Below are 69,747 nucleotides of genomic sequence, written 5' to 3'. Positions count from 1 at the left end.
TTTTCTAAAATTTGTTTTTGAGATTTTTTTGCCTATTTAGTTCTCTCACAAGTCTTGATGTTTTCTCCAAGTCTTTATGTACATCTCGGTCATTTTAATGGTTACAATTAATTGTCAACTTGAATAATCTGAGTGAAGAGTCTCTAGGAAACTGCCTTAACATTGTTAACTGATACAGAAAGACACATCCACTCTAGGCAACACCATTTCAGGCCCCTGCTCCTGAACTATATTTGTGGTCAAAGTGGGCTGAGGAACAGCACACACGCATTAGTCTCTAGTCCTGTGGATGTTTTCAGCTACTTCAAGCTCCTGTCATCTTGGCTTCCACCACCATAATAGACCATAATCTTGAACTTTATGCCCCCATAAGCCTCTTCTTTCTTAAGTTATGTCTGTCCTATGCCTATCAGGAAAAGAAAGCAACAAAGCAAGAAACTAATACACATGCAATTTTATTAAGGTTAAAAGGTAGACATATTTGAAGTATAATTGTCTTTTTAATGTTACTAATTCATTAGTCTCTTTAGTGTCCCATAGGTACATTATAGTACCAGTTTTCTCTTCAAGTCAATGTAAAATTGGGCCTTTTTCCATTCCTGTTAAGATATAGTTATTTTCAGAGAGGGACCATGTCATATTCAAATGATTTGTGTGTCAGTCTCTGCCTAGTTCACTGTCTCGCAAATGTAGCCTTTTAAAAATTGGTTCCTTATTAACTAAGGAGGTGAAAGATAGCTGTTCAGCACTTTATTTCACTTAAATTTTTAGGGGTTAGAAACAAGGTAAGATGAGGCTAATGTCCCAATAAGTATTATTTTAAAGACATTTCTATTTTTTACATATGTGTGTATGTCTATGTGTACATGACACCTGGGTGTGAGTGCCAACAGAGGTCAGAAGATGGCATCGGATCCCCTCGAGCTGGAGTTACAGGTGGTTGTAAGACACCTAATGCGGGTGTTGGAAACCAAACGTGGATCCTACGGAAAAGCATCAAATCCTCCTAACCATTGAACTACCTCTCCAGAAACCCTTGGTTGCACTCACTGCTGTTAACTTCACATAGCCTAGAATTTATTTAAAAGCATCTTGGAGTAATTGTCTATCAGGTTGCTCCATGGACATATCTGTGATGCATTGTTTTGATTGGCTTAATTGGTGCAGAAGGGCCTAGCCAACTATGGGAAATAGAATCCCCAGGCAGGTGGTCCTGGATTGTATAAGAAAGCTAACTGAACCTGAGTCTGAAAGCAAGCCAGAGAGTGAGCCAGCAAACGGCATTCCTCCCTATGCTTTAAATTCTAGCTTTGAGTTAACCCTGATTCCCTCTCCACAGTGAATTATAACCTGGAAATGTGAGCCAAATATTCCCTTTTCTCTCCAAATTGCTTTGGCTAGAGGGTTTTATCAGTACATCAAACTAAAATTAGAATAGTTAGTACGAAAACACTTTACAGTGTTTCCTATTTAGCTAGACATTATTTGAAAATGCTTATGATCAAGAGGATTCAATTTTTTATCCATATCTACCCAATGCAAAGACTATTTTAAGCTTAAAAATTGAGTTAAGAAATAAACAAATGTCTTGCTATGGATAGACACACTTCTTTGAGTTTACAAGCAGATGGAAGGAAGGTTGGTCTGGGCTGAAGTACCACATTCACACTGAGAAGAAGAGGGTATCCTCTTGCCAGGAGTTGCACATCGTTTAAAGAGAAAATAGGCTCTCATAGGAAATGGCATTGGACATGTGAAAACTGATGGACAGCAAAAGGAAATTCGAAACTCATGCTATGAAATAAATGGCAAACAGCCAAAGGACTAGCAAGGAAGATTCGCATACTAGAGCAAGCATTAGTATCCCTGTCACCTGTGAATTTGAGATCTAAACATTTTAGTTTAGATAGACATCAGATACTACAAAAAGTGTGTGTGTGTGTGCGCGTGTGTGTGTGTGTGTGTGTGTGTGTTTTCCCTAAATGTATGTCTGCATCACTTAGGAGGTCAGTAGAGGGCATCAGACCCCCTGAAACTATAGGAACTGATAATTGTAAGTGTCCTACAGTGCTGGGAATAAAATCCTCTCCCTCCATGAGAGCAGCAGGTGCTCTTAACCATTGAGTCATTTCTGCAGTCTGCTTAACAAGTATAATCTGCATCTAAAAGAAAATGGTGGAAACGAGGCTGGAAAAATACATCATAAATTTAATATAGGTGGAATTTGGAGACTAAGAGAAATCACACTGTGATAAAAATACATTTATCTTGGCCATGATTCAGTTTAACAGACATGCCTCTCTACAAGAGCTGAGAGTGCTAAGAACTTCAAATGCACATAGACATTTGTCACCCTTGTTTACAGTCATTCTTGGGGCCTATGTGGACAGTGAAGCTAAGTTATGAGCACATGTAGTCTACTCCATTGAAATGCCTCTGTCCTCTTTTCACCCAACTGATAATGCAACCTAACCTTCTTCTAGCATGTGCTGGCACAAGCAGCAGAAGCTAGCCAGTTTGCAGGTCTTTTAACCAAGCATGTGTTAGCGTCTGACTCACAGCTGCCTGCTCTGCTTGTTGCTCTCAGTAATAGTGGTGTTTCTCTAGCAGTGTATTGAGTGCTACACTTCCCCCCCCCCCACCGCCTGCCTATCTCTGTGTCTCTATGCCTCTCTCTTCTTCTGTGTCTCTATTTCTCTTTCTCTCCTCCCCTCTCCTTTTCTTCTCCCTCTCTTTTCCCCTTCTTCCGCACTCTCTTCAGAGTGTATAGGTCTGCTACTATCAATTACAGGAAATCAGACACATTTCTTCCTTTCATGAATTCGTACCCAAGACATCTTACATCAAAAACCTGTCCCTGTCCCTGGGTCTAGTCTCTGAAGCTCTTTAGCAGGGCATCATGTTCCTCAGTTGCTATCTCTCAATAAGCCACACCTGTCTGCTGATGTGTTACAACACACTATATAGCCTATCCTACAATCCTTAAATCCTTCTTAGATTTTGTGTCTGAGTGAGAAAAAAAACCATGAGTTTGTGGTCTCTGAATCATAATATATCAAAGGTTGTCAATTTGAGACAGTCACTCTAAAAGAAAACATTCGGGAAGATATTTCAAAAATACTACTAAATACTGCAAAAGCAAGATCTAAAGCCAATAGAAATCAAAGATGATAAATAAATTGAGTGCCAAATCTTCATATCCACATTCACATTTCAAACTGAAATTCAGTATTTATTGGGTAGGATTCACTTTAAATGCAGAACACAAAGTTGAGTGGATGGCTTACAGAAGCTGAAGTTTGTGCATCTTTCTCCTTTTTGCAGTACGGAGGGTCCAGAGAAGAGGCTACGCTTTCATATCCTGCAGGGTGGGACTGAAGATTTCACCTCTTAGATGGAAAAGGCATCACTGTGCAGCCTGCAGAGGATATAGGCCTAGGATTCCAATTACAACCTGAACGCTCCCAGGCAGGAGACTATCCCAGTACCATTGAAATTACATCTGTTATTCACAAATTACAGTAAAAAAGAACAAAAAAAAGGAGAAGGAGGAGAAGGAAGAAGAGACTAGATGAACCAGGATATCTGTGTTTGTATTTCTCAGGGCCTTTGGGGAAGAGTGGCTGCCAGCTTTAACTCTCAAGAATGCCATAGTACAAAGTGTCTAACTGGTACTTCAAGTGAGATTTGAGGAGAAAAACTACATAGGTAAATTCTGGGAAACCAACCCTTCTACAGTAACACACTTCAACAAATGTTTAAAATATGTGTTGATCCTTGACAGGAAGGAGTGATAGTTCAAAAGAGTTGTCAGACAGTTGGATAATTAGAGCCACAGAATTCACGGAGATGGAGATATGGTGCAGCTGTTAAGAGCTCATTGAGAGCACCCAAATTCAGTTCCCAGAATCCACAAGTCAACTCATTATGGCTGCAATTACAGATCTAGGCGATTTGATGGTACTGATCTTCCCTAAGTCATGTGTTCTCATGCACACAGCTACGCAAAGACATGTAATGAAACAAATAAAAATAAATATTAAAAAATAATTTGAAGAAAACCAACAAAAGTAAGAAAATGTCGACAAAAGCATAAAACAAATGTATGTTATTATAATAAAATAAAATAAAATACTAAAATTTGAGATACCAGTCATTTATAACAAATGTATTGAAATTAATAAGAAAATTTTTAAGCTAAAATTATGAGCAAAGATACTCTGTGTATGGCATGTACAAGCAAAAATACAGTTAGTGTTAACTAGGCAAAGTAAACATTAAGGTAAAAATATAATAAAAGAGGAATTGTGCCAGGATTAGATGTACAACCCAAAGTCATAAACTACTATAAATTTGAGAATATACTATCAAAACATAAACACTACAAATATAAAAGAACTGGATAAAATTCAAATGTTAAATATGAACCTAAAATAATTGTCTCTATAAATCTATTGAAATGTATATATAATACATTTGTATAGAGCACAGTTTGTTCTTAAAATGTTGAAATATCTTTTTGACTATCAAAAATATTAGTAAAATACATTTTTTGTGTGCTTGAGTGTGTGTGCATGTGTGTGTATGCAGTGTATGTACACATATGTATGTGGATATACATGACATGTTTGAGTGTGTGTGTGTGTATGTGTGTGTGTGTGTGTGTGTAGGAGGTCAAAGATCCACCTCAAGGCTCTTCTTTGGATGGTGTTTTGTTTTGTTTTAAAAAAAAAAACTATTATTTACCTTGCTATTCGTCAAATTGGCCAAATTGTGTGGCCTATTAACTTCAGGTATCTACTGTTTCCAAAACTCATTGCCCCTCAAGTCCTAGGGTTATGGGTGGATTCCACTATTCCCACCATTTCTTGGATGTTGGGACCCAAACTCAGATCGCCAAGCTTGCACAGTAGGCATATTATTAACTCAGCCTTCTCTCCAGTCATAAAATACTATTTCTACATCATAAGCAATCTGGAAAAGTAAATGATGAAACATAAACCAAATGTTTAGGACAAATTATAGTTTATAGTATACACAAATAATATAAATATAAATATAAATATTAGTTCAAACATTAAAATGCATTTTGTTCATTTGTTTATTTTAGAGTTGTTTTTATCATTTGATCCTTTGAAACCAAAGGCCACTTGACAAGTTCCGTTCGAATACACCCATCCTGTGTGCAGTTTTCTTGTCAGGTAGCATAAAGAGATATGCTCACCTAAATTCTATTATAGTATATCAAGATTAGTATTTTGCAGAATTATCTGAGAATATGTTTTTCCCTTTCAATTAAAATAGATTTTCTCAATAAAGATATTCTGATTACAATTTTCTCTCCCTCTACTCCTCCTAGTTCTTCCCTACTGCTATGTTTTATAACACAGTATAATGCAGAGGGGAGAATACCTTGGTGAGCCCATGCTGAGTTGTCCCCCTAATGAATCATGCTATGCAATAGGCCCACTATAAAGATTTATTACGGGGGGAAAGGAGGAAAGCATGCATATGGAAAGGGGTAGAAATAGAGAAAAGGGAAGGCAGAGAAGGACAGAGAGAGGGAAAAGAAAGAGGAAGAGAGGAAGAGACTGGGAACATGTGGGGAGAAATAAAGAGAGAATGAAGTTGGGAGACAGAGTGGGATAGGCAGAGCAGTCTTCTTCTAAGCTGCCATGCCTGGCTAGCTGGTACCTCGTAGCTATTGCTAGGTCTCTGTTGCTAGGTTCCAGGGAAGAGCCAGGTAGAATTTACTGTAAGCCAATATTTACCTCTCCCATCTGGATATACTCCATTTCTGTCTCTCATTAGAAAAGAACAGGCTTCTAAAAGATAAAAATAAAATACAACAAAATAAAATATAGTAAGGTCAAACTAAAGCCTTCACACTGAAGTTGGACAAGACAAACCAACAGATAGAAAAGAGCCCAAGAGAAGGCACAAGAATCGGAGACCCACCCATTCATACATTCAAGAATTATATGAAAGCAATAAACTAAAAGTCTCAATCTATATGCAGAGGACCTGGTGCAGACCCATGCAGACCCTGTTCATGCTTCTTTAGTCTCTGTGAGTTCATGCAAGCTTTGGTCATGTTCATTTAGGGGCTTTGTTTTCTTGGTGTTCTCTATTCTCTCTAGCTTTTACACTGGTCTTCCTCCTCTTCCTCAGGTTTTCACCTGAGCGCTGAGGGAAAGGAAAAAGTGTATACTTTTTAATGCTACTTGATTATAAACAAACAAAATGTGAAGAAGTGACATAAATTCAAAATAACTTCTTGCATTTACTTGTTTTGTGTGAACTCATGTGTGTGGAAAAGAGTTTAGAATTTCTTGGACTCAGTTTTCTTATTCTACCACATGGATCCCTAGGATTGAACTCAGATCATCAAGATTGGCAACAAATGCCTGAAAGCTCTGAATAAGATTATGTATATGAAGTGGGAAGGAAGAAGGAGAGATAATGAAAATAGAGTAGTGTAGAGAGGCAGACGGAAGATGACAGATAGAGAGAGAGATGGTGAGGGTGGAAGAGAGTGAAAGATACATGGCGAGTCACTGAGAGGAATAGGGTACTTTAAAATCAATAGATGAAAAGCAGCTATGCATACAAACAAGAAAAAATGAAGAATTGGGTTCTTATTTCCATGAAAATACAACTGAACATTCATTTTAGAAATTAAAGACTGGAGACACTGTCAAAAATTGAAAGATTTCTGTAACAAGGAGCTAGATGTTTGCCAAGTGGGGAGAGTTGCACTGAGGCAGATTTTAATTGCATGTGGATGTTTGTAGGAGTCATCTCAGAGAGTACAGTTGAGAAAGTGCTACTGGTATCAAAAGTCCTGGTCGAGGCAAAAATTAAAGCAATGGGATTACAAAAATCACCAATGTGATGGTTATTCTTTCTTGTCAACTTGACTACATCTGGAATTAACTTAAATACAAAGCAGAAGGGGCATACCTGTGAAGGATTTTTGCTTAATTTGAAGTGGGGAATGTCCAGTTCTAATACTCATCTTTGATGTGGGAAGACATCTTTAATTCAGATCTTTTGAGGTAGGAAGGGTCTCCTCCAATCTGACCCATAGCTTCTGCTGTAAGTTTATATAAGGACATAGAAGAAGGAAGCAATTGCTCTTTGCCTGCTTCCTCTTGCTCTCACTGGCAAATCCATCTTCTTCACTGGCATTGAAGCCTGCTTCTTTAGGATTCTAGTGTATACTGAAGATCAGATGATATATCCAGCCTTCTGGACTAAACAACTACTGGGTTCTTGAACCTTCTATGTAAGCCATTGTTGGATTAGCTGGACCATAGCCTGTAAATTACACACACGCACACACAAACAAACACACACACAGAGCAAGGGGGGAAAGGGAGGGGGAGTAGACAGAGAGGGGGGAGACAGAGAGGGGGGAGACAGAGAGGGAGAGACAGAGACAGAGAGACAGAAGCAGAGACACAGAGAGACACAGAGAGAGAGAGACAGACAGAAAGAAACACACACACAGAGAGATTCTGTAATTCTTAATACTCTAGAAAACCCTGACTAATTCAGCCAGTAAACTAAGAAATACTATTTCTCAATTACTGAGTGTGATTACTTACATGAGAAGGAAATTAACCTTAGAGGTTGATATATTTACTGTATTTGGGGATCACAATGGGTACCAGAAGGGAAAATGTGAACAATTGTGTAACACAGGGTCAAACTGGGAGGGAAAGTAATGAAACCAGCAGGAGCATGATGGAAATTATGGTAGGTATTATATTGAAGTATAATCACATAACCATGAGCCAGCATGAGTCAATGAGGAAATCTGTTGGTGCTTAAAAGGTATGTCAGGTTTTATCTTCTAATTATTAACTCACCAAGATATATCTCTTTTCATACACTGTGTTTGCAATGTTGTGCTGGTACTTCTCTATCAGGAGGTGGAATCTAGGCCTTGGAACTCAGCAAAATTTAGCAATTGCCTCTCACAAAATGTTGCAGTGAATTACATATCCTGATTCTGGAGGCTACTCACAAAAGTCACTGCTATACTTTGTGTATCATTGGGTTTTGTCCACTCTGATTTATTTCTTGCCTTCAGAAATACAGGAGATTAATTTTTATGGTTTTATATTTCTCCTATTAAGTAGAACTGTGGGTATAATGTTGCCATAGCAGACTTCTATTATAAAAACTATACATTCAAGCATAATGTGATTTACAACCATGATATAATCAATCCATTTTCAGAGAAGTAATGTCTGATATTAACTCATTTACTAAACCTACAGAGATAATTTATGTTATAGTTTCAGTTCGCTGGGTTTTAGGAAACCATGCATTCTGAAAACAGAATCTAATTTCTCTTTTTCTGTAAAATGAACATTAACCACATAATCAAAGCAATAAGTTATGTGACTGTGGGAACAGATACTTCTCTTTCATTTACCCATTTTTATCTTATGTCCTTGCCAAACATAATACTTTCTATTTACTAGACACAGAGTTACAAAGGAATCAGAGTAACGGTCTCATCAGACTTCAAGGAAGTTCTAGACTTAAGTGAGGAACTACAGCATCCAAGACAGTTCAAGGAAGAGATGGTGGAGAGTTAACTTCCTGTGAAGAAGTTATACATCCCTGACAGGAGTAATTTTTTTAACCCCAAGTTTTAAAGAACTAAAGACATGTCACATGTCACTTTTAGTCATCTTGGAGTCTGACGAATTTGTAAACATGAGACATAATCAGTTTCTCATTTGAATGTAACTTGGATTTGAAATAATTATTCTTGGTTGCCTTTGCTTCTTTTCTGTATCCTTAAATTGCTTACATTATATGCAGTTGACTTAATAAGAACTATTCATGAATAGGGGACTTCATGGTCAAATTTCTTGGAAGACTGTTACATTCAGGAGGCAAAGCTTAGTGTTCTAGTTGAACGCCAAGGATGTATTACTTCCCATGTTATTTGGTTTGCAAGCTCTCATGGAAGCATAATATCCTGGGTTCACACACTGAGAACAATTGAATTTGAATATAATTAGGAAAGTTCACAGCTCAAAACAAATTGGTAAGGAAATGGTGTGACATCAGAAGCTGACTCTAATTGGCTGTGCTCTTAGGAAGCAAAAGCAGAAACTGAAAGCTATTCAGAAATTTCAGCTGGGATGTTGGTTGGTGTCAGTTCATCTGCCTTTCCCCCAGGTGACCAGCTCAAGTTGTCCAACATGCTAGTGTTTGTTTTCCTGGGTAAGTGAACTGTGCTGCTAGTTCTGAATGTGTTGCAAGATTAACTTTTTATAAACTGAATGCTGTAACATCTAGCCTAAGCTTATCGGGGTATGTAATAAGAAATGTCAATTATGTTACTAACTTGTACTTCGATATTATTTAGTGCTTTTGAGAAGTTTACATTTACCTGCAGTCACTTTTTTCATACTAGATAGAATAACAGAATGTGACTATTTCATGTCACTCCTGAATAACTTTGAGCTATTTATTAAGATCTATGCAGTTCCTAGATGTGCAGGAATATCTTGAAAATAGAACGGTCCTGTATAGACTTACAAGTTAAAGGATGGCAAAGTTTTAACTATCTGTTTAGCCTCAAAAGCAAATTATAAAAACTAGAGTCTTTATACACAGACTGACCCATCTAATTTTCAACCTTAATATTCAGGATCAGCTGAGTAGACCAAAGATGCTGAGCTCAAATTCTCTGCCTCTTGAGTAACATTCATGGCCCACAGGTAAAATGTGAGCTTAGCTCTCTTGTGTTGGGTTGTTATAAGAGATTGGTCCAAGTAATTTTCACTTAACAGGGAATCCACAAAAATCCACTTGGTAGATGTGTGACTGATGAAAGTTAATATTTTCTTCATGATATTTTAGAGTCTCTGTCTCAATTTCAGGATGAGGGATAATTGTGATCATATTGCATATTAATAAACAAAACCAGAATATTTTCTTTACTATTGGCTACAGTGGTTGATGAATGGGGCTGAATAAGAGGCAGGAAATAATGTAGGTTATTCCAAATTACATTTTTTAAAAAAAAAAGGAAAAACAAAATAAATCAAATCCAAGAAAATTAGCCAGGAAGTAAAAGATCTTTTGCACATTTTCAGTGTCTCTATGAAAATTCTTGTGTTGAGAGGTTTTGCTTCTTCTCATTCCTGTAATGTTTCCTTATTTTTTTTATTAGTTTCTAGTATTTATAGCTTCGTGATAAAGGTAAATCTAGTTTTCAATTTTTGCAGCAATATATCAGATTACACAAACGATATCACTTCCTCTTCAAGGTGTTCAGTGAAAAGGCTGTGGCCATTTGCTTTCATCTTTTCTAAACCAGGTTGCATGGAAAAAAAGGAAATTATTCCTAACATTATTAGGACTGAAAATCTCTGCATACTGCAAAGCTCTTGTTCAGCATTAAATAATTACACGTTATGACAAAGCCAATTCCTGTTGCCCAAAACCATAGGGAAAACGGTAACTTTACTAATGAGCTTTTACATCCTTAAGAGGATGACATAGTTTACAACATTCTTTATCTTCCTACTTTTAACATAAAGTTTATTTTTCACTTAACAACAGTAGAATTTTTGACAAATCTCACTTCAAATATTGAGCCATAAATTGTAGCCAGGAACAAGCAAGGCATAGTAAGGAAAGAGAAAGCTGTGTTTTGGATTCTTGTGGGTCCAATCGTTAAGATAGCTTCTTCAGTACATCAAGTACTTCAGTAAGTGTAGAGAATGGTATGACATTCAAATGGAATTTTTAACAAGAAGTAGAGAAGGAGAAAGGAAGTAAGGCACATGTAGGGAGAGATCACACGGGTCACCACTCTGTAGAGCTAGGGAGGGTGATGTGAGATTTCTAAGTGTTCACAGGATAACATGTGACTGCAATAATATCTCTGGAAAATCCGAGACAGGGATCATGAGTTTAAAACCAGTCTAAGGTAAATAATGAGCTTATTACTAGGTTATGCTATATATGGAAACATTGTGTTCAAAACAAATAAATCACCAAAAGATAAAGTAAAAATAGTCAATAAATGTCATTTCCTTATAAATCAAGCATGAACCAAGAATTCCTAATTTAGTCTTTGGAGCTCTGAATTAGTACAAGCCACCTTGTACTTTCATTGAAAAAAAAAATAACTGTCTTGAAATGTGCTTGCCAACTTGGAGTTCAGGAGATCCAAAATCTATTCTCAGCACCAACATGGTAGCTTACAATCACCTGTAATTCCAGTTCCAGTAGATGAAATTCCTCCTTCTGCCCTCTACAGGTACCAGGCTTGTACATGGGTACACATACATTCATGTAGGCAAAAGACTAACAAAGATAAAAATAAAATAAATTTAAAAAAAGAATTTTGAAAGAGAAAACTACCAATGAGCTAAACACATGGGCCTAGCTTCCCACTGTAGAAACTCAAGAAGTAGTACATATGGCCCAGTCAATTTTCTTGGATTCTTCTCAGAAAATGGGGTTTGGAAAGAGATAACACAATGATTAACTTAATGCCTTCCTGCTCTACATTGTCCCTGGTGATTCACAATTAACACCCTCTTTGGAAATAATAAAATGACATTGCTCAAACAAAGCTTGTAGTTCATATTCCTGACTAAATTGTGATTCTTAGACTTTTCTATTAATTGAATAAGCAAGTGTCTGTTTTGCATGTTTGAGAAGAGAAAATGACTAGATTGTAAAATAGACTCAATTTGGATTGCTTTTTTTTCTTGATTGTTTTCAGAAAACTCTGAAGATAACTTGTAAATATCTGTGTGGAGTATTAGTTATTTATGTAGATCTTATCTATTAAGAGCTATGTCTGATGTAAGTCAACATGTATTAGTTGTCTGCCCGTAGCATGCATTTATATGTTGAGAGTACAACCCTGAACGACCCCTGTAAACCTGGTCGGTAAACCTAGAGAACATAGTGTAGCAGGCAAGCCTATTGCACACACAGCACGGTGAGCAATTCTACACCCTAGGGATTTCTAAGCTCCTACGGAGACAAAAGAGGGATGTTTGCCCATTTTGGTTGTAGAGAAAACAAAGTGTGAAGTTAAGAGTTCCTTGAACCATTGATAATGATCATAGTCATTTAAATCCTAGAGGACAAGAAGTAGAGTGTTTACTGTAGACTAGAGAGTGGTCCACAAAGGGGCATAGAACTGTAAGACTTCTGGGTTGTATGTGATAAGGAGTATGAAAGCCATTTTCTATTGAGTCACAAAAGAGACAAAGCAAAGAAATGGCAGTGCTGAAAGTGCATTACGTAGATAGGGTGTAGTAAGGAACCACTCAGTCAAACAAACCAGAGGGCAAGCAACTGGATCGAAAAGGACATTCAATGACTCAAAGTGCAAAAGCACAAACTTCACAAGAATAGATACGGGAGAGTGAAGTTGAGGATGCATTAAAAAGTCCTTCATGAATTGTTTGGATACCTATATTAATGCTGTTGCTGCTGATAAGGTATGGTGGTTCAGTGTAGAGTAGAGGCACAGAGGTTCGCCTTAGAGTCGAGACGACTGGAACAAGGTTAAGTACATCTGCATCTGGAGTCTTATCTAGGGCATGCAGGAAGAGGAAATAGCTTTTTATCAGGCTTGGTGTTGAAACTATATTAAATTATATATTAGAGGATCCTTAGTCTAGATATTTTACATCAAGCCATGAGAGAAAGGGGATTCTCCATGAAGAGTGGAAAGAAAAAGATTGAGGAAGGTCGGAAGACAGAATTTAAACTGAGCACCAAAAGGGTGTCAGGGAGAGGCCCTCTCCTCCACGTCCTCTTCCCCCTGCCCCTGCTTGTATAAGGTGGTTAATCATCAAGAGACCTGGAAGAGACCATTTCCAGAGGAAGAGACAGACTCCAAACCAAAGAAATCATTAAAATAGCCAGAGGTTGACAGATGAGACAGTCTTAAAGAGTTGCATTTGATGTTAAGGAAGTGATTAAAGACATTTTTTAGAAAGTAATTTAGGGACGGAAGAGATGACTCAGGGGTGGAGTTCCTGCTGCTCTTCATGAGGGTGCAACCTGAGTTCCCAAGGCCTATTTGGGCAGTTTGCCATCAGGGGATCTGACTCCCACTTTGGGCCTCCATGGGCACCCACAAACATGTGCGTAAGTACACGTACACATAAATTAAAATGGATATCCTTTTAGAGGTTGTTTAGATGGAACAATAGTAATAACAATATTGTAAGTCGAGTAATGAATGGAAGGTGAGGAACAGAGCAGGCAAATAATAATTTTGTTTAAGAAATGTTTTTTGACTTTTGGGGGAGCAGTTTTGAGACAGGGTTTCTCTATGTAGCCCTGACTATCCTGGAACCTACTCTGCAGACCAGGCTGGCCTCCAACTCAGAGATCCACCTGCTTCTCCATCCCAAGTGCTAAGGCTGTAGATAGGTGCTACCACTGTCTGGCATTGTTGCTTGTCTAGCAACAAGCATGGATGTGTAAGTATTTCTTTGTTTATAGACCCAGGAATGGTAGGATTCCGTCTAGTTCCAGATGTGGGATGGTTTGTTTGTTTGTTTGTTTGTTTGTGAATTTTCCTTACTGATGCCACAAGCTGTAACATTGCAAACATGTTGTTTTCTTGTTATTGTTCTCACTGTTGTTCAAGCTGTGAGACTAAGCTCAGAAAATGAATCCTCTTCCCAAACAAATGATTGTGCATATTTAATGCAGCAGTGCTTGACTGATACAAATGGCTGTGAGCAGTCCTGGAGATCAGTGGAAGACACCTGCCTTGCTCCAGGTAAAAGCCCAGTGTTAAAAGTCCATCCAAATGATTCCATTTTCCCAAGATAGCAATGGGGTTTAATATTATCTTTAAAAAATCATACAAGCTACATTATTTTGACTTTAAATACCTCCACTTAATCTTGATACTCACTTGACTCATTGTCAGTAAACTTCGTTGCAACATTGTATTCTTAATTATTAATGGGCCCTTATATAGTGACATTGAGAGGAGCTTTCAGCAAACTTTCAAACTATTGTTTTTCTCTACAAATCCTACAGTTATATGACTACTTCTCAAAACATGACTAAAACATTACAAATAATGTATCGCTTTGATTATGTTAATTCATCCACGATGAAATAGAAAAAATATTTGTGATTAAAATTTTTTATTTGTACATTTATTTTTGTATACTATTTTCTATTCCTACTGTGTCACGGACAAATTAAAATATTTTAAAGACTTGTATAGTGCAGACGTTCGAAAAGAAGGTCGGGATTATCGCAAGGCTGTAGTAACTGCAAGAACATGTAAGAAGTGTGTAGACAGAGGGAGATGATAAAATAAAGACTCAGTTCCACCTCAGCCTGAGAGAGCAGACTTCTGGTCTGGGAGAAGGCATCCAAAGGCCCAGTCACTGAGCATTCTGGAGGGGGCAGAAGATTAGTGACACTGTGCAGAATCTGAGAGTTTTTGAGAATGAGAGTTGGAAAGGAGGAGGCCATGACTTAGCCATACCCAGAAACTACTTTTCCAGATAAAAAGTGCCAGGTGGGAGATAAATGGAATCGCCCTATTTTTCAACTTCTGAGCACAATTGATAGGGTTAGCTGCTCTCAGGATTCCATGAAATCTTGGGCCTGTTTTGTGTCCGCCATTTTTTGTTTGTTTTGTTGTTGGGGCATGGATAAGAGTGGTCTATGAAAGTCCAGTATTTGTCAAACAGCAACAAAAGTCATCTAAATATTTGAGTAGCTGAGTTAATATTGATGATAGTATTTTAGCATTCTCTAAAAGCCAACTCTGCAACAGACTGATAATATAAACATTCCCTTAGTTCTGATATGTCAAAGACTTTTTAAAAATTATATTCTACCATCATGATAAATTTAATTCTCTTTGTACTGTGATTATTATAATTAAACATTTCATGAATATTGTGCAAATTTTGTGAGAGATTAAAAAGGGGGAATGAAAATGTATTTCATGACATACTATTTCTTCACTCTACCTGTAAGTATTTGATAATATACTGTTAGTCCACTCACCTATCCCCCACAGAGGTGAAAGGCAGTGGCAATATTCTAATGATAGCAGGATCTCCATCATCAGGACTAGAGGGATTCTACAGGACACACCAGAGAGCTTCTCTTCTCTGCCCTGGAGAGAGAATAGAAATATTTACATCCGCAAGAGAATTACAATTATCTAATCCAGTGCTGATACATTTGCTCAGAACAAAATATTTTAAGAAGAGGTCAAATGTTAATTTAAAAATCCCTTATTTTTAATGCTGAAATGTGTATCTATAATTGTTAAGGCAACTTGAAATGTAGTGTTAAAATATTATACTTAATATGCCATGAATTAGAATTAATTCATTTATGTTAGTATATAAATTTGCGGTAAATTACAGTATTTAAGAAATTACTTGATAAGTAAAACAGAGAGAAATATCTGCAAATGTACAAATAAAATAATAATTCAATTGGGTGTTTTTAAAAATAAGAACTGAAAAAAATTTAGAGTAGAGGCAAGCTAATTTTCAACCAGAAAATGAAATATTGGTAAATATAAATTACTTTTTTATTCAACATCATTTATAAAATGTTTTCTAAATGTCAGGAGAACTTTAAATTTTCATAAAAATTTTAGAATAAAAGTACAATACAATAGCCTGTTATTACAGAAGAACAAACAAACCAGTTTGATAGGATAGCTTAGACTAGACTGCAACCAAGTCACCCTGTGTAAGACCAAGCTTTAATATTATTGAACAGCAGACATTGTCATTCTACTGTATGGGAACATCACGTAAGATGCAGAAAGGTTTGAAGCATTTTGGAAAACATTCTATGAGGAAAACACTAAAAATACTTACTTAGCTTTAAAAGGTCACTTCTAGAGGCCTTCACAGCTGACTTCCCGGTATTCTAGCTCGTGTACAACTTGCCCTCTTACATGATATTCCCTGAGCTATAGATGCAGGACCTGGGATACAGGTGTATCCAATGGGACTTGGGATCCCTTCTTGGGAGTGGAGAGATAACTTAGCCGTTAAGAGCACTGGCTGCTTTCCAGAAGACCCAGGTTGGATTCTCAACATCCACATGTCAGTTCACAGTTGTCTGTACCTCCAGTTTCAGGGTATCCGATGCCCTTTTCTGTGCTTCACCTAGGCAGGCATGTTGTGCACAGACATTCAGGGAGTAAAAACACTCATGTACATAAATAAAAAGAAGAAAACCTTAAAAGAGAGAGGGAGAGAGAGCTTTCATGATGAGGTTTGGTGGCTACTCTTATCTGTGGGTATAAGGATAAGATTTAGCATGTAATAGATCTATCAAAGTCATGGGAGAGGATTTTCTTTTAAGATCCATGGCTTCATTACTTGGAGAACTGGGCTAGATTTCTAGTACCAGGCTTGGTTTCTTTCCTGTTGAGTGGGTCTTCATTCCAATTAGAAAGCTACTGTTGACTGCACATTATAAATATCTTGCCGAAGTCTGACTACGAAATAGTCTCATAGAAATCTCTGTATAAATAGTATCTGATCAATGGCTAATAGTCTTAATGAGGAAGGGGGAGTCTCAGGGGATCACACCTCTGGTCAAGAAACTACAGGCAGCTGATAGGCTGCTGAGAGAGGAGAGTTAGCCTCTCCTAGGGATGAGGGGTCTAGTTGGTTGACCAAGTGACAGCCCTGAAAGCATATTCACACACAACAACAAAGACTCAACAGGTTGTATTTATATATCTGTGCAAACATGTACATATACATATATGTAACAATGCTAGATACATAGATAGATAGATAGATAGATAGATAGATAGATAGATAGATAGATATAGAGTAGATATATAGATATATGTAACAATAATTAGGGAAGAAGAGACTATTAATTTGGGAGGGATCACTGAAAGAGTAGGAGGAAGGGAACTTGAGTATAGTTTGAGGATAAAAGGAAAGAGGAAAATGATATTATTATATTTTAATTAAGATGCATAAAGATTTAAAAGAAGAAAAATGAGCCTGGGGTGGGTATATCGCTCCATAGTAGAGCATTGCCCTGCTATATAATTTGGCAAATTATATCCCTCTTGGGAAGGTTGAGGGAGGAAATGAATGAGCTGACTTAAGTGGTATGACCAAGCTTCTGATACTTCCTGTTTGGTATTTGTAGCTTTATTTTCTCCTTGATATTTGTAATTCCTAAGCACTGGAGGAATTCTTAGCAGTTATGTTATCAACTTCTGCCCTAGATCCATATGCTCTCATATTAAAACTCTCAATAGTAGATTAAGACTAAAGTTTGTAATCTATGTGTATTCAACAGATCTTAATGCATTCTGATTGACTCGGTGTTAGGGGGACAAAATATAGGAGCACTTTGGAGCTCTCTGAGTAAATTAAGGACCAAGGGACCTGGTACTTTGAGTATTGTCCCCATAACAAACTTAATATTTACATATTAAAATGAATCCCACAGCCAATAGTATTTTCATCTATGGTTAAAAATCTTGGAGAGAATGGTTACTTTTATGAAGAACATTTAGCAAAACAGGATAATCTCACTAAACTCATCGATTTCTTGGGCTGATGTATTATGAGTCCTGTAGGAAGAAGAAATAATTCATATCCAGATTAATATCTTGTGTTTTATGTGATTATGAAATCTAGGTGACTCCTGCAAGATAAATAACTCATTGCATTGTAAACAGAGTATCCAGTCTTTGGTAGAAAACAAATTCCAATTTAAAGAGTGTCTTTGCATGGATGACCTCTACTGTACAGTAAACAAACTTTTGGGAAAAAAGTGCACCAATAAGACAGGTAATATTTGTTGATCCAACTCTTTATTTCAAACCTAGACCCTCCTCAGTCAATATGCATTCATTTGTTGTACATTCGCTGTATTTAAATTGCTAATTTTTTAGTGATATATCTGAGTTCTAGGTGGATATTGGCATATTTTTATATTACTAATTCTGTTATCTGTCTAATGCTGGCTGTTAAAAATAAATTAAATGTACATTCTTCTCTAAACTTCAGAACAGGATAAAAAGAATTGATAATTTCTCTTGCTTCACTCACTGATTTAAACAGTATTGTATCTGCACAATTCACCGTGGTGTGTGTGTGTGTGTGTGTGTGTGTGTGTGTGTGTGTGTGTAAATTTGAATGTCAAATGTTATAGAATTGGCTTAGTTTCTGTGTCACGAGTGAGTTTTTGTAATTTATTTTCTACTTGATGTGTTAATATTAGAGTTTGTTTGATTACTTAGTTTCTATGTGACTCTATGACTTCTGTCTTTGGAGATCTCTGTAATATGCTGCTTTTAACATTTTCTGATTGTCTTTTTAAATGTCTTTAGGAGTTGTATTGATATTTTCTTTATCATTCATGTATTGACAATTTGTTTTCATGCACGTCTGTGTGCATATTTGTGGTGTGTGTGTGTTTGTGTGTGCGCACATGACAGCACATGTGCTATGCTTTCTCATAAATTGGCCTTCATTTTCAACTTCCTTTTTTCAATGAAAATGGCAACAAGTGCTCATCTGTGGATGAATTGCCTGTAAAAAAAAAAAACCCCTCTTTACATCAAAGCTCAGGGAACACTGAGGAAGAGAGAGGAGAAAGAATGTAAGTACAGGAGGATGGGAGGAAGAAGTGTGAAATGCTGTCCTCTGGACAAGACTGAGCTGATACTCAAGTCAATCCACACCAGCTATGGGTGCCTGCTCAATACCCATACAAGACAAAGCCATTCAACATCCTAGCATGGAAAGGAGAGAAGCTCATGAAGCCCCACCCCTAGCACAGGAGCTATTGGCATTTGTTGGTTAGTAAGGGAGAGAGAATTACCTTTGTTTAGAGATATTGGTGCTGGTAGTTTGTCCAGATTCTAGTGGATATTTCCATACCCATTTTCCAGATAGCATTAATCTGACTGCATGAGCTCTTACTCATATGAATAAGGAAGAGTATATGGAGTCTAGAGTAAGACACTCTGGTGGGTCTTAGGGGAAGTTAGAGAAACTTATAAAGGGTGGATATGACCAGAATATATTGTAAACATGTACCAAAAGTTCAATGAATAAATAAAATATAATATTTTATAACTAAAATAATAAAACATAATAATACAAAAATAAGAAAAAAATTGCCTTTGCACTCAGTTTAGGTCATTGACAGCATCATTCTTTTTTCACATTGAATAAATTTGTTTTTGACAACTTTTTTTCCAAGAGGGAAAAAGTAGGGCACAGCTGCAGTTAGGTCAAAGTGAAGCCAAACTCCAACAATGAAACTAACTCAGTGTCTGATGTCTGGGACTTATTTGTAATCTTGTGGCTTCCACAGAGCTTGAGAAGCCCCACATCTTTGCCTTTGGCATCCTTTTGGTGGGCATCCCATGATCTTAGCGTCTTTAATATGCTGGGATGTATGCTGTAACTGAGGCAGAATATCCACCAATAGACTCCTGACTTCACTATAGAGATTTGGACCCGGCTACTTGTTGGCAAACCTTAGCTTCTCTCCATGACCCCTTCAATCCTCAGACCTCCACTTCAACTAAGGCTGAACCTTAACAAATGGCTTCTGGGATTCTTGACAAGACTCCATCCTAGTCACATGATACCTAGCCTCAACTGCTCTCTATGACTGCTTCATGCCTTCAAAACAAATACAAAACAAAAACAAAACAAACATTCTGTAGTCTCTTACACGTACCAAGCTCAGCTGCCAACATGAGATAAAGCCTTTGCTCCCCTGAACTACAGCTTCTGTGCACTGGCCCTGAGGAAACACTTCACAGAAAGTTTCACCTGAGTGATGCTGGTCTCTTGTTGAAAACAGCTGATTTTTTCAGCCCCAGAAACCAGCATCCAACATTCTAGGAAAGCAGAGCTTCTCCTTCAGTAGTGCTGCTCTCTTGTTGATGCTGATTTATCAGCCCCAGCTGAACAAAACCACACATTCTTTTTTTTTTAATTTTTTATTGGATATTTTATTTACATTTCAGATGTAATCCCCTTCCCCCCACTCAGGAACCCCCTATGCCATCCCCTCTCCTCCTGCTTCTATGAGGATATTCCTCCACCCACTCTCCCACTCTCACCTCCCCACCCATGATTTCCCCCACGCTGGGGCATCCAGCCTTCACTGGACCAAGGACTTCCTCACCCACCTATGCCTGACATTGTCATCTTTCCCTACATATAAGCTGGAGCCATGGTCCCTCCCTGTGTGCTCTCAGGCTGGTGGTTTAGACCCTGGGAGCTCTGGTTGGTTGGTATTGTTGCTCTCCTCATGGGGCTGCAAACCCCTTCAGCTCCTTCAGTCTTCTCTCTATCTTCTCTAGTTGGGAACCCCATGATCAGCTCAATGGTTAGCTGTGAGCATCCACCTCTGTATATTTCAGGCTCTGGCAGACCTCTAAGGAGGACAGTTATATCAGGCTCTTGTCAGCATGTACTTCCTGACATCCACATCAGTGTCTTCCTTTGGTGACTGCACAAGGGATGGATACCCAGGTGAAGTAGTCTCTAGACGGCCCCTCCTTCAGTTTCTGTCTCACGCTTTGTCTCCATATTTGCTCCCATGCGTATTTTGCTACCCCTTCTAAGAAGGGCCAAAGCACCCACACTTTGGTCTTCCTTGTTCATGAGCTTCATGTGGTCTGTGAATTGTATTTTGGATATTGTCAGCTTTGGGGCTAATATCCAATTATCAGTGAATGCATATCATGTGTGTTCTTTTGCAATTGGGTTATCTCACTGAGGATGATATTTTCTAGGTCCATCCATATACCTAAGAATTTCTCGAATTCATTGTTTTTAATAGCTGAGTAATATTCCATTGTGTAAATGTACCACATTTTCTGTATCCATTCCTCTGTTGAAGGACATCTGGGTTCTTTCCAGCTTCTGGCTATTATAAATAAGGCTGCTATGAACATTCTTAACTCAAAATATAACACAAAAGGAGCCAATGTAATCTTTGAAGGATCACAAACTTCTATCTGAAACTTCACAAGCCACACTTCATTGTCTGTATTGTTCTCAGTAGTACATGGCAACCCCCAACAGAACAGGTCACTAAGCTCTGAGTGCTCAATGGCTTTTCCAGCCCCAAATTACAAAGGCTTCTGCAACAATCCCCCAAACACATGATAAGATCCATCACATCAACATCCTACTCTCTGGAAACAATTTCTCTCCTAGTTTGCTTTCTGCTGCTGTAATAAATGCAACAACCAAAACCAACTTGGGGAGAAAATGATTTATTTGGCTTATACTTTAGAGTCTATCACCAAAGAAAGCTCAAAGACGGAACATAAAGGCAGAAAACAACAAAGTCCATGGAGGAGTTAGGCTTACTGGCTTGCTTCCCATGGCTATCTCAACATGCTTTCTTGGACAACCCAGGATTATCTGCCTGAGGATGGCACCATTCACAGTAGGCTGATCCTTCCCTCATCAAAGATTATTGAAGAAAGTGTCCTGTTGAGGTTTGGTCTGTTGCTGTGTATTGTAATGCTGAATTTCCCGAAAGTCTAGGCCTATATGTGACTTCTCAAGTTTACAAGCTTTTGTAGAGCAAACTTTGTTCCTTCATCTAAAACTATTGGCTAAATAAAAGTGGCTACAGCCAATTACTGGAGGGATTAGAGGAAGGTAAGTTTGGAATAACCTTGTTGTGGGAGAAAGGGAGAAGGGAGGAGGAAGAATGAAAGAGAGGAGGAAGCCATCATGAGGGGAGAGGAACCATCAGCACATGAACAGAAAAAATAACAAGTATCTGGTACAACACTGCGGTGGTACACAGGCCAGTAGTTATGAGTAGTTACCCCACAGTAATTCTAAAAGCCAAAAAAATAGCCATAGTCTGAGTCTCATTTATTTGTAAGATAGTTGGGAATAAGCTTAAATTGGTTATACTATAGTGTCACTCAAACTTCCCTATAGACTCTTCTGATGGAGACATTTTCTCAGCTAAGACTCTCTTTTCCCAGAAGACTCTAGCTTGTGACAGGTTGACAGAAATTATTCATCATGAGTAGATTCAGATTACTGTAACCTTCACAGTATCGAATCAATCTCTCTTCCAACACAGAGAATTAACATTCTCGTGAGTTTCTTTCTTCCATTCATTTTCTTTTCCCTTTCTTTTTTTCTTTCTTTTTCTCCCCCAACTGAGTTTAACCAGGGTCATTTGTGTAACCATGGTCTTGGAATCATTTATTGGAGCCTCTCCTCAACATAGAGTCACAACTGAAGACCATGGCCAGCACCTCCCCTATAATCCATCATTAGTCAATAGTTCAGCAGGAGGTGGTAACCCCTGAATACCTCCCCATCCATGACTGACTGTTGACAAGCTTAGTGTTATGTAGGTTCATTATAGACAACAAGCACTCTTATGAGATCATATTTGCAGTGGTCATGCCTTCTCCAAAGGCAACATTTCATAGCCCTTTTCCACATCTCTGATTTGTACGCTCTTTCTCCTCTCTCTTCCAAATGTTCCCTAAGCCTTAGGAGGAGGGGTATAAATGCCCTATTTAGGGATGAACACTTAACTGTCACTTACTTTCAATGGTGCAAGCAGCTGCCCAGCTCTGCAGTCAGTCATTAGAAAGAACAGCTTCTGAAAATAGAGATGAGAGTAGCATTTCTGTGGATATAAACAAACATTTGGTAATTACTGATTTGCAGTTTTCTTTTTTCTCATACGAACATTCAATATTTTGATTTCCCCCTAAGCACTATCTTAGCTACAACCACAGATTCTAATGTGCTATTTATAAAGGTTCTGTCCTTTCAAACTATTCTTCTCTTCCATTCTATCACTCCTTTTTGTACAGTTCATTATGAAGGTTCTTAATTCTCAGATACCTGAGATTTCCTAGATATCTTTCTTTGATTTCTAGTTTAATTCTTGTGTTAGGTACCCTACTTAAAATTATCTTAATCCCTAATTAAAGTGAAATGCCAGGTATCCCTTGCACACTGTGCTGTGTTCTAATAAGTGCCATGCACTCATCTGAAATAAACATGAACATAGTTTCTTGACATCATAGCACAGGAAATAATTGCAACTTTAAATGCTTCATAGAATTTGTAGAAGGTGGGTGAACTGGACTCAGAGGCAATAAAACAAAGCAGCCAACATTTGAAGAACAACAAATCCTTTGCCGTGCTGGATTGTGAGATGGAGAATCATCACGAGATCTTGTGAGAAAGAAACCAGATGCTATAAAGCAAGGAAGCTGAACTGGTCTTTCAAAGAGATTAGAGTTAATGCTTTGCTGTGAGGATCTTTTGTGTACTTAACAGATAAATGCAGAACTGACTTTTCAAAAAGAAAATAAAAAGAAAATGTCACTTCTGGGGATTAGAAGAGAATGCAAAAGAAAAAAAAGGTGAGAGTTCACATGTCTATACTTATGAGAGGTGACCCATTTCCAAGCTAACACAAGTGGGTCTGAGAATTATGAGATATCCTTCAGTGGAATTATGAATTATAATCCTGAAGACTTGGTGACCAGCTGGCTTTGATTTAAAAAAAAATCATGAACAACACTTGCTAGTAAAACTTTACAGTTTAAATGAAGAACCCACAAGTTGTCAAGTTGATAACTACTCAGCACAAGTGCATTCTCATGACTGTAACGTCCACCCTCTCCAGCCAATCTCTCTTCTCTCCTTCTTCCTGGAAGTTCTTTTCACAGTTTATATTCTTTCTTTTCCTTTCTTCCTTTTAGCAATAGAGAGAAAAACTACAAACTATCACCTTTCAAAAGCCAGAAAAAAAGAAGACAGAGAAAGTAGTAAATAGTTATAGGCCTGGGCAGAAATTAGTCCAACAGGGAGTGAAAATGATACTAGTTCCCTAATTAGTTTTTCCTTCCTTGTTTTAGGTTGCAAGTAGACTGAGTTGCAATCATTTGAAACATTTATTCAAATACAGACTCAATTCTTTTTCAAACAGTAAACTCTTAACTTCATGGCCATCCTCATCCCATTTTCTCAAAATAGCATCTGGTAACATGTACACACAACTTCAGAGAGGTTAAAAGCATTTCACATGTAAAGACCATTTTCACAGAACAGAAATTCATTTAAAATTACAACGTGAACAATAGACAATCCAGGTAACAGAACTCTTCCATCCCATGTGGCCTGAAGGTGCAAGCCTAAATGGTCTCTCAAGTTCGTTTCATTATGGACTATTTGAGGGCTGCAGTTCCAAAGAGCCCCTAAGAAACTGCCTACAGTTCTCTTAGAAAGTTTATGACAACTGTGATCTCAGCATTCAATCTGGTTCAGTCCCAGCACTCTCCACACACCCTTCGATTACACTACAGGGAAAAAATAAAACCACCACCACCAACAACAACAATGACCTCTTTCTCTTTCCTTGGTAGCATCAAAGCACTCCCCAGTACATACACACATACACACCTGCATTTTTTAAGTTTCGACAATTTTGATAGCTCCGAAGATTCCAGAATAGTACCTGAAACTTCACAAACTATCATCAAATATATTACATAAACATTTAATTTTTCAAAAAAAATTGAACGTTAAAATCATATGTTCATTTATAAAATAGTTATAATTCAGTTAATATAGATAGACATACCTTAAACCCTGCTGCACATAGACATAAAGCTGAGTAAAGCAATTTAGTGGCTAATGTCATAGAGTAAATTAGACGTTTAGTAGGATCATGTAATCATGTAATTTAACCTGGTTTATTTCTCATATATATATATATACACATATATATATATTGATAAAACAGACTGATATTAGGTAGATTTAAAGCTTATTACAAAGTATTTAATGACTGATATGAGGAACTAATTACACGAGGACAGCGTTTATTTACATATATTTCAATGTGCACCCCCAGGCTTACTAGCCAACATCATTCCTATTCTTATTAAAGGATCTGATTTACAGCAATTCATGTTGAGCTCTTATTTCAAAAACATTTATATGCTACAATAGGGTGTGTTTCAAAACATATTTCAGAGTTATAACTATGGACAAATTTTATGATGATACTGTAAGTAGATTGTAAGTAAACATTTTCATAGCATTAAGTTAGTTACAGTGTATTTACCTTGTACAACTATGAAGTTAGATATGAAAAAAATGAAAATGTGAGGGATACTTATGTAATAAGAAAAAAACCTTTAAAACATAAATAGGGCCAGGAAAATCTACTAGGAAAAAAGATGTTGAAAACCTGTGAATGTCCAGGAAATGCTCACTGTGGAAGTAAGCTCACGTAACTCAGAGGAAAACAATGCTTTAGAAACAGAGCCCAAAGCCCATGCTAACCCAGAGCTTTATAGGAAAGTTGTATTTCTCCTCTTATTTCCATGGAATGAACATAATATGGGTTACTGTGTCTATATAGACTAAAATAGCCACCAAAGGGTGAAAATTGAGAATGGCAAAATACTAATTTACTTTATTAATGTATAAATGCAATATATATATATATATATATATATATATATATATATATATATATACACACACTCTCTAAGTGCATGTGTGTGGATGGATAGTGTATATGTGGAATTGAAGCTGTATGAGGAGCTAAGGGAAATAGGAAGAAAAAATGTACTCCTAAAATTTGTAAAGGAAAAAATAAGAAAAACATCTGACCAACCCTTAAGTAAAGAAACTTCTCCAAAATAAAATGGAATTCATAGAAATTTCTATGAGAAATAATAAATTTACACATTAAAGTTCATTCAAATTTGTGTCAGTTATCAAAATGTATGTAGACAAGAATAAATGAAGACAAAGTATTTACAAGAAAAACTCAGTAATAATGCTATGTACATCCACAATTGAACTTTATTGTCTCAAGTTTCCTAAATTACAGGTCATTGGAAATCAATGCCTTGAAATAAATTTCCAATGTTTTTGAAAGATAGTGAAATAATATAAAAATGTGTCTAAAGAGTTTATGAACGCATGAAGAGTAAAAGAACTTAATCTTAAACCATTCTCTTACTCTATCTATAGAGGGGTCACCCCTGCCTTCCAATTCGGTGCCAAGGTCAAATGTAACCCAATGGCTCCCAAGGAGAGATACATCTTTACTGTCTATAAGGAAGGATGACTGTGTGGCAGCTGCAGAGGCTTGCCAGGAATCTGAGCACTGCGCACTGCTCCATGAGAACTTTAAGAAAACCTGTGGCAGAGGAACAGCTCAATGTCACACCCTTAGCGGCCGACTGATGTGTGTGGGCCTAAGACAGAGCCTGAGACAGACCGTTTTGTGGAACTGTCAGTGCAGTCTCCCTTTAGAAAGAGACTGTGTTCAGATTTGGGAAAGCTTGTTTGGAGACACTTGCATACAGGATACTCAAGTCAATCAAATTCCCACCTTCAGTCAAGGCAACAGAGATGGATTTAAGGCGGATGTGGCTTCAGGTTGGTATTTAAAGAAAGAATTGAGACACATTAAAGAGAACAATAAAAAAGAGTTAACTAAAGAATATTTAATTTCTGATTCTATTTGTCATTTCTACCTTGAAGGTTATTATTCAATTTCTCTTGGGAATTAAATGTTTGTAAATATCCATATCATGACAATGATCAAAGAGTATCAGGAAAAATGAAGCAAAGTGAACTTAATACTTTGGTATATTATTGCCAAACTTATTTTTTGTTTATTCATTGTATAAATAGTTAAGAAACATTTACAGTGTGTTAGGTCTACATACTGATGGAAGGAAATCTGTCCTTCATTGAAGACCATTGCAATGTTTTAGGGACATTTTAAAATTAAAGGAAAAGGCAGGTGTAGTGATGCATGCCTGTAATCCCAGCACTCAGGTGAGTTCCAGGAGAGCCAGAGCTACACAGTGAGACCCTATCTTGAAAACTGAGAGAGGCAGAAAGAGAAAGAGAGAGAGAGAGACAGAGAGAGAGAGAGAGAGAGAGAGAGAGAGAGACAGACACAGAGAGAGACAGAGAGAGAGACAGAGAGACAGAGACAGAGAGAGTCAGAGAGAGAACATGTCAAGAGAGTGTGATTTAGAGTACCTTTACTCCCCTTGAATTATTTCAAGAAGTAAATAAAACAAGCAAAATCTAGATTCTTACACTCTCAAGTAAGGAGTTTCTCATGTCATTCTCCTCAAAAACACTGCAAAAAAGACTTGCATGCACAGCATGCTCTGAGAAAATTGCTTACCAGAGAAAACCCTGGAAACAAACACAGGGTTTAATGGAGAAGCTGAAATGCAATGTGATTGCTGCAAGAACTTAGGTGTTTGCACAGAACACTGTAGACTTGCAGAATTCTCTTCTATTAAGGCAAGAGACTGATCCGTTGTCCTCCTTGGAGTAAGGATCGCTAAGGGATATGAGGGCTGGCCCAGGTAAATCAGTGACCTGCTGGGTAAACACAATACCTGGAAAAGTACCAGTAAAGGTAAGCTCTCACTCAATGGTACTCTTACTGTTACAAGACTGTAGTGATTGTGCAGCAAAAGTATGTTGGATGGTGGAGAAATATAAAATTGGTTAGATTCTGGATATATGTTTATATTCATGAACCACATGGGAATGCATGAACAAGAGTTAAAGTTGATCCTACAGGTTTTTCAGATGTTTTTACTTTGTTTAGTTTTTCTGTTTATTTTTGAGCCTTTTTTTTGTCAATAACTCCAATGATACCATTGTCATTCCTTCCAGTAATGTGGACAGTTCCTGGAAGAAAAGGCTTTAGCACAGGACTGAGATATCCAGTTCCAATGTGTACACGTTTGAGTGTGCAATGTTTACTAGATATGCAAGTTGTAGTGTTTAACTGTATTAGTAAGTCTGGGTTTGAATTTTAGAAAATCTGTATGAAACACTAAAATCTGCATTTTGTTTGTTGGTTGTTTGACTGATTGATTGATTGATTGATTGATGTATTATCATTTTATTTAATATGGTGTAGTAACATATGAATAAGTGTCGGCTTTTAGTCAGAAAGATAGGAGGTTGGGGTCAAGAAGAAATGATTTTTGACCTAATCAACAGAAAGCTAAAAATGAACAGTAACAATCTGGGGCAATGAAGCGTCTCTGAGGTTGGGACATGCAGCACTAGGAAGAACTTGCCTGTGATCGTACAACTGTTTCTTTGCCGTGGGTTGATGAGCAAGGAGCAGAGACAGTCCAAGAAGAACAAGCAGAGTCATGAGAGGATGTTTTTAAAATGAAATTCTGATCACAATGCTTTCTTTAACACTGTTTGCACATGTCTGTTGTTTCTTGATTTTGATGTTGGCTTGAGTTACATTTATTTCCTCTGAAACTGTGTGATGCCAGCAGCAATGAAATTCAAGTTTCAATGATTGAATGATTGAATACCGCTATTCTCCAGTATATCACCTGGTACCCAGTAAAAACCCAATTAATGTTTATGGTAGGAAAGATTTTGTCAATGAAAACTTCTAATTCTACAATTATGATTCCTACGAATTCCTAGAGACTAAGATAATCAAGAGTAAAAATACTTTTTGAATCACATTTTTATCTGATTTATGATCCTGTTGGTATGGACATTTCTTTCTCTCTTTCTTCCTTTCTCCCTTCTCTTCTTTTTTCTTTAGATTCTATTTTTTTTGCTTTATTGTACAACTGTACATGGTCTAATGAGAAATATTAATTTATATTTTCAAGTAAGTGAATTCACAAAATAAAGCTTTTCAATTTACTTGTGTGATATTTCTTCACCTATCACTCATTAATTTTAAATATCAAGGGTTAAGTAAGTATAATACAAGTTTGTATGCATTTGTCTGTATTTTTACATATTTGTCATGTGCATCCTTAGCTACTAGGAAATTTAGAAAACTCTTTAATAGTGAAATACTTTCTTTGTTTTCTTTCTAGATAACATGAAAAAGGAAAGTAAATATAAATGGAATCTAACTACTCCTTTATATCATGGGAATATGTACAAACTATCATTTTTACCTACGTTATAAAAACTGGATGTTATGATTTAAATGTTGTTGATTCTCAATGATATGCCAATACTAAATAATTTGTATGGCTTAAAAATTGCAGAAAATATGCAGCAAAACCATGGCATTCTTTCCAATGATTATGAAGGTGCCTATTTAGCCCTTCCATCCTCTATTCTGAGAAATACATATTTACTGAAACCAAAGGCTTGGATAAACCATAAGGGCATTTCAGGTCATACAACCTAAAAGGTTTGAAGCCAACTGTTTTTGTATGTGCCTGTAAGTGATGTCAGAGGTTTCATCAGGATGTGAGCATCTTCCTTGGCAGCAATAACTGTGTTAACCTTTGTTCAGAATTTCCTATTCATGCACTCCCAATTAGCTGTGACAGAACAAGGATGATTCTGACTCAAGACATTGAGCTCACAATAAGGTTCAATTTCTATTTCTGAAGAGTAAATGCTTGTTTTGAGAAACTTAGACTCAGGGATGTTTATTCCCCTAAAGCTCCACTTTGGTCCTGTCCATCCCTGAACAATCTGGATCACAGTATGTATATAGTATTGACAAAAGATGATTCAAACATGGCACCATCAAGCCTTTAAAGAAATCCTAGTAGCCTAGTACACTTTTATACTCAGCTTGTGGAATCCCCATAGTTTTGTTTTCAGGTTCTATATGTACGACCCTGAGCTTATTTTTGTATGACCTGGGCATTTTCTTGCTTTCAGGATTCAAACAGATGCAGTCTTGTTTGGAAGTGACAGAGGCGTGTGTAGGGGATGTGGTTTGTAATGCACAGTTGGCCCTTTACCTTAAAGCATGCTCAGCAAATGGAAATCTGTGCGATGTGAAACACTGCCGAGCAGCCATACGGTTCTTCTATCAAAATATGCCTTTTAACACTGCCCAGATGTTGGCCTTTTGTGACTGTGCTCAATCTGATATACCTTGTCAGCAATCCAAAGAAACTCTTCACAGCAAGCCATGTGCACTGAGCATAGTTCCACCCCCCACTTGCCTCAGTGTAATTCACACTTGCCGAAATGATGAATTATGCAGGTGAGTAAAAACACACATACCTTGCTTTCTTATTTCGGCACCTTATTTGTTATAGTCCAACCCTAACATCTGATCTCCTTCTATTGCTAGAGTTCCCACCATCATCCAAAATAGGGTAAATAAAGCCAGACAGCTCACATCGTGATTCTGTGGTACACGTGTGGTACCATTTTTGAAATTCAAATGTAAAATGCAGAGCAGAGTTTTAGAATAAAGAAACTCACCATGTGGAACAGTGTTGGGCTATCTATCATCTTTTTAAAGTTCATATTTGCTGTGTGTGTGTGTGTGTATGTGTGTACTCATATAAACAACAATTTTTATGAGTTGGTTCTCTTCTTTCAACATGTGGCTTCTACGATTTGAACTCAGTTTGTCAGGATTTTTCAAATTACCTTTCATCCCTCGTATATCTCACTGGTCCCCAATCAGCTGTGTAATTAGATTTTTTTCTTTGTTGTGATTGTAGAATCTTTGTTGTTGTTTGAGTTTTGTTCATTTTAGATAAGGTTTTTCTCTGTATACCAGGCTGGCTTTGAAATCACAATCCTCCTACCTCATGTCTCTGAGTACTGGATTAACAGGCATGAACAACCACAGATGGATTGTTGTGTTGAAAAGGCTGTTAATTTTGGCAAGGTAACTCTTTAAACTTCAGAAAAAATACAGTTTTTTTCTCAAGTTGTGGGCTGAGATGAATAAGGTAGTTTTAGTATGGTGTGGATATTCCCTGCATATTTGTGTGCCCATGACATCAAAAATGTACCTCCCTCTTTTCCATCCTCATGTTATCTGTTATTGCCTGAGTCAGAGTTTCTACTGCTAAAACAAAACACCGTGACAAAAACCCATGGGTTTATTCAGCTTATACTTCCATATTGCTGTTTTTCACTAAAGGAAGTCAGAACAAGACCTCAAACAGGGCAGGATCTTGGATGCAGGAGCTAGCACAGAGACCATAGAGTAGTACTGCTTACTGGCTTGCTTCCTCCAGCTTGCTCAATCTGCTTTATTATAAAACCCAAGGCCACCAGCCCAGGGATGGCACTACTCCCCATTGATCACTAATTGAGAAAATGACCTTATAGCTGAATCTTATGGAAGCATTTCCTCAACTGAGGCTCCTTCCTCTCTGATGACCCTATCTATTTTAAGTGAATACACAAAACTAGCAAGTACAGTCATGGGGGAAAGTAAAGCTAGCTGTTTATTTGTTCATTCAGAATATACACTAATCAGGTACCCATCTTGGCATCAGTTAGGAATGTCTGTCTGTCTTGTTTATTTTAGTCAAAAAAAGACAGACAGTAAGAAAATGCATACCATATAAAGTAACGAGCAATTCTTAGATTAAAGGAGATTAGAGGGAGAAAAATGATTAAGTCTAGAGATCTGGATCAGGATTGTTTCCTCTGCCAGTTAAATAATTAAAAGGCAAGGAAAATCTTGAACCCAACAGGCAGCACAGCAGAGAAATCTCAAGCACCAAGGATAGAATGGGCATTAAAGAAAGATGTTTACTGTGGGTGATGAAACACACATATGTAGCAGACACAGAGAAAAAGATCTCTGCTCAGCAGAGTGAGGACTCGTGAAGCCAAAGAATACAGTCTCCTTGAGGGCTGGGATTTTTTTTAAGCCTCTGAAGTGTTTTCCTCACTTAATTTAGGTTTGGTAAGTTTGAAGAAGTATGTCATCTTGGAAAACTTCCATGGCCCCTCTCCCTATCTATCTGCCTACCAGAGAGGGATCCTATCCTCTCAAAAGGGAAGTGAGAAATGTTGTAATTACGTTTTAATATCCAAAAAAACAATTATACAACCCCTTTAAGGATACAATAAAGAAGATAAGGATAGACTGAAAATGTTTCAATTTAAGGAATGCTCCCAATGAGGAGTGTTTGACCTAACTGGAGGAAATTACTGAGTTGATCTCTTGACCTACTACCAGAGAGCACACAAAGCAATCCAACAGGCAAGATATTGCAATGGAAGTGCATGGCTTCCTCTGAAGGAGCAGTGAAAGGGGAAAGCAACAGAAAAGGAAGCCAGAAATTACACAGGGTGAGGCACCAGGCTTGAGGGCTACTGCAATGGAGGGGCTCTTGCAGCTTTTGAGTGACATTATGAGCAGTCTATGTTCTCAGTTAAAACTTTCAGTCTAGCTTCTAGCTGACATCAAGATGTCATATACAGATAGCCATGCTTAGAAATCACAACTGAGCTCAGCATGTCTGGCTCTCTTTCTCTCACTGAGGTTTTTATGAAGCACATGCAAGCTCATGTTTAGGGTGAATTTATCTTTCCATTGGTCAGAAACACATGCTTATGTAGACAGTTTAGGACATAGGTAAGCAATTCAGGATGTGATGAATCGAGTCTAAACTGCAAGGCTGTTTTTTTGGGGGGGGTTGTTTGTTTGTTTTTTATTTGTTTGTTTGTTTTTATGTGTAGCCCAGGCTGGCCTCAAACTCGTGATCCTCCTGCCTCTGCCTCCTTCAGCAAATCCTACCTGCATGCACCACCACAACTGGCAAGGCTGTTTTTATAGGTAGTCACCACTGATCTCACACTAGGTCATCTGCTTCAGCCTCCTGAGAGATGCAGAATTACAGGTTTGTCATGGGTCCCTATGCCAGTTTTTTGTAGTTGAATTAGTGTGTGCAGGAATCCACCATCTGTGTCCAAGCTGGGTTTGAACAATTGGCCTCAATAAGTCAATTAAAGGAGTCAAATTAATACTAGAAAACAAAAAGGAGACTTAGTCAACGTGGTTACACTGGGAAGAGGAAAGAGTATATCTAGTGAAACTTCCTACCTCCAAGTACACCTTGTGGGAGGCTGACATAATATTAAAGTTTAAATAGCAGACCAAAATTTGAATGCCTAAGTAGCTTCAATCAAGGTATCTCTCTGCCTATCACTGACCCTTCATTGTCTGGGCTTCATTCTCACCTTATAAGATGATCTGACAGGTTACTAGAAAATATGAAATTTCTTTCAGGGAGACATGTTCCCCAGCCTTAGTTCTTGCTATCAAAAACAAAAAATTATTAAAATAATTTTATAAAGTTTATTCAGTATGAAAGCATGGAAACAGAATAAAGAAATTTCTCAGTGGTGGACAGTGTCTAAATGAGCTCCGAAATTGCATGAGGTTTCAAAAAGTTCTTTAATAAATCTCTCAAGTAGTTCATACTGCAAAGTGTTGGGATAAAATTAGCCACAAGGGAAAATCAGTCTCAGGAAAGTAGAGTAATTTACAAAATTTCACTATTTTGATTTTTGTTTTTCTTCCCCACGCTCCCTATGTGATGCTTGAAAATACAAAGTTAGCTTTCCATAAGTCTTGAAACCAACACCTCATTCTGCCCCAGGCCAATGTTTCATTAGGTAAGAGACCACCACATGTTAATGTGAAATCTCTCTATCCGTAGACTAAATCCAGTTCTTCACTCTGTTTTCTAGGACACACTATCGAACATTCCAGACAGAATGCTGGCCCCATGTGACTGGGAAGTGCCATGAAGACGAGACATGCATTAGCATGTTAGGCCGACAAGACCTTACTTGTTCTGGGAGTGACAGCTGCAGGACTGCCTACCTAGGAACCTTTGGGACAGTCCTTCAAGTGCCATGTACTTGCAGGAGCATTACACAGAATGTTGAACCATTGTGCATGATTTTGCAGCACATGCTTCATGGCAAATCATGTTTCAGTAAGTTGTCCAATTAAAAGACTGTCTTTTATTTATCTGCTTACCTACATATCTATCATTTTCCACTATATAAATAAAGGGGAGAGAGAGAAAGAGAGAGAGAGAGAGAGAGAGAGAGAGATAATCCAGCCATCCTAAAACAAAAATGTTCATAAAGAATTTGCGTTTGCTATTTTAGTTATGTTTGGTTTTGCTTTTTATTTCTCCTGTATCAGAAAATGATACACTGTTTACATTGATAAGTTACTATTCATCATAATTTACTGATTTAAATATGAGAAGCATAAAGGCTTCATTTACATGCTGAACATATCAATTATTATTTGTTCTGTAAAAACAAATCAACTCCAAAACATTGGCCAAAAATCATTAACCATTTAGCTACTTAGCTGAACAGTTTTATACACTGACCTTGGGTGAATTGTCTTTTGTCTAAACTCTCTCAAGTATTGACACTCACAGACACCTGAGGCTGGATTGACCAAGTTGGTATATTTAGCAAGCACTGTCAGCTGGTACAGCATATTTCTCCTCTGGTGTCTCCTTCAGCAATAAAGCCTGGGACTGTTACATGGTGAGGCAGAATTCCTAGTGACTAAAACCAAATATACAGGTATTTCTCAAGTATCTCCTGCTGCCATACTGTGAGCAAATCAAGTCATATGCCAGTCTCAGGGTGATTTCAGGAGCAAACTACACAAGGATGTGGATAGTCAAGATGGGCTCACCAGGACTGATTGATTTTTAAGTCTACGATTGAAGGTGTCCTGCCCCTGTGCTTTATTTTTCTGTCCCTTTGGGCTTTAACAAGTCTGCTTATTATCTTTTAGTAATAAGATGTAAATATATTTTAAGTTAATCTTTAATTTAGGGGAAAGGAAACTGAAATTTAGGCACTGGCTTGTTTGGAGATGAGTACACTGACATCACTGTCTTGAGATTCTCAAAAGCTTTGTGAAAACATCTCATAGGACAAACTAGAGGAGCTTGGAGCTTCCTCTCGTATGTGTTTCTGTCTGCTGATATTCCCCTCTTGCCAGTGACAGGTAGTTTTCCAGAGCCAGCTGTTTCTACCTGTCACTCTTAGCCTTGCATCTGTTTATTCCAAAGGAGTTCCCTGTGTCCCTTGTTTCAGCTCCTTTCCCTTTTATACACTGACCCATGCACTTGGCCTGTGCTCTGCTGTCTGAGTTTAGATCAGGCTTTTCCATTGGACATCCACTGCATCCAGGTCAAAATTCTACAAGTTCTATTCATTTTTAGACCTCAAGCCAACTTCATGAACAATTTACTGTTTTGTTTTGGTTTAGTTTATTGTTGTTTTGGTTTGTTGCAATATGGTGTCCCTCAATATTTTAATTTTTATTCTTCTGATGATTTTTCAACATTTGCCTTATAGGCTTATTCAATTAGGCAGTTCATCATGCCCAGGGATGAGTCTATTCTAATGCAAGTTTGTATTCTCCTACATGATTGTATCCATGATGACTGTATTATCGTTGAGACATCAGTACTGTGCTGGATGGTATAACCAACAGCAGAAGCTCCACACAGGATGGGTCCCTTTTGCTGCAACACAGACTCTGTCAGCATTAAAAACAACCATCTAAGAAAGACTAGCTACTTTCCAAGCATGTACATCTGATTTATCATAGGGAACCAGCCTAAGAACAAAGAAAGAATAAGTAGTATACAGCCTAGCCAAACGGGAGTGTTTGTTGTTTGATAGTGACAGCAATGAACATCTCTTATTCACACCTGACAACAACTAATGGAACCATACCTACCTTCCAGAAGTCTGGACATTATAGTCTAACTATGCATCAGAAGGAAGAACACTAGGATTATCAACCAACAGCTATACAATTGCTACCATTTACTGTCACTCTTAACAAATATAAGCTCACTCTTGAGTTTACACAGAGAAGATATTTATATCTTTCCTAGAAAGACATCTAAAAGTTTTCCAAATTTCTATTCTGACACTAACTCAAAGTCAATTGTATGCTATGCAATCCCACATCCTGCCTTACAGTAAGCAAAGTATCTATGAACAGCAGACTTTTGACTGTTATCCCATTTACTACAAACATCAAGAACACATACACACATGTATGCAGAGGGGAGAGGAGGAGGGAGAGAGGGAGGGAGGGAGGGAGGGAGGGAGGGAGGGAGGGAGGGAGAGAGGGAGGAAACATTACCGCGTACAGAATAATGGGATTCAGCTAGAAATCATAGGAAGCACACTGTAGGGTAGATTTACTAAATTATACCCTGGATCACGCATCTTCAAAGAACCACCTCCCATTTCTTCCATTTTGTCTTCTACAAGGTTCTTCTTGGCCTGATTTTTCCAAAACCATACCTCAGTTGTTTAGAGACCTATGGCTTCTTTGATAACTATGGAACTCAGATCAGACTCAGATTATCCATTTTGAGAGACTAGGTAAAGTTTAACAATCACATGGTTTGGGGTTTTGTTGTTGTTTTACAACTTAATCAGGGGTTTCTTAGGCAATATAAACTCTTAAGCATCTGCTAATTTTCTAATCTATCTTCTTTTACTTAATTTCATATGCCAAAAGGCAATTTTTTAAAAAGAAGTCATTTTATTTTAATTTAGTTCCACATCTGCCTTATTCCTGACTCCCTTATATCCAAGACTTTCTTATTTAATGGCTTGAGTGAAAAGGCTATCCTGACTCTAGCCTCAGCCACCTAGCTGGGTCCGTTGGACTTCACTTTTGTATCTCTTACTCATGGGGGACCTACAGTTATCTTTTTCAATATTGGTTCACATTTTAATACCTCTCATCTCTGGAAAGCAAATGAGTCCCCACTTCAAGTCTCCATTCTTGTTAGAAAACCTTACACAATGCTCATACAGAATAATCATTTCATAATGTGTGCTGTCTAATAAAACCACCTGATCTGAGCTATGGGTTGTATGGATGCTGGGTCTCGCTTTCTAGTTGTACAGTATCACTAGCCTCTGTAGAATACAAAGGCCAGCTTCCTTCCCAGACTCCAGTAGGCACTTCTCATCTACCTGATTGCTTCCTATTCCTGAGTATTTCAGGTTTATACTATGGCAATACCACATGATGATATGCACATTTTCATACAGGTGTCTATATGGTCAGCTCCTTTTGAGTAACAGCACCAAATATATATTAGTAGATTGACACAAGATTTAATTCCTCACCAACTGAAGGTAATTACAAAGAGAGCAGGTAGGATGGAAATTGAAGATTATTGAAATTCAGGTGTTACAGAGCTATTTAGTAACTCCAAGTTCTCTTCTGGGCTCATAGAACCCATACAACACATCTACCCCGCTAATGAAATGTACAACTTGTGCTCCAGCCACCTAGGTGGGTCAGTCCTAAGTGGCTTGCTCATCACTTTCACTTACCTGCAAGGGAAGCTGGGAAGTTCAGTTCACTTCTGGTAGAAAGGGAAATGAATTTGGTGTATTTCTAGCCAGTCTCTGCCACTATATCTCCAACAAAATATATAAAGCAGCATCCCCTAATATTGATCTAGTTTATTCATTATTATGCTGGGAAATAGAAATTCATATCTGAATATATCTGTCACTCACAGAAGAATACAAAGCATAGAGCAATAGATTGTGAATAGTAGTCTGAGGCCAGTTTTGAAAACAGGAGGAGTCATTAGTTTGTACAAATATATGTAGTTTTCTTCTAATACATTGAATTAAAACCTGCCCTTTCCTTTTGAATCGCTCTACAATGCTTTGTAAATATATCATGAGACTATGTCATAGAAGAAAAAAGACAAAATATTCATCCTTGTAACGTTGTTCCCCATTGTCGTAACCATGATCTCTGGAACTCTTAAATATGTGCATGCAAAATGCTGACTGGAGCTCTGTGCTGGTTAGTTTTTGTCAATTCACCATAAGCCTCTGGGAAGAGGAAACTTCAATTGAGAAAATGCCACTAATCAGATGGTCCTGTAGGCAAGTCTGTAAGACATTTTCTTGATTGGTGATTGATGGGAGAGCTGTTGCTACTGTAGTACCACTCTGAGCAGGTGGTCATGGACTGTATAAAGAACCAAGCCAAGGAGCCATGAGAGGCACACCTGTGCTCCTGCTTGACCCCCCTGTCCTAACTTCTCTCAAAGATAGACTTTTATAGAGATATACAACCCCAATAACCCTTTACTTCCCAATTTCTTTTGATCATAGACTATATCATAGCAATATAAAGCAAGCAACTTCCACAATCACATTTTACTGCACAAATTGAATTTTGCTGGAGAAAGAATGTGGCAAAGGTACAGGCACAAGGCAAAGCATTGCTAAGTTGCTGCTGCATCAAGGGAGGCTAGTGTTTTAGAGGAAGTGTTTTGATTGTAAGAAGGAAAGAAAAACTCTGTACCCAAAGTAAATATACATTTCAGCTACAAGGCATCCCTAACTCATTTAAGATAGGACAATCATTTCATCAACTTACTGCTAGTCTACCAAAATAAGGGCTCCCTACAGGTCTCTGGTGATGCTGGAAGACTTGCCACTCATCATTAGAGGATCTCTACTAGCCAGCCTTAGGGAAGAGAAATCCATTCTGTGATACCCAGAGCTAGCTCCCATCCTTTCCGCTATAGCAACATCATACTTCATCTCATGACATAGAGAGGTTTTAAAAGACCCTGCAGACTTACACCGCATAGTCTATTAACTTCACCTTTGTGTGGAGGGCATGTTGTGGTGGGTAGAATCTCCCAGAGAAATCTGTCCACTTTTTACCACTAGCATATGGCCTTCCATGTGCTACTTCCCCTTCCCTTCCATGGTTACAAATTTCCATATTTGTTCTTTTCGTCTCATGGATCTAGAAATTAACCACCAACTGTAAGTTTTATGTCTAGCCACTTCTCTTTCTAGACAAAGCAAAATTAAGTAACAATTGTGCCTGCAATGAGGGCTTCTCTTTCACCCTGCTCTCTAGGGCCACCTCTGGGTTTGTGGTTTGTGACAGATGTCCATGAACTACACCCAGTTTTCCTAGAACCAGTTGCCTAACAGATCTGATAATATCCAAAGATATATTTCAAAGAGCAAACAGGCTTTGTGTGCGGTGTGATCTAATTCCAAAGGACAAGAGGTGTGTCCTGTAGCTATCCTCATGTAACTTACCAAAGTCTGTACACCATACTGAGAAAAACTTCCATGTATCAAGTGACTATTATATAGTAAGTAATGCATATCTTCTAAACACATTACTTTAAAAACTATTGTTTGGGTTTTGGATTTAAAACTAGTCCATTAATTGGGCTTCCAGGTTTTACTTCTGGGTTTTTTCTTTATACTTTACACATACACATTTTCAATATTCTCTACTAAGTGTTCACAGAAGGTAGTTGGTTCTCCCAATTTTATTTGGAATAAATATTCTGTTATAACTGAAGGCCCTAATAGGCCAAACACAACTCGAAGCCAAAGGGAATTAACTAACATTAAATTTTTGATTCCCAAACTTGAATCACCCTCAGAAATATCTACAGAATTTCTTATATAAAACCAATCTTGTCCAGATAACTCTGACTGTAGCCAAGTTTGGGAGCCACTGATCTTATCCACATGTGGAAAACTTCAGTCTCCTGTGTGAAGTCCAAGAGCCTCCTTCGCACTTCTCAGGGAACAAGAATGGTCTGCATGGGAAAAAGCAAGGTTACTAAGCACAAAGTCATGAAGCTCCTCTGGTGGCACACTTTGTCCAATCCTTCCAACAACTACAGACACACAATAGTAACCCAACAGTGAAAATGCAAGAGTGAATCAATACATCCATAGAAGCAGGAACAAAACAATATATATTCTTTCTTGGTGGCTGCCCTGTCAGTGAATGCAAGCGATATTTTCCCCTTATGAGAATTAAGATTAAGAGCCTCAATCTTTTATTTCATCTTAAGCTAAAAATTTTCAATTCAAATGTTTAAGTAAAAGAATCAGGAGTTAACACACACAGGCTTCAGATGTTCACTGTGATGAGAATATTGGCTGTCTTTATGTCGTAACACTGTTCTTTTGTGATGATCTACTTCTTTAAGTTCTGAATAGTAAAATGTATATTTCAATTTAACAATTGGATTTATTTCACCATGTAAGTAAACCACTATCCAAACATGACTTTGTTCTTAAATTAATACATCACCTAAGCTGCCTATGTTTCCCTGTATCTACATGAAAATACAGATGGAAGAAGATTGTTTCCAAAAGATTTCTATACCCAGCTGGCTTTCATGACATAGTGTGTACTTACATATTAAGTAAGGTCTTAGTCTTAAGAAAAGAACCTTTCTGGCCACTCCGTGCTCTAGCACTTAGTTTCATTTTATAGCCCCATTTCTACCTCTGTCTGTCCATGCCTTCTCATAGATATCAAAATGCTATAAAAGTGTTTTACTTATCGTGTTTGTGTGCACTCAATGGATATATGATCCATTCTTGCTTGACAGAATTTGTCTGCCTCTTTCCCAGCGAAGGTTTGGATCCAGTATCCCATTCCATCATTCAGTGCATTCGCAGATAGCCTTTTAAACCTACCCATGTATATGGAGTGGTGCATAACACATTGCTGCATATTTTTCTGTACTGCATAAAACTGTGCTCATTTTTTAAAAGATAATTTAGAGACTGTGAAGATGAATTTATGAAGGCTCAAGCTTATCTTTTAAGATGTTTGTCTTAATTTTCAGTGTCATAAAATCACTGCCTAGCTGAGAAGGAGAATTATTCACTATAAATTAAACAATGAGCAGTGTGAGAGACATTTCTGATTGCAATTCTGACTCTGACTCTTTCTGTCTTCCCTCCTTCCTTCACATAAACACACACACACACACACACGACTGTTTCTTACAGCCAAATATAAGGCAGCGTTCCAGGAACTTTATGTTAAGTTCTGTCTTTAAATAAACCACTTCAACTAGCCAAAACCACTGACTTTTTCTTGGTGTCTACACAAAACTTTAATTCAAGTTTAGTTTCCTTCAAATTCAGTCCAGGTGCTAAAATAGTCTTCTGGTTTTCAAGGAACATTTAACAGACTTTCTCTAGTCTATATTCATATTTATTATGTAGTGTCTAAGCTTTCAAATATGTTGTATTTTCTGGATTAAAGTGGCTCCATGGTGAATTTGTAGGTCATCAAATTCGTAGACACTCACTTATAAATTTATGTTTTTCCCTTTTAGAATTCTGTGATTATTCCTCTAGGATCTTGTTTTTCATTATTTGAAAAGGCTTTGTGCTTTTTTTTTTAAGATCAAGCATATGTATTTTAAGTTAGCAATGAAAAGAATAATAAAAACAAACAAACCATTTCTTTAAAATGAGTTCAGTTACAAATCGATATAGAAACATATAACCATGGTAAACTCTGTAAGTTTTGCCTTTTATGTATTTTAATTTATAGACTTAGAATTCCAAATGTTTTTTTGGGCTTGTATCTCAGGAGAAAAACAGTGTTTTTAGCTTTTATTAGTTTTCAAGCCTAAAATATAAACAGAGACCCTCCTTTCTTCCTTCCTTCCTTCCTTCCCTCCCTCCCTCCCTCCCTCCCTCCCTCCCTCCCTTCTTTCTTTCTTTCTTTCTTTCTTTCTTTCTTTCTTTCTTTCTTTCTTTCTTGTCAGGCCAACTTTTAAATGTGGATTTTAAAACATGGATCAAAACGAACAACCCTAATGGTTGAATCGCATGTTTGGAAATTAATAGACTCTAGTATACAGTGTGGTTTTGTAGAGGCAAGACAACACCAGCATGTCTGTAATGGGCATGATCTTCTTCATCCCTACACCAGAGCAGTGCCACAGAAATTACATAGCTAACTCATAGGAAGACTGAAGCTCAGTAAACCGTAAACTTGAGGATATGGAAAATCACAGGAATCCATAGGCTTGGCACTATCATAATGATGTCATAGGCAGACAAAAATTTTTACAAAAGAGAAGTGGCTTCTTAAATACAGTGTTGACAACTGTAGGCCATGTGTTCAACAAGGGCAAGACAGACAAACATTTATTGTGTACAAAAGATTCCTCAAAATGTTAGTTTTTCCTGATATAAGGTATGCTGCCACTAGGGGCCATGTCTTAGGGCTGAAGGTCTCATCTCCCCACTGTTGGGCATTTCAGCTATAGTATCCTTACTGAGTCCTAGTATCCTCTCACATCCCAGGGCCCCACCACCACCACCATCCATGCCCCAAGCTGTGAAATATTTGCACTCACTCTCTTGGTCCTCTGGGCTTCTCTCCTGTCTCCTCCATACCTGATCCTGTTCCCCTTTTCCCCTCTCAATCCCCTCTCCCACTCAGGTCCCTCCCTTCCTCTGTCTCCCTCCAGTGACTATTTTGATACTTTTAAGTGAGATTGAAGCATCCTTACTTGGGTTTTCCTTCTTGTTTAACTTCTTAGGGTCTGCTGGATGTGTCATGGGCATTCTGTACTTTTTGGCTAATATCCACTTGTCAGTGAATACATAGCATGCATGTCCTTTTGTGTCTGGGTTACCTCACTCAGGATTATATTTACTAGTTCCATCCATTTGCCTACAAAATTCATGATGTCCTTGTTTTAAATAGTATTCCATTATGTAAATGAACCACATTTTCTGTATTCGTTATTTGGTTCAGGGAAATCTGGGTTGCTTCTAGTTTCTGGCTATCAAAAATAAGGCTGCTATGAACATAGTGAAGCACATGCCCTTGTGGTATGGTAGAACATCTTTTGGGCATATATGCAAGAATGGTATAGCTGGGTCCTCAGCTAGAACTCTTTCCAATTTTATGATGAACCACCAGATTGATTTCCAGGGTGGTTGTACTAGTTTGCAATCCCACCAACAATGGAGGAGTGTTCCCTTTTCTCCATATCCTCACCAGCATCTACTGTTGCTTCAGTTCTTATTCTTAGCCATTTTGATTGATGTGAGGTGGAATCTCAAGGTTGTTTTGATTGGCATTTCCCTGATGACTAAGGATGCTGAACATTTCTTTAAGTACTTACTGGCTATTTGAGATTCTTCAGCTGAGAATTCTCTGTTTAGCTCTGTACCCCGTTATTTAATTGAATTATCTGGTTTTATGGAGTCTAACTTCTTGAGTTCTTTATATATTTTGGATATTAACCTTCTATTGGATGCAGGGCTAGTGAAAACCTTTTCGCAATTTATAGGCTGCCATTTTGTCCTCGTTTTTATAAGAAAATTTGGCATTCTGTAACTTTGCTGAAAGTGTTGATCATTTAGGGTTTGGTGGACTCATTGGACTCTATGATGTAGCCTATCTGTGCCAGTTAGTTTTGTCAACTTAACATAAACTTAGACATATCCAAGAAGAGGAAATCTTAACTGAGACAAGACCTTCATAAGACTGGTCTGTAAGCAAGTCGGTGGAACATTGTCTTGATTAATGACAGAAGTGGGAGGGCCTCATTCACTCTAGACGATAGCATCCCTGGACAGGTGGCCCTGCATGTTATAAGAAAGCGGGAAGAACAAGCCACTGGACACAAGCCAGTAGGCAATATTCCTCCATGATCTCTGCCTTAGTTCCTGTCTTAAGTTTCTACTCTGACTTCCTTCGATGATTGACTGTGATGTAGAATGTTATGGTATTGACTGTGATGTATAATGTTATGGTATTTTATCAGAGCACTAAAAACTCTAAGACACTATCATATCATCAGCAAATGAAGGTCACTTGATGTCTTCTTTTCTTCTTTGTACCTTTTAATTTTCTTATTTTGCCTTATGGCTCTAGCTAGGGTCTCAACTACTGTATTGAATAGGAGTGGATATAGTGGTAGCCCTGTTTTATTTCTGATTTTAATGGGATTACTTCTAGAGTTTCTCCATTTAGCGTGATGCAGGCTGTGAGGTTTTGTCTCATATGTATATAGTCTTTGCTATACATTTATTGATTTGCTTAAGTTAAACCATCCCTACATCTCAGAGTGAAGTCAACATGATTGGGGTGGATGAATATGCTGGTTAATTTTGTCAACTTGGCACAAACTAGAGTCATTTGGGAAGAGGGAAACTCGACAGAGAAAATGCTTCCATCAAATTGGCCCATGTGCAAGACTGTGAAGCATTGTCTTGATTAATGACTGATGTGAGAGTGCCCAGTTCACTGTGGGCAGAGTTAGCAGAGGCAAGATGATCCTGAGTTGCATGAAAGCAGAGCTGAAAGATCCATTGGAAACAAGTCAGTCAACAGATTTCCTCCATGACCTCTGTTTCACTTCCTGTATCTAGGTTCCTGCATTAAGAGCCTGATCTGATTTCTCCTCAAAGTGAAATAAACATTTCCTCAGGTTGCTTCTGTTCATGGTGTTTATTGTAACAACATGAAAGCAGACCAAAACAGTGTGTGAGTGTGTGTGTGTGTGTGTGTGTGTGGTGTGTGTAGTTATTGTTCCTCTGTGTGTTTGTGTGTGGGTGTGTGTTAGACTTGTTGTATCTATATTCACTAGACACATTGATTTAGTCTATATCTTTTTTGTAACCTGTCTTTGGAATTAGAGCAATGGCAGCTTTATAGAGAACATTTAGAAATGATCCTTTCACTTCCAATTTGTTAATAATTTGAGAAGTACTGGATTTTAGTTTCATGAAAGTATGGTAGAATTATCTCTCAAGCCTTCTGTACCTTGATCTTTTTCTTTTGTCTGAAGGCTTTTTGTTACTCTTTCTGTCTCCATGTTTTTATGATCTGTTTAAATTGTCGTCTTGGCTTGATTTTGATGCTTCAGATGTATCCAGAAATCCACTGATTTCTTTTAGTTTCTCAACTTAAATAAGAAAACATGTTTTCCTTGCAGTGCTTAGCCTCGCAGCCTACACAAGAATTCAGATCGCCTGACAGAGGGGGTTCTGGGTGGCCCCTCTCTGCTTGGTCTAGGGGCAGAAGTCCCCCCCGTTTAGGTTGGGTGGATCTGAATTCTTGCATAGGCTGCAAGGCTAAGCTCTGCAAGGGAATATCAATAAAAGATAAAAATATCTATCTGGGTTCCCTGAGGGACAAGCCTGACTGCATAGGGGTTGATGTCAAAAGTATCCCCTCTCCAGGAAAAAGACATCGGAACGGGTATGGCCCTCATGCCTCACTGGACAATGACAGGAGGACTGGAGCCATTACAAGGTCCCCTTCAAATACTGGAGGTCAGGCCTCTATCCCCGCCTTCGCAAGTTTAGAATTGCCATAGCCCTTCTATACTTAGAGAAGGGAGGAGATGTCAGGGGCAGCCCTGTTTACACACTGAAGGCCTAAAATCACCCATAGGCCTAAAATCAGCAATAGACCTGTCATACATGTATACTAACACCAAGACTTGGGTCTCAGTCGAAAAACATTGAAACAGATGGCTATAAGCTAATGTCAACAGGCAGCTTTTGTGGAAATTTACAAGCCTGAGTAATCATAGACCTTGTAAATAGGTAGCCTTGGCAGACAATACCAACTTAGATAAGGACAAGCGAGTCATAGGCAGAGTCATAGTGACTTGTCCCCTGAACCTTCACCCAGCCGATACCTGGTTCTGATGATATCTGTATTCCCCCTGATCACCCACACTCCAGTGTCATTCCCTTCCCCACATCCTGCCTTTCTGTGTTTATAACCCCTGTGTGAATGAATTATGATTTGAGAAAAAATAAATTATAAAAAAATGAATAAATAAATAAATAGCTTCACTGGTTTACAAATAAAGAATCCATGATACAGTGGAAAAAAAAAAAAGAAAGCATGTTTTCAAATCCTGTTATAATGCTTCTTTACCAATCTATAATTTTATTAATTTGGGTCTTGTCTTCCTTCATTTTGATTAATTTGGTTAAGGGGCTACCTATTTTATTCATAGAACTAGCTCTTAATTTCATTGAATCTTTGAATTATTTTTGTTGTTGTTTTTGTTTTTATTTTATTGATTTTTGACTTGGTATTATTCCTTCCTATCTAGTAGCTTTGGGTTTGGTTTATCATTCATTTTTCTAAACTCTTGAGGTACATCTTTAGGGCATTTATTCATGCTCCATTTGATTTTTTTAAAAAATATATCTACTTAGCACAATGAACTTCCCTTATAAAACTGCTTTCAGTGTGTTCCAGAGGTTTTGGCATCTTGGGTTTTTATATTCATTTATTTCCAGGAATTTTAAACAATTTCATTTTTTTATTATATCATTCTTTAGTGTTATTTAACCTCAATTAACTTTCTTAACTTTAAAATAATCCTTTACTATTGATTTTGAGCTAATTGAATCATGGTCACAGAAGACACATGGATATACTTCAAAAATTTTTGTATTTCCTGAGATTCACTTTATATTCCAACATGGAATCTAGTTTGTAAAAATCTCTGTGGACTGCTGAGAAGAGTGCACATGATGTGATGTTTAGCCAGAACATTCTTTAGATATCTGTCAGCTCCATTTGATCTATGACATCATTTAACTCCAAGTTCAGCACATACATGTTTAGAATTTCAATTTCTTCTTGGTTGATCATCCTGTGATCAGAATGAAGTATCTTTTAGTGCTGGCTAAAGGCAGACTCTTAATTGAGAAAATATTTTCATAGGATTAGCCTGTGGGAAAGTCTTTAAGACATTTTCTGGATTGGTAATTGATATGGGTGAACCTAAATCACTGTGAATACTGTCACCCTGGGCAAGTGGTTCTGGGAGGTATAAGAAAGTAGTCTGAGTAAGCCAAGAGTAGGAAAGCCAGTAAACAGTAGCAGTAACAGCAGCAGTAGCAGCAACAGCTTGAGTTCCTGCCCTGACATCCTCTTGTGATGGACTGTGATGTGGAAATGTAAGAGAAGTAAACCATATTCTCTCTAGCTTGCTTTTGGCCATAGTGTTTAATCACGGCAATAGAAAACCTAACTATAAACATTGACTAAAGAAAAGAGGCCTTGACTATGAAACGTAAAAGGGAAGGGTGTGTGTGAGATGTTTTGAGGAAGGAAAGGGAAAGGAGAAGTGTTATAATTATATTATGATCTCAACTATAGAAACATACCCTCAAATTCAACCAGAAGAGACATTGTGATTAAAAACTAATGTGGTGACGCCAGTTTTGTTAAGTAAAGATAAACTGTGATTATGTTTCAGATGTACTCATTTAAAAAAAAATGCCATAAGCATGGAAAAATAAGACCTTTACAATTCTGTCTTCTTTTATTCTTTGAGAATTTTATACATTTATACAATTAAATTTGATCATATCCAGCCACCTTTTCTGTCTTCCAACTTTCCTCGGATTTCTGCAACATGTCTACCTTCCTCCTTCCAATTACATGTGACCCCCCCCAGCCTTCATTTTTTAAAAGTAACTCATTATTACTGCCCATTGGCATATGGCCATCCAACAGAGCATGGATGGCTTTGATCTCAGAATTCTCCTTGTCTTTACTATTCTAATCGATGAAAATTGAGATATGGGCTGCAGAAGCTTATAATCACTTGAGTATCAGTACATTTCCTACAATGTTCAGAAAAATGTGCAGAATATAGGCTTCTCATTGTAAAATTGGGCTTGGATGAGAAGTGCACCTCTCAGGTGGCTGATAGTACATGTTTTTTTACACACTCTTTCACAACCTGAATAGTTGGGCATGCCATATTTGCTATGGTAACACTTGTAGCTTTGACAAGACAATGTTGTTCTGGAAGCTGTCACCTGCAGTGGGAATTTCACAATAGACAAACAGCCAAGAGGTTTTCCTCTCAAAGACTAGATCAAATTTTAAGAAACTTACATCATTTCTTTATTTATGTAAGAATACTTACTCTTTCTGGTAACAGGGAACTGAAATTTGGAGAAAAGGGAGTCCCCTCTTGCTAGGATTACCTCTTATTTGCCTTGCTTTTAAAATTATGGAAATAATTGTAAATATTTTCCCCTTTTTCATAATAGGACATGCTTGTTTGCTTCTATTAATATATTTAAATCTATGTTGCATATGTTGTTATAATAAACCTAGTAATTCCCACCTAAATGTACCTAAACTGTAGGGCAGAGCTTTGCCGTCTGCAAACCCAGTGAAGTTTGCCATAGTGTGCCCTCATTGCCAGGTTTTGATGTATACATTTGTGGATTTAAATTGGCACCTCTTGGGATTTACTTCTGAAAGTATATGCATAGAGAGCATGCTCTGAGCAACTTGAACTCAGGTTGTATAGAACCACAGCTTCTTTCATCTTCTTCTGAATTTTGGCCATGAGAAGAAGCAGGTTTGCTTCCATCTTCTATCTTTGTTAGTTAATATTCCGAACAGATACTCCAAAGAATTACCTGGCACATTTTATTTGAGGTCCTTTCAAAATTCAAAACTGTCTCAAGAGAAGATAGATGGAAGGGATAGCCAAAAGACACGTCCATTCCAGTTTGGGAAAATGCTGGTTTTATTTTCACCACTCGGTTTTCTTACACACAAACGTTACCAATAAAAGCCAGCTGGTTCAAATTTTGTCTGCAGATCTGAAACCCAGTGAATTTGGCTTGGCTTCTTATTTTGCAGAAAATGTTTCACACGGCTCAAATCTGGAAATACTGAAGTATACAAACCCTCAACAGAAACAACAGGAGAACATCTGTCTCCAACCTTCACTTTTTTTCCCAACTCTGCTCTTAAAGGCTTAGGTGTTTTTAGGGGAGAAGGAAGTCTGCCACCGAGCATGAAATGATGCATGAATCATCCATGACTACCTTGGCTGTGTGCTTATGCCAAAAAAGAAAGATTAAAGAGTTGCCACTGATGAGTGAGACAGCTCACATTTTGGCACCACTATAGAGGACAGAAACATTTAAGATCACGGAAGAATATAAAGAAACAAACCAAAACAATATTGTTGCAATTTGAACAATAACAGTCTTTATTATGTGAAGGCATTGTGCTATATTTTCCATTTTCCTGCCTATGCTTTCATTGGCTTCATCCAGCCCCTCATTGCCTGTAATTGGGGATGGAGTTCATGCCAAGCCTGCATAAGATAAGCAATCTTTCCTTTATACTTTCTGCACTTCAGGGTTGTGTATGTGAAGTCATAAAAGCCATTTATTATGAGCGTGTGTATTCCTGGCTTAAAAGACAAGTATTCATGAGACAGCAACATAATAGCATCAGATTCTTCCCATGAAGTACCACATGTGGGCATTTAATGGTTAACTGCCCTGGCACCTACACTCTGGAATATTATTTTAGATGGGGAACTTCCATGAAAAAGGATGTTTGGTACTTAGACAAATTAAGCCTCTTTGATGAGGCCTGTAAACAACAAGTAAAACTTTCCTGGGAATCCACTGGTAATGTCAAATAGGTTATCTTCCATTAATATCATGATTTCCAAATTTTTCTCTTGGAGTCCTTTGCATGAGCCCATTAAAATCCATACAACATTAGGAGCATTGCAAGAAAATTCAAAAATCACTCTGTTACCTTGTAAGCTATAAAATGCTCAAACAGCTTTTATTCTTGTTCATTACTCTCAATCAGTTTTCAAACAGATAAAACAGTGTGGAATGATAGAAACTTCCATCAAGACCTGTGTAAGTTCTCAGTGATATCTCAACAGTGTGTCTCTATAACACTGACACCTTTTCTTCATCTCTTTCTTTTCTATTCCTCTACTTAGGGTGAGAAGGGTTCTTTAGCTGGTTGATTGGTTGGTTGGTTGGTTGGTTGGTTGGTTGGTTGGTTGGTTGGTTGGTTGGTTGGTTTTGTTTTGTTTTGTTTTGGGTTAGCACCAAGGCTGCCTAACTTTCCCCATCAACAGTATTCTATAAGTTTATAATAGTTGGGTTTATACTCTATTGTTGTATCAGCACCTGAGTTTGGTGGATAAAAAGTCCCCAGAGGCATATGATAAAGACTTTCAAAACAGCTCAATTATTTAAGACTCTAGAGTTCACTGGTTTCTGATGATGCCTACTTTGGTTGGGAGGCAAGGCACTCTGACAAGTGGGAGGCCACATAAATCAGTTGACAAGGCTTGTTTCAAGGGGCAGTTCACTGTACTACTCCACTGTGATGTTGTATGTTTTCTGCAAATGAAGATTTCTTTTTTCTGGTGGTGTTATAAATAGCCAGGTCACCATGAGTCAGCTCCTTTGTCTTCAGTCACTCTGTTTCTAGTGCAGAGCACAGTCTAAACCTTACAACAGCATTCTGTCTAAGCTACATGTGGTAGCTATTACCTTGAAAATGTACATGAAGCGTGTGTCTACAGCCTTAATAGCTACTCCCAACACTTCTCCATATTTACTTTGATCCACCGCCATTTCAGCATACCTATCCTACAATGGACACATGGTCTCTTTTACAGTTTTAGTTCTTTAAATATGGCCAAGTAGCTACCTGAAAAGAATGTTCAGCTGAGTGCCATCTCCTGACTCAGTGCTGGCCTACCTGTTGCTGTCCCTATATCTTATTACATTGGTAGAGACCGATTTCATTGCTTCACTCCTGTATCTAATAAACCTAAACCTAGACTTTTTTCCCTGTCCCTCCCCTACACTCTCTGTGTTATTAAGAATTTTGATTTTACTAACTTACCATAGTTAAAAGTTTCTATCACTTACAATTAATTTCTCTTTTTCTAATATTCTATTTTGTGACATTCATGTATACAAATTTCCCCCTCTTCCTCTCATCCCTCCAACCTGTCCCATGACCCTTCTCAAATTCTTTCTCAAAAAATAAAGAGAGAAAACATGGCTTCTACTTGATGCCTATGCTCCACAGGACCATTTGCAGGCTCTGTTTTGTTTGATCGTCATTATTAGCTAAAAAACATTATGTTGATTTAATAAACTTGGTTGCAGAAGACTTAAAAGGAAAATGAAAATTAGTCCACTCCAAAACATTCAGCAAATTAGAAGGAGGCCTTAAGTCCATGGCAAGATATCAGTGACTGTCCTCTCCTTTTGATGTTACCTGTGTCTCTAATTCTGTTGTCTACAGTGCTGTGACTTATTTTTTTTATTTCTAGTTATCATTATATCTTTGTAGAGTTATATAAAGTAACAGGATATTTAAAGCATACAAATTACCTTGTAATACAATCTGAAGTATTTGTGAAAAACCACAACGTGGTTCTGACTGGAGGTGTTTGTTCTAAACCTTTAACGCTTATATTTATATTAAGTGCCCTTTACAATCGCTATTAAACATGTTCTAGAAAGAAACCTGTGGAAAGATATCTAAAAGCTGACTGTCCGCATTTCTCATCCTCTAAACTTAAACTGCACTCATTTGCTCCATCTGAAAAATTAGTGATACACGTGCACTCAACTTCTTACCTTCCCTGTTTTGGCTGTGGACTATACCCTGTGAGTGTGCATGAGGCATGGACTATACCCTGTGAGTGTGCACGAGGCATGGACTATACCCTGTGAGTGTGCACGAGGCATGGACTATACCCTGTGAGTGTGCATGAGGCATGGACTATACCCTGTGAGTGTGCACGAGGCATGGACTATACCCTGTGAGTGTGCACAAGGCATGGACTATACCCTGTGAGTGTGCATGAGGCATGGACTATACCCTGTGAGTGTGCATGAAGCATGGAAGTGACTTAGGATGGAGCCTTTAAGTGATAAAAGTCCAGTACTTTAAGATTAAACGATTTACCTGAAGAGTTCCTGGGCCTCTCTGTGCACTCCAGTCTTTGATATAAAGACTGATTTTCCTTTTGCTTTCTTTCAAGTCTTCACCTAAATACTCATTAAGGCCCAGCTATATGGCTTGGCACAAAAAAGCTCTTGCTGCTTAGGCCTAGTGACCTGAGTTTGATCCTTATAATCCACATAAGACTGGAAGGGAAGAACTGGCTCTACAAAATGGTGCTCTCATTTCCATATACACACTGTGACTCGTTCCTGCACACACACACACACACACACACACATACACACGCACGCACTCACGCACAAATTAAAATGTTTTTCTATACAGAGAATGTCAAGTCCATAAAGAATATCTTGATTGCACAAATTTTCTCTCTCACTTACGGTGTGTATTTTGCTGTTTACGTATTCTAAGTAATATTGCACTTTTACTGAGACGCTGCAGTAATATTGTGCTCTTACTGAGATGCTGCATATTTGTATCTTTTTGAATCAATGCACAGGTTTTATTTTCTGTACTCACACAAAGTTAAACTTCTGCATGTTGCATGTTTAGAAAAAATAAGGCACTGCCCTGAAAATATATAATTTAGCATATAATTGACATGCTTCAAATTGAATCCTCTTAAATCTGACACCATGGATAGCTGAAACATTCTAGCTTTAATTGTGTTTAAATGTGCATTTGTGTGTGTGTGTGTGTGTGTATTGTGCATTTGTGTGTGTGTGTGTATTTGTGTGTGAATGAAAAGGCATGTGAAAATTAATCAGCCTTAGGAGTCATTCCTCAGAAGTCATCTACCTTGTTGGGTTTGTTGTTGTTGTTTTGTTTTGTTTTGTTTTGTTTTGTTTTAAGTATTTCTTTGATTATTAGTTTTTCTTGAGACAAGTCAGACACTGGAATCTGAGACTTACAGGTTCACCAAGGATGGCCAGCATAAAAGTCTCAGGCATTTTCTCGTCTCTGCTTCCCCAGGACTGGAAATACATTAAGTTACCATCACAGCTAGGTTTCTTCTATATTGGTATTCGAGGTAGAACTCAGGTCCTTGAAACTGCACAGGAAACACTTTGCTGACTGAGCTATGACAGCAAGTTTTAAGTTACTTATTGCTTCTGTGTCACACTTGATCCTTCACTTGCTAATTGATCCCCTGATTTCAAAGTAAGAACAAATTCTAAATTTCTTACCTATATCTAGAGGTCAGTGTGGATACTGACAAACCTGTCCAAATACTATTTAAAACTCTCTTTTTATATCCCATAGTTTGCTATAAATCAGGAGTAGCAGCATGGAGTGAGATGGTTGATTTGTTTGGATCCAGTGACAGAGAGAATGGAATCCTGTGCAAAAGCGGCTAAGAGCAATAGAAATCGTGTGGCGATTGTTTATGCAATGTGTGTGTTTAGTAAACAAAAAGACTTTAATATTTACATGGAGAGACATAGACGATTTTAATGTGGGATTTTCCTGCTTTCCATTGATTGGTTAAAAAATAAGAATCTTCAATGTATATTCTGTACTCACCCTTGTTGTGGATAGCCCTGGCTTCTATTTTGATGCTAATTCCTCTCTTCAGGGAGTTAGTTGATGTGGACAAAGAGTGAATCCTCTTGTGAACCTTCTCTCCACCTTAACTGGTAAAATAAAGGCTAGAGCCAGTGATTGGGCAGTGGAAGGGAAGGTGGAGCTGAAAAGTTTGGTGGAGAAGAAGCAGAGGAGGGAGAGGACAGAGAAGGAAAGAAAATGGAGGAAGAGCAGGATGACTCAGATTCTGTGTGGCATTAAATAGCCACAGGTAGCTATGAATTTGATGTAAGAGATGGATAATTACAGGACAATTTGTAATATCTAGGTCGGTAATTTATATTCTTATCTATTGGCTCTGAAATTATTGAGTGGGCATCTTGTGAACTGAGAATTTATTGATATATAAATCTGACTGATTAATTATAAGCTTCTAGAGTTTTGATTTACTGGGTTAAGGGGATTTGTGTCAACTAGCCACAGGAGGTAGATAGCTGAGAAGTAACTGGCTCTGAGGCAAGCTAACTCAGAACTGAGAAGACTGCTGTGATGCTGCCTGGGTCTAGCCTAGAGGCAGAGGCAGCAAGACCACAGGGGCAGAGAGTAGCTGGGTGTAGCACGGGAACTTGGTGTCTTATTTAATATTTCCTGGAACACATCCTAATACACAAATGTTAGTCTACCAGTTACATATACTCAGGCTTGCCAAGATTTTATTCATGGATTCCTTGATAAACCACCTTGAGAACTTTGGTTTTGTTTTTTAACTTTTTATTAAGACTTAGTGAGTTTCACATCATGCAGCCCAGTTCTCCTCATCTCCTGTCCCCTTATAAATGTTCTTCGCTTTTGCAACCTCCCCCACAAAATAAAAAATACAAACTAACAAACAAAAACAAAAGCATAGAAAACATCTGGTTATGGAAACTGTAGTGTGTCAGTGTGTCCGACAGTATATCCCGCTGTCCACACATCTTCACTTGCAAATGTCCATGGCAATGAGTCATTGGACTGGTACAAGATTTCTGGCTTCTGTGACACCATCAACCCTGGATCCTCATCTGGCCTCCTCAGGTTATCCTGTTGTTGCTCTGTGTCATGGGGATCCTATCAGTTTGGATCAGCAGGACTGGCCCTTTCAGGAATCCCAACCATTTGCAGTTGATATAGATTTGGGGGTGGGCCACCTCAGAGCCTTGGGTCTGGGCCTGGGTGATAGCTGAGCTGGTCCCCATGCCAGCTCTCCCTTATGGGTACCACTAGGGCTAACTCTCCAGCATTGCTCTGGCTAAGCCACCCAGTACCTCCATCAGCAGGAGGCAGGGTCAGATCTCCTGCCTTCATGCTCTTGGAGTCAGCTTACACCCCCACTCCCCACCTCCCCCACCATCTGTACCCGTATTACCTCCATCACCAGGCCAGCTATATTGTTACTGAGTCATGACTTGGGGCCTACTTTCCTGAGCACTTTAACTAGTGAGGGGCAGTGCCAGTTCACCCTCTCATGATCCCAGGGCCAACTCTCCAGATTGCTACACAGGTAGTGAAGGGCGAGGGGCTAGGGCATTACCCCTGCATACAAGCTGCCCCATGACAGATGAGTGGCAGGATCAGCTCACTCAGAGACTCCTTTGTGGGATGCCATTTATCAGTGGCTACTTGAAAAACGTGGTATCACTAAAACACATTGAAGTGGGCTCCTGGGTCCCCAGGGATCATGGGAGTGATCACAGGACTTTGTTTATTGCCTTGCTTGTTCTTTGGCTGTTTGTGTTTATTGTCTTGCTTGTTCCTTGACTATTTGCATCTATTATATTGCTAGTCCTCAACCTAGAACTGACCTTAATACCTGCATGTAATTAAAATAGTATAAAAGCAAAATGGAGGAGGGGGGATGGGATAGGGGATAACATCTGAAATGTAAATAAATAAAATATTCAATAAAAAAGATTAAATAAAAAGGAATAAAAAACACATTGAAATAATCACTTGTGTAAAGAAGAAATCTTCTTCAATGTCTAAACCTGAAGCTTCAAATTACTATCTTCTGTCTCTCTTGCCCATATGCAAGACTCAGTAAGTTATTCCATAAAGCAAGAACTTTTTTTCTAATCATGGTTTGTAGGAAAAGGGTTTCCATGATTTAATTGATCAAACATGGTAGGGATAAGGTTTTAAAATTTTAGCATTTGTACTTTCATACAAATCATTAGACTTATAAAAACTGTGGCATAGAATTAGATTTCTGTGATTTAATATAATATGAAACAAATTATAACAATTTGATAAAGCCAAAGTATAATTTTAAATACTTCAATTTTTTATTATTTTCTTTTAGATTACCCAACTCCTAATGTCAAAGACATTTCTTCATATGAAGGAAAGCATTCAAAAGAAATTACTCTGACTGGATTCAATTCTCCCTTTAATGGTCAGTTAAAAACTCTCTATGAAAATAATGCTTAGTGTCTCTAAACTACAGTGAATTAAAAATTATTTCATTTTTTTGAGATCATGATATAATCACATCATCTCAACTTCTCTAGTCTTCCTCTAAATCCTCCCAAATACACCTCCTTTCTCTCTTTCAAATTCATGGCCACATTATTTATTAATTGTTGTTACATTCATTTAAGTATACATGCATATATTACTAATATAACATTCTCAGTCTTTATGTTACTAGTTTGCATGTTTCCAGTATTGGCCATTTGGTATTGGGTAGCCAATCAGTGTGCCCCTCCCTGAAGACAAACATTCCCCAGTGCAAACATTTCTCAGTTGCCTGTAGTTCTTCACCTAGGATTGAACCCTCCTGGGCTTCCAGCAATCCACATTAACACGAGCAGTTAATTTCTAATCTTTTCTTCCCAGGAGAACTAATCTATGTTGTTGTGTGTATGGTAGTTACCTGTGGAATTCTCTTCTTGGTGATGCTCAAGCTAAGGTAGGTGAATGCAACTCAGAAGAGAGGGAGTGGACAAAATCCGGAACTTGGATTGAAGGTTAAATATAGCTTTATGTAGGATAAGTCTATGGACTTTCAGTCTTCTGTGTAAGGGAAAATGTGACCACAGGGGATTCATTTTATATTGCATTGCAGTTACATATGGATTATGGGTTCTTTCCAATTATAATCTTTATCAATCTATTGCTTGAATTTCTCTACCGCAAACTGAACTGTGCTGTTTGCAGTTCACTTATTTAGAAAACTGATCAACTCACATAAGTCATGTATTGTATGATTCAATTACATTTACCTGAACACATATCACTGTGGTTTCTTATATACTGATAAGTTTTGTTCAAGTTTAAATAAATATTTATTGAAAGACACATTCAATGAGGTCTCACACCTACCCATAAAAAAGTGCTATTGTCTGTACTCTATGCAAATTCTTTCCCTTACCTTAGCTGTGTTCATTGCCAGAATATGTTGATTTTTATAGCTTTAAATCCCAGGATTTTAAAATATTTTAACTTATTTAGTATTGAAAAATAGATAACCTGCTTACCTTTAATTGAAAAGGACAACCTCATATGAAGTAGCATGTTCACTTGCTCAATAATTATACATGTATGCATATGTATATTTAGTTTGAATAGCATACTTCTTTATATGTGTTTCTCTTTGACAATTGACTACAAATGAAAGTTTGCTCAGTCAACTGCCCAGTACATGTACACATATTGCTGCCCCAGAAGCAAGCTAAAAAATATAATTACAGGACTTGACAACTAGGCAGGTTATATATATATATATATATATATATATATATATATATATATATATATGTATATACCTGAAGTGACGATGTAAACAGCTATAGTGAGAAGCCAGTAGGTGATGAATGAATGCTTTGCCTAAGGACACTCAAATTTCTTTATTTTTAAATGCAACAACAGTTTAAAAACTTCTTGACTTCAATGCTTCTAAATGTTTAACTTTTTCTAAACATTTAGTTTAACATCTACCAAAATCAATACCAAAGCAAAGTGAATTCTCTAAGACTTTAAGAATTGTCCAAAAACATATTCTATGGATTCCAATGTATTTTTAAAGTCCAAATAGTAAAAATCAATATCTAAGGAGAGAATTACACAGTTAAGTGACTATCCTTTACATGGTTTAAAAATATTTGGAAACACCTCTCAACTATTCTGCTTGTTTTATTAGTTCATGACAAGAACACTGATTTGAAAAAACATAGTTTGCTATCCCAGAAAAACCCATACATAGACGAGATGACTCTTGACCTTCACTTTTTAGCCACATGCATCATATGAAGTTAGCATTGGCTAAATGGGCTCAAGAGGCCTCACATACAAAATGACACCACACAGATAATATGTTGGAGTTCCCCATGAATTTGACATAATTTTACCTCTGTTTTTACTTGAGCAAAAATGCACGGTTTTTCACTAGAGGACAGAAAGAGTGTTATTATTAATAATAATAATAATATTATTATTATTATACACAAAGTCTTGAATTTACTCTAATATATATTTATTGATTTGTTCTTTGGTTTTTGAGGCCCTGGAGATCTTAAACAGTCTGCTGCATGCTAGGCAATAGCTCTACTGTTGGGTCACAGATTTGGTTGTAATGCATATATTTAAGATAAATGATTCATACTATTAAGTAAAAAATATTTTCCACATAATTTAAAACTGTGTTATGTAGTAAGATCCAGAATTTTTAAAAAATTCCAAAATCAAAGGCATCATGAACAGAACAGAATAAAACATAATCAGCAACAAAACTTCCTTTACCTATGAGCTAGAATTAGAGAATCCTCCTAACAGATTTCAGTCACATATACCCAACGGCCAGTATAACCATGTGGATACAAACCCTTAGTCAATATGAGGAGTTTCACACATGTTTTATATAGTCTTACTAAATTAAAATACCCTGTCTTAAAATAAGTTTTTAAGAAACATAGTTGAAAACTTACTTACATGAAAATAGTCCATTAAATAAGATTATTTGGAAACCACAGTAAAATATATGATAGTCCTTAGAAAGCCTTAGAATATACTACTCTTGAAACTTTATTCTCAGTAACTTCATTATCCCCATCCCTCAACAAAGACACCACCCCCAAATGCAAATTTATAAGGAGCTGACACTGGTGTCTTAACAACGTCTCTTATTTTCCTACAGGATACCAAGTAAAGAAAGAGATCCTTCACCCATCGAAACGCCTGGAGGTGTCATCATTCAGTGAGCTGCAGATCACTATCAACCACAAGTCTGTGTGGCTAACCAATGGAAAATTATATTTGCCTATAATCTGATTTAAGATGGATTTGACAATGTTTAGTCATTATCTATAAAAATGCCTGGTACAGTAATACAGCATAATGATCACAGGTTTGTTTTTTGTTTTCTTTAAAAAAAATTGAGTAAATACTTGTAGTGGTGTCATATGGTAACATTTTCTTTAAAGGTAACAGGTGTCATGTAAAATGTGAATTTTGATGAAAGACTACCTACCAGTGCACATATTAACTTCTATCTTATAAGACTTATCATAATTAGTGTGTTCATTTTTCTGAACAATGTTTCCCATTATGTTGGTAAAATTAAAATGCTAATTAGAATGTTGAGTGTATTTGCATATTCTTACTTCATGTTCAATCACTAAACAAATTGGTAACATTGAACATATTTGGTTATATAACTGCTTATAAAAATAAAAACTGACATCCTAAAAATTTTATAATTTAAATTGTATTAAATTTTACTTTTTGTTTGTTGTGTTAATATCTGTAATTAGCATGAATTTAATCATCATGAAATAAAGACATACTTAAAGTGCTATTTTCTGTAATTTTTCTATATTGCTACTTTGGTCTGGTTTGTCATCAATATAATTGTGCTTAGGAAATATATTTACCAGTTAATGAATATATATTTTACAAATGCATGCAATCATATTGGCATTAATAATTCAGCATCTTAAGGTTGGATAGTCACACAAAACATAAATATTTAATAGCCCGAAGACACCATCCTAGTAATTAAAGATACATTTGCCATTGAAGGTCAGATATATTCCTCTTGCTTGGTCTTGTATTTATTAAAGTGTCTATATTAAATTAAACTTGAACCTAACCCTTGGTTCTGTGTATTTCAGACAACTGAAAAGCAATACTTCACATTTTAAAGAAGGCAAGTCAAACTTGGTAAATCACAAATAACTGCAAAGGACTGCTCATTCAGCCTAGTGTGGACCTGCTGCTAAGGGAGTGCAGGGATTTCCACCTTTCAGTTATTGCTGTCTAGTGAAGACTTGCCGATGTCTGCAGAAGTGGAAGCACCTCTCTGGAAAGGAATGTTCTGAAAAGAATGTCAAGTTGCTTTTAGGAGTATTTTAGTTCAACAAAATTCCCTCAGGCTTTCCTGAGAAATTAACACTTACCAGCTAGATCTCAGAAATGTCTCTTGAGAAAAAGTTTAAGACAGAAGAAAATTGAGGATTTTTTTGGCAACCTCAAAGCTGTGGCTCATATGTGCTTCTTTTTGTTTTGTTTTCATAGTCTGCATCCTAATGTCACCTATGTCAAAATTAATACAAATTAGTGATAAGTATAAGATATCTTCTTTTTTATTTTTTAAACTAATCACAATGACAAGCATAGCAAACAAAAATAAAATCTAAAGGACAGTGTCTGAAATTCTTTTAGCACCCCTATCAGACTGGTTTGCTCTTTCAATCTCCACTGCCCTTGTTGGACCTAAGGATCCAAAACCAAGGGACGCACTCCCCAAGAAACACTCACAGATGGGATTCTCTGCAATAACATGAGGTTTATTGATAAATTGATAAAAAGCAATGCACTGGGATTCTCATGCATGCAGGCAAGAAGAACCCTGAACTAAAGCTAAGGGCAGTTTATATATTATTCTCACAGAATTCACAAGGACAGTTAATTACTTCTTAAACAATAACCATAAATATTTTAAACAGCCATTCACAGGCCCGGTTTCCATTCCCAGGCCCTGGTTTCTAAGTAACTCAAATTTGCATCTTATCTTTTACAACAAAGAGGGTTAGCTTCTGTTTACCCAGATGTACTGTGTTAAGGGCCTGGCTTCCTGATTACCCCTTATCTTGAGCTTTTCCTCTGGAATGTGTGCTTTCCCAGGATGTGTCCTGGGGCAGTTAATTCTTGAGTTTACCAAAACCTGAGATTCTTGAGACCTGAGATTCTTACATTTAAACTGAGATCTGAAATTACATTCTAACATCCTCAGAATTTAAGGTAAGAACTTTTAGTGTTAGATATTTAATGGCTCTATGTTCCTGGTGGGCATGCTCACATCTTTGCACCAGGCCAAGAGCTCTGGATTTACAAATAAAAGCAGTGTTATTTTTAATATGCCCTAAGCTAGTTCAATGCCTGGGCCATTCCTGAGCCTCCATGTGGCTAACACACTCTCCCCTCCAATATCTTGAGTTATTATTTTCTAAAATCTATTCTTTATTTCTGTTACACCAGACTCAAAAGGGGCAGTGGCCACTGGGGCCACTTTTCTCTGATTCTCACATGGTAGCTTCTCTGTCTTTCGCAGTTCTCATGTTTGTATCCTCTTCCTTTCTTCTTCCCTGGTAATTCCTTTTTCCTTTCCTGCATTTTCTTGCCCGGAATCTTCAAAGTTGCGCCTCAGTCCACCTGTCCAGCCATTGGCCACTGGTTCTTTACTGATTGACCAAAGAACCAACTGTTGGCAGGGACCAACAGTGGACAAAAAATTTCCACATAAGCACAAATCAAATCCCCAACAAGAAGTAGCTGAACTAGAAAATGTGGTACATTTACACAATGGAGTACTACTCAGTTATTAAAAACAATGAATTCATGAAATTCTTAGGCAAATGGATGGAACTAGAAAATATCATCCTGAGTGAAGTAACCCAATCACAAAAGAACACAAATGGTATGCACTCACTGATAAGTGGATATTAGCCCAAAAGCTCACAGTACCTAAGATACAATGCTTAGACCACATGAAGCTCAAGAAGAAGGAAGACCAAAGTATGGGTACTTTGGCTCTTCTTAGAAGGAGTAACAAAATACTCAACCAGAGCTCCCAGAGTCTAATCCTCCAGCCTGGAAATGCAAAGGGAGGGACTCATGGCTCCACTTGTATAGGTAGTTGAGGATGGCCTTGTCAGGCATCAGTAGAAGAGGAGGGCCTTGGTCCCTGAAAGTCTGGATGCCCTAGTGTTGGGGAATTCAAGAGCAGGGAGGCAGGAATGGGTGGATGGATGGGGGCACACCCTCATAGAAGTAGGAGGAGGGGGGATGGGATAAGGGTTTGGGGGGGGGGATGGGAGAGGGGATAACATTTGAAAAGTAAATAAATAGAATATAAAAAAACAGATAATGGAATTGGCAATTGAAGTTGAGCAGTTGAGACTTTTGGTCAACAGTTTATTACAGGGATTCCTTATAATCTTCAAGGACAAGGTATTGTGGAATGGAAATTTAAAACAATATCTTCATAACATAAAAAGTGGGGAGATATAAAACCAAATACCACAAATTTATTTAAATCATACTCTTTTTATTTTAAATTAAAAAAAATTTGGATGCCAAGGAACTTTCTGCTGAGTGTCTATGGCACCCTTCATCTAGGCATACTTATGCCTAGGTGAAAAAGAAGGATCCACTTACAGGCATATGGCATGATCCTGACCAAGTATCTAATATGGGGAAGAGGGAATGTTTGTGCTTTTTCTGCAGGATGCTGAAGGAGCATGGTGGCTGCCATAATGATTGGCAAGACATCCTGTTTCTGAGACAAAGAATGATGTCGACCTCTGAGCTTGATGAGTACCCTAACAAGGGTGACTGGGAAGCTGTTTTGGACATATGTTCCTGACCCACCTTTGCTTGCCTATATCCAAGATGGGACAAGCTGCCTTGCCTCAAGTTTTTAGACCTTGTGGGACAGAGAATCAAAAAGAGAAATTATAATGACTCTTGTATTTTTCTTAAAGGTAGCTAGTTATTTGGACTCAATCATGTACTGGTCTAGAAATCAATCCAATATTGGAAATAACAGTCTTCATTTGGAAGTCTGGATCTGGACATTTTCAGAGACATATTTGGAAGTTAGATGTAGTTCTCTATGATGTTATGATAGCAAGAGATAAAGTTGGGACAGGATCTGCATTTCAAACAAGGGTTAGTGTAAGTTTTAAGGCTCTTTTAATTGTCAAGTTAAAATTGGTTTTGTCTCTTCTACAGCATTTATTGTAAGTTGCATTAACTGTACACTTTCTAATAGTGTTAGTGTGTTGAAATCTGGCATGTCTGTTATGGGAGTCTATCAACCAGCTTTTGTCTTACTGCTCAGAGTATTAGAAAACCTTGATTCTCTGTAAAAAGCTTAAAAGTGCTGGAAGAAGTGAGTTAGGGCTGGGCAGTGGTGGCACACACCTTTAATCTCAGCACTTGGAAGGCAGAGAAAGGCGAATTTCTGAGTTTGAGGCCAGCCTGGTCTACAGAGTGAGTTCCAGGACAGCCAAGACTACACAGAGAAACCCTGTCTCAAAAAACAAACAACAAAACAAACAAAACAAAACAAAAAAAGAAGTGAGTTAAGCTTTAAGTAGAAGCAAGAGAGTAGTGGCCTTGATTATTGCTTGTATAACAGCTTTAATTTCATTAATTTCTAGCACTACAGCTTCTGCAATAGCTTTGACACAAGGCGTTAAGACAGCTATTTTTGTTAACCATCTAGGAAAAAATGTATTGAGGATACAAAAGGATTTATATAGGTCTGGAATAATGGACTGATGCTCTATAGCCAATTCAAATTATCTGAAGGAGGTTTAGGGTTCAAGAGTTAGGAGTCATCTCAAGGGTCATGACAAATACCATTGGAGTAGTGTTACTTCTAAAATTTTCAATGAATGTCATTATAATTAGACAAAAGTTTAAAGATACCTGTAGGGTATTTGGCATAATTCTAACACCTCTCTGGGTATTTTAACTTTTCATAGTGAGATTATGAATTTAAAGAATGCTGCACTATTAAGCTTTGGTGCTGCAGATAGTGGCAATAAAATTATCCATGGCTTGAGGTCAGTATTTCCATTTAAGTCAAACCTCAGGAATGGCATATATAGCTTGATCATGCTAGCCCTTCTTGTCCTGGGAATACTTTCACTCCTGCTCATCATGTTAAAACTTGTCTCTAACTACATCAACAGGTTGGCAGACACGGTACATGACTTGAAACTGAAAATGGACCCCCAGACAGAGTTATTAAATTAACAGGCTGGCAAGCCAAGGATGGATAAGATTCTGCACAGAGCTTTATCAACCTAAGACAGAAGTGCATTGCTTTTGATAATACATATTCCATGACGGGTAAGGAAGGCACTCTTGTCAGAATGACCTAAGACAGACTCAGTCTGGTTTATACAATAAAAAGGGAGAGATGTGGAGAGCTTTGCAGGCTGCCTGTCAGGAATCTGTCATTGGCCAAGGACAAGGAAATGGACTGCAGGCAGGACATTAGGTTGGAACAGAGAAGTAATTTCAGGCTGAAATCTAAATCCTAGCATGGAAAAAAGAAGAAATTTCAGGCAGGAATCTAAATCTTAGGCTAGAACAAAGAAGTAATTACAGGCAAGAATCTAAATCATAAGGCAGAACAAAGAAGTAGGCTTCAGGAATGAAAATGCCTTTGGGCTAGGACAGGGAAGTAGGCTCAGATATTTTGGTCATCCTGATAAGCCTTCAGAAATAACAGGACTCTGTATTGTTGTGCGTTGTGTTTTCTTTGACATGTGTGTTTATTGTCTTGCTTGTTCCTTGACTATTTGCATCTATTGTATTACTAGTTTCTCAACCTAGAACTGACCTTAATACTTGCATGTAATTTAAACAGTATAAAAGCAAAAAAAAGGAGGAGGAGGAATGGGATAGGGGAATGGGAAAAGGGGATAACATCTGAAATGTAAATAAATAAAATACCGAATTAAAATTTAAAAAATAGAAATAGAAAAAGAAAAAAAGAAGTAGCTGAACTGAATGGTACTTGAATTTCCCAAGTTGTGCCCCAAATACCTCTCTGAGGCATCAATGTCTGATTTCCCAACTTGTTTTCTAAATGCCTCCCTGAGGAGTCAATATCTGTTTATGTCACACTGATTGCACCCCAAGAATAAGCTAGCAGATTGCAGTCTCTGAAGTCTCCCCAGTAGATAAACCTATCGTGAAATGTATGCACTTAATGAGATGTTTATAACACTCAGAGGTTTCTACAGCCCTCTATAAAAATTACAACTTGGCTTCAATAACAAAGGCCTGAAGTGTTATTTAAGAAAGATTGGCAGTCTTAAATATAAACACACAATTTCATAACATTATGGAATTTTTTCTGTCTCATTAATGAAATTATGCTAGTATATGAAGTACAATATATGATTTTCTGTTGAGTGTAATGAATATCTGGTATTTTCAGTTACAGCAGAAATAACAAAGACATAGTCAGATAAAATATTTTCTAAATCTTTTACATCTAAAAGCAGCTATAAAAACTCTCTGAAGTAAAATATCTTTTCTTAAACCTCAAGTTTGCTTTGGATTTATGCTCAGTGCAAATTAAGCATAGTCTTTGATTTTCAAGTTAATATTTTTAAATAAATAAATAATATTTTTAAATAAAATTGGCATATGTTGTGGAGAGACACTTTTAAAACGATTACTGTATCATTTATTATGTTCCATAAAATTATACTGACCAAAACTCTGTGTTTTAGCATTGTAAGATGCAAATAGAATCAACGTTAAAATATTTTAAGTTGTGGTGGTGCACACCCTTAATCTCAGCACCCAGGAGGTAGAGGCAAGCAGATCTCTTCAAGCCTAGCCTGATCTACAGAGAGAGTTCTTGGACAGCTAGGGCTACACAGAGAAATCCAGTCCCTACAAAAAGTGGAATTATGTTGAATTTTCTGAGTAATGTTCTGTAATCAATTAGTTTTTCATCAACATATTTAGTGAAGCCAATACATTTATATATTTAGTGAATGTTTAATTATATGCATTGCATTCTTTTAATCTTTTAAAAGTGTGATTGTTGTTTTTCTACTGGAAAAGAAGAATAGGTATAAAGACAGAACAATTATCCAGAAATATCAAATGCCTTAACAGTATAACTATGTTAATGAGGTTTCAGATAATAATAAGAACAACTGAGCTATTACTAAATAAGATTATTATTATTATAGGGGGCTGCAGAAATGGCTCAGTAGTTAATAATACTTGTAGAGGACATGGGTTAGGTTCCAAGAATAGACATAGTGATTCACAAACATGCATAACTCTAGTTGCTAGGGGATTCAACGCACTCTTCTGGCCTCCAAAGTTATCTGATACACATGTGGTACACATAAATACATGTATACATACAGTCATATCAACAAAATAAAATAAGTAACTTTTTAAAGAATACATGTATGTATGTATGTATGTATGTATATATGCATGTATGTATATATATATATATATATATATATATATATATATATATGTATTCTACATGAATTATATAGTTTAGTTCTAACAAAAATTGTTCATTTTTCTACTGATTTTATTTTCAGAGATGAAAATTGGGCCCAAATTCTTGCATACTATCTTTTTCAATTTTTGTATTACTTTTATTCTTTTTACAGTCCAGTCATTAATCCCCTCCTAGTCCACCCTCCCACAGTTCCTCATCCCATTCTTCTTCCTCCCTGTCTCCAAGAGCATGCACCCCAACCCTTGCCAGGCCTCCCCACTCTCTGGGGCCTCAAATCTCTAGGGTGTTGGGCCTTTCTCCTCCCACTGAGGCCAGACCAGGCAATCCTCTCCTCTATATGTGTCAGGGCCTTCAGATCAGCTCTTATATGCTTCCTGGTTGGTGGCTTAGTGTCTGAGAGATCTCAGGGGTCTGGGTTAGTTGAGACTGCTAGTCTTCCTATGGGGTTGCCCCCCTCCTCAGCTTATTGCAGGCTTTTCCTAATTCAACCACAGGTGACTCCATCTTCAGACCATTGGTTGGGTATAAGTATCTGCATCTGTTCAGTCAGCTACTTGAATGGTCTCTCTGAGGACAGCCATGCTAGACTCCTGTCTATAAGCACACCATTGCATCAGTAATAGTGTCGGCCTTGGAGCTTCCCCTTGAGATGGATCCCAAGTTGGGCCTATCACTGGATGCCTTTTCCCTCAGTCTCTTCTCCATTTTTGTCCCTGCAGTTCTTTTAGACAGGAACAATTCTGGGTCAGAGTTTTTGACTGTGGGATGAGAATCCTATTCCTCTACTTGATGCCCTGTCTTTCTAATTGACGTGGACTCTACAAGTCCCCTCTCCCCACTGTTGGGCATTTCATCTAAGGTCCCTCCCTTTGAGTCCTGAGAATCTCTCAACTCCCAGGTCTCTAGTACTTTCTAGGGGGTTCCCCCACCTCCCAACCCTCCCCCTCAGAGGCTGCATATTTCCATTCACTCTGCGGCCCTCAGGACTTCAGTCCTGTTTCCCTCCTACCCCATACCTGATCATGTTTTCCTTTTCCCCTCCCACTCCCGTCTCCCACCCAGGTCTCTGCCTCTGCCTCTACCTCTGCCCCCGCCCCCGCTCCCACCCCCGCTTCCGCTCCCGCCCCCGCCCCTTCCCCTGCCCCTGCCTCTGCCTCGCATGATTGTTTTCTTCTCTCTCCCAAGTGTGGTTGAAGCATCCTCACTTGGGCCCTTCTGCTTGTTAACCTTATTAGGTTCTGTGAATTGTATCTTAGGTATTCTATACTTTTTTTTGGCTAATATCCACTTATTCATCAGCACATCCCATACATATCCTGCATATCCTTTGGGGTCTGAGTTACCTCACTCAGGATGATATTTTCTAATTCCATCTATTTTTCTCCAAAACTCTTGATGTCCTCGTTCTTAATAGCTGAATAGTATTCCACTGTGTCAATGAACATTCTACTACTGAGCTACATACCCAGCCCTTTTTATAGAACTAATAAAAATACTAATGGCTAAAGGCAGTAGAAATTTCTCAAAGAATCATGGTTTTAGATACATAGAATTACTAACTAAATAAAGACCCATCATATTGCATGATATCCTATTACCTGAGCCACCAATAGTTCCCCCAGCTTTAATTATGAAATATTTGTACTTGCAAACTAAATAGTATTTATTTCTAAACTTTCTTTCATGAGTTTCTATCTAAATTAGTGTATACTTTTAACTATTGATTAAGTACTTTTACTTAGAAGTAAACAATTTAAGCAATAAGTAATATCTATTATTTTCTCTAACAGAATCCCAAAGCCGATGTCATCAGAGGCTAAGATTTTGTTCTCTGACAACTTTTTGGAGGATTGAAGAGTTTAAATTTAATTCAATGGATTTAATTGAAACCATTAATACATAAGAATTAATGTATTGAAATCGTTCTGTTCTGATGAGGATTGACCTGACCTGATATAATCTGATAACGGTAGACATAAGTCAAAGTATTTTAGCAAGGGTGACAGGAGACAGCTGCCACGTAGGGTGTTTCAGTTACAGAAGTCAAAATTACCTTGACCTAGAAAATAGATTAGATGGCCATACAGTAACTGGATCAGTTTGGGTTTGGTTTTGTTTTTCATTTAATTATTTAAAACCAAATAACCCACACTAAGACAGGGTTTCTCAGCCTACAAATGAGTTTAAGGTCTGGCAATCCAGAATTTTGTTTTCTGTTTCTCAATAAATATGTTTTGCCTACTAGAAAAAGAATGCATGTGTTTTGCATCAGCAAACACAGTACCCCTTTTAGCAAAATCTTTCAACAAACATTGGAATTCTTCATTCATTGAAAGGAGGAGGTTCTTCTGTCAATAGTCACAATGCAGAACACAAGAGTTGTAGCAGCTCACTGCTCTGTGGGTTTCTCTTGATTCTGAAAGCAGCATTTCACATAGATGTGCTAAGAATAGCGACTTGATCTATTAGCTAGCTATATTTACCACAGGAATGCCAAAAACTGAAGGGATAAATGCTTTCCAGATATCAAGAGCAAATAATATAGAATAACAAAATAAGCATGGAAATGCTGAATCAATCATTTTACTTTGAACCTTCTCAAAACTCATCTTTAACTCTTTCATGATTTAACTCTTTCATTTATATATATATATATCCTCAAACATGTATCATTACCATGTGTAGGGTGTTATTGGGTGTTGTTGTGGTCTACAATTATGCTATTTGACGATACTACAAAAGAACTACTTAGACTCATCTAGTGGTAACTCAGTGCCCATTCATCAACCTCCCTTTTCCTTTTCTCTCCCAACTTTACCCAGCCCTTCATAATCACAATTATACTCTTAACTTTAATGAGACCAGATTTTTTTCTCTCAAATTCTGCATAAAAGTAATATTGTAAGGCACATGTCTGTCTGTCTCTGGCTTAATATACTTAATAATATCGAGCTCAATCAATGTGACTGTGAACACCAGAATACCATCCTTTCATGTGAGAACCATGTTCCAGTGTACATAGCATAGTGCTATGTACACAATTAACACAAATTACTTTCATCTCTTGGCTGATGTGAGCAATGCTACACCAAACAGTAAAGTGTAGGGTTTTGTTGGTGGTATATTTTTGTTGTTGTTTTTGAGAAACTAATTTCATTTCCTTTGAAAAATATCCATTTGTGATATGAAATGCATTATGTATGTATTCTATATTTTAATGTTTCAAAGGACCTTTACTCGTTTTCCTTAATGATCATAACCAATTTAACTACCACCATTTAGAACATGTTTTGTCCCTCTTTGTCCACATCCTCATGAACATTGATATTTCATCTCTTTGATAATAGCCAACTTTTGTGGGTAAAATGATGTTTCAATTAAATTTTTATTTCTATTTCCCTGATGATAAAGATAATTTTATGAGCCTGTTGGGCATTTGTATGACTTAAGAAAAAAAAAACTTGCTAGTTAGATCTTTGACCTTGTATTTTCTGTTATTATTTTATGATTGCGTTGTTTGAGTTCCTGACATTAACATATATATTCTAGATATTGTTGTCAAATGTTTTGTTTGCAGTCCTTGAGTTGCTTCTTTAATCATCTGAATTGTTCCTTTTTAACTTTGTAATTTGATGTAGTCATATTTGCCTATTTTTGCCTTAATTTCTATGCATTGATGGTTAGATAAACTTTTTAAATCAGTATATACTTAATGTATGGAAATTTTTTTTGTTTTTTTCAAGACAGATTTTCTCTGTGTAGCCCTGGCTGTCCTGGAACTCACTCTGTAGACCAGGCTGGCCTCAAACTCAGAAATCTGCCTGCCTCTGCCTTCCAAGTGCTGAGATTAAAGGTGTGCGCCACTACCGCCCGGCCCTAATGTATCTATAGGAGGAATTTGCCTAAAGCACATGAGGTTATGAAGTATATTCTACAAACATACATAGGTCATTCTGTGGTTCTTCAGCTTCAATCCTTATAAAAATTACAAGGACAGATGGTTAAACACAATTCCTGGTCTCGAAATTTATGATTTGGTTCTTCTGGAATGGGTGAGAATTTGCATTTCTACAGTATGTCAACACTCCATCTCTGGGGGTCATTGCAAGTAGATCTCAATTCTTTATGTTCACCTTAATATTCTGACTTTTAGACTTCCTGATATCCTCACCCTTTCCCAGAAATTATGACTAAATAGA

General features: G+C 37.5%; 1 protein-coding gene across 1 annotated transcript; it reads left to right on the top strand.

Annotated features, from left to right (window-relative positions):
- Nucleotides 1-9,227: 9,227 nt before the first annotated feature.
- On the top strand, nucleotides 9,228-58,226 carry Gfral (GDNF family receptor alpha like). The gene is made up of 9 exons (XM_028773547.1): nucleotides 9,228-9,249; nucleotides 13,664-13,798; nucleotides 17,688-17,840; nucleotides 28,940-28,995; nucleotides 29,747-30,078; nucleotides 33,546-33,796; nucleotides 55,331-55,423; nucleotides 55,867-55,939; nucleotides 58,163-58,226. Exons 1-9 carry the CDS (start codon nucleotides 9,228-9,230, stop codon nucleotides 58,224-58,226), a joined length of 1,179 nt encoding a protein of 392 aa, XP_028629380.1.
- Nucleotides 58,227-69,747: the final 11,521 nt, after the last annotated feature.

Source organism: Grammomys surdaster, unplaced genomic scaffold (assembly GCF_004785775.1).
Source record: "Grammomys surdaster isolate TR1022 unplaced genomic scaffold, NIH_TR_1.0 231, whole genome shotgun sequence".
In the NCBI taxonomy this organism is placed as follows: Eukaryota; Metazoa; Chordata; class Mammalia; order Rodentia; family Muridae; genus Grammomys; species Grammomys surdaster.
The sequence above is the reverse complement of the archived record's forward strand: the minus strand, read 5'-3'. Positions and strand labels throughout refer to the sequence as shown.

Coding starts and splice junctions, on each gene's coding strand:
- Gfral (XM_028773547.1), top strand. CDS start 9,228: ATGCTAGTGTTTGTTTTCCTGG. Junction 13,799..17,687: donor AGACACCTGCCTTGCTCCAG/GTAAAAGCCCAG, acceptor TATGAAATCTAG/GTGACTCCTGCAAGATAAAT. Junction 55,940..58,162: donor TTGGTGATGCTCAAGCTAAG/GTAGGTGAATGC, acceptor ATTTTCCTACAG/GATACCAAGTAAAGAAAGAG.